Here is a 71,771-nt window from a genome sequence, read left to right as displayed (position 1 = left end):
ATGATAAATAATTTTTTTGTTGTTTGTCTTATAGGATATAGAAATCAGAATAAAAAAGAAAAGGACTTGGGGCTCCTGGGTGGTTCAGTCCTTAAATGTCTGCCTTCAGCTTAGATCATGATCCCAGGGTCCTGGAATCAAGCTCCACATCAGGCTACCTGCTCAGCAGGAAGCCTGTTTCTCCCTCTCCCACTCCCCCTGCTTGTGTTGCCTCTCTCACGGTCTCTCTTCTCTGTCAAATAAATAAATAAATAAACCTAAAGAAAGAAAAGGACAAAGATTGAGACAGAAGATGAGCCATGGGCAATATAGTCCATTCTCAGATGAAAATTTAGAATGACTGTTTTCAAAAACTACTAAGTTGAAAAGATCCCAGCTAATTCTCCTATTACTCAGAAAATTAAACTGCCTAGGCCATAAACAAATCAGGTAAATAAATCAAGTTTTCATCTTTGAGGTAATTTGTACCCTGATGGAGTCCCCTTGAAAATAAGGCAAGGGGGGTGCCTGGGTGGCTCAGTGGGTTAAGCCTTTGCCTTCAGCTCAGGTCATGATCTCAGGGTCCTCGGATCGAGTCCCACATCGGGCTCTCTGTCTGCTTCCTCCTCTCTCTCTCTGCTTGCCTCTCTGCCTACTTGTGATCTCTCTCTGTCAAATAAATAAATAAAATCTTAAAAAAAAAAAAAGATAAGATAAGAAAAGAAGGCAAGGTTTTTATACTTCCTTGAAAAACTGTTATCACTTTAACCCATTGTTAATCAGCTTCAGAAGAACTGGTTCAAAGCTAAACTAACATGGTATGTCATTGAAAAAAATACACTGTGAAATATATCACAAAATAAAAAGATATTTTTTACTCAAAGTACTTAGGACTATTTGGCAGGTCTTCCCCGGAAACCACAAACCAGAATGCCTAGAACATTGTGTTAGAACTAGATGCTTGTATATAGCCTTTTTTCCAGCTATAGCAAATGATTATATTTCATTGTTCTACTGTGCACTTGTTTCTTTTTAAACTAATCGCCAGCAGTTGTTGAAACCAAGGCACCCAGTCCCCAGGGGAGTTAAAAGAGCCCCACTGACAAAAAAGTCTATGGAAAGGTCAGTGGCCCTATATCTAGACACCATGCAGATGATCTGTTCTTCCATTATCCCTTTGGTATGTTAAAGTTAATTCCGTTGTAATATAACTTTGGTTAATTTTACTTTCAAGTTTTGATAATTTATGGTAAATTTCCAATTAGTAATAACTACATTTACAAACTAGTCATTGATTTGAATGACTTATCTTAAGATTCAATTTCAAAGAGTCACTTTTCTTGATATTGCCCCCAAATGTTGGATATGCAACTCTCTTTAGGGTTTGCATTGCATGAAGGCATATTTGGACTCTGCACATCAAAGTAGAGCAGAATTTTTAAATTTTAATAATAAAAAAAAGGATTTCTGAAGAACTTGTCTTGCACATTATTAATAGTATTTCTACTCTTTGTCAGTGAATCTGTTCTCATTTACTATGGAAACTATACTATACACTTGACATTGGGAAACCCGGTAAACATGTGGTTTGTGCTCCTACTATTACCTGCACACCATCAGATCTACAAAACTATGATGTATACATCAGCATTCGATTGTCATACGGAAGTGAGATATACCAGGCCCAGCCCGAGCAAATGCTGAAGGAAGAAAATAACCATTAGAGCAAATAGCTCACACTGCAATTATTTCTACTTCTGAAACATAGTTGTGCTTTTTATTTTTAATAACAGGAGGAGTTTCTTATACATTGCTAATTGAGAACAACTATCTAGGTTTGAAACTAGGTCTTGGCACTTAAAATTTGCATTTACACATTAATTTCTCTAGCTTTTTTCCTCATTTAAAAAGGGAGTAGAGTAGTGCTTCTGAAGAATGAATATTTTTTTTAAAAGAATAAATATTTTTAACATGCGTGGAACAATGTCTCACATATGGTAAGTATTCAACTTATGGGATGTAATCCCACTGCTGACACCAGTCATAGCAGCCGTATTAGAAAGAGTAATAACAACGTACACTCAGGAGCATCTGTGAAAGACAAGAGGGAGGAGAGGAGGATTGTTGCCACTGGGAAGAAGTGGGAGCATTGCATCTCATTGTTTACTTTTGCTGGGAAGAGAAATGATCTACGATATTGATCTAAAGTGATTCAGGCGTGTGACTGATTTGTCTGGTGAGGCAAAGATGCGAAGAGGACAAAAGTGGAGGTTTGTTGACAAGTTTTAGGGAAGAATGAGATGAATGAACTCAAAATGGTCCCAGAGTCTAAAAATAGTGTTGGCCTATGCCAATGCCAACCACGAGGTCCATACTTCCAAGGACGCTCTCCGTAATCAGGCAGATAATACCAGCCATGTGCATGTCAATGTTTCTTTTCTCAGCGCCCTTCCTACTGCCCAAGCAGTTGGTAAGCGAGGTGGCCCAGAGCAGAGGTTATATAGGAGCTCTTCAATATAGACTTAGTTCGGCAGAGCTGACCTGGATACAGACTCTGCCAAGTGTCCCATATCCTAGGACTAGTCTTCTTGGATCCATTTTGTCCCCATGAGGCAAATACAGGACTTCACTGAGATAGACGCTCATTCTAGATTTGTTGTGTTTCACTCTCAGGCCATTGCTAACAAGCTTATCTATAAACTTACTGAATTCTTTAGGTCTCCTATCTCATAACACTATTTTCCCCCATTTCTCTACATTATAGAGAAAAGGTGAGGCAATGCAGAGAGGGCCATGGGACTCAGTTAGTCTCAGCGTGTAGTGCAGACTTCATGATGGCAGCCTCATCTGTTACTAGAAGACTCATTGAAAGTGGTGTCTAGGAGTTTGGCAAGTTATTAGAGTCCTTTTCAGCTGGATGACATATAGGTCCTGAAGGGTGACAAAGTGTAGCCATAATTTCCGCCATTGGTCTTTAACCAAAACACATTGGTTAAAGAAAAGAGAAGCAGAAATGGAGGAGTCCCTCAGGTACAGGATTTGATCACCAGCTCAAACAACCTTCACTTTCCATCCTTGGAAAGCCTTGGATCTCAGGGCTCACTCCGTCCAGTTTATTGGATTTTTGGTTTTTTGTTTTTGGTATTCAAAGGAGGAATGCCTTGGCCAGTGGACACTGAGATGACTCTATTAAATTCTATTGATTTACCAAAAGTGGTCCATTTTTTAGGTAAAGTTAAAGCAACTTTAGTTAGATTCACTAGCAGGCTTAAGAGATGTTTGGTAAAGATTTAGGTCTTCAGATTTAGGCCTTTGGAATCCTTTGTTTCCCAATCTTAAGTTTTGGTTTTCCTTCTTCCCTCTTGCACTTTCTCTTTTTAGGAGAATGGGCAGACAATGGGACAGAGACAGTCTGAGTGTTCTTTAAAAGACTGTCATAAAAAATACACACTGAAAGCCAATCAACTTAGTCTGAGAAATCTTCAAATACAAGTTAAACTACACTAACGTAAGTTACTAAAAAATTGATAAATACACAAATAAAGTTTCAAGAACTCTTAAGAATTAGTTACTTGGTGAAATGGATTTTAGATAACTGAGTTGAGAAAAACTGTCCTGTCTACCCATATTTCCTTCTGTGATATTTCACATATTTGACTATTTAATCTAATCACTGGTTTTTCTTTCCTTCTCGCTTGGTATTTTATTTAGGGTGTCTTGGTGCCATATAACCCTACAAGCTACACAATATGTAGATGGCCTCACAGTAGAATGAGAAGAGTAGTGGATTCTGGATTATGAGCTATTTTCTATAACTAAAAAGATTTTGCATGCTCTTAAAATATGATGAGACATGCAAAATGAGCAAATCATCATCATTATGGAGAAGCAATATGTGCAAAGGAGTAAATTTTGGGTTTTGGTCATTATTTCTCAATTTATAAAAATTAACTGAGTTTCTGTCCAACAACAAACTTTTTAAAAAATTATTAAATATATATATGTGTGTGTGTGTGTGTTTATATGACCATAAATAGCTGCATTGGAGGATTAAGAAATCCAATGCTATCAGACTCTTATTTAAAGGTATTAAAAGATATATTATGTTCATGGACAAGAAATATTAAATAGCATAGAGATGTCAGTTCTTCTAAAGTTGGTATAATTCTTCAAGGTACTTCTAGTCAAAATCCTAATGTTAGTTTTGGAATTTGGAAGCTAATTCTAACATTTATTTGAAGAGTGAAGTGATTTTTAAAAATCCAGGAAACTCTCAACGAGAGGAATAATATGATTTAGCGATAAAAGACTTATCTAATACCACGGAGCACTGCAGATAGTTGAACGCATTGACCAACTGAATTAGATAGGAAGCCAGGGATCACATCTAATTTTTTTTTGAAACTTCAGAAAAGAGAGAGGTGAGATTTCAGGTTAGTGAGGAAAAGATGGGCTGCTCAAAAAAATTGATTGTGGCAACTGGTTATGGGATGGTTGTTGGGAGAAGACCCAAAATGTAAGTAGAAAACCACTAAGGCCTTTGGAAGATAAAATAGGAAAATATTAGAAAGAAAGACTTTTTAAAAAACAAGAAACAAATGTACTAGCCAGGAAGAAGAGTGTTGCATTATACCTCATTAGAGTAGGCCTTTTCTTTTAAGCTATTTTGCTACATCGTGACTTCTAGGTTCTATTATTAGTGAGTATTAGTGAATGTCAGTTGAAAATGAAGAAGGGATTGAAAAGTCTCTTTCCACTGAAGTCTGAACTTGACCTCACCTGAGGTCAGATTTTTAGGTTCAAACCTTCTTTTCTTCTGGTTCCTAATTCAGAATAATGAAAGTGTTAAAATATGTTTCCTATTATGTCTATGGATACAGAAAACAAGTTTGTTTGCTTATTGTGTAAAAACTAAGGTTTTCAGAGCAAAAGCTTTTCAATTTTAAACTTAAAGATGCTAAATTTAATGTGAACGGAATATGAATGAAAAATATCAGTAATTACTTTTGTTTTTTAGAGAAAACTTCTCCCAGCACTTTTCACAGAAAGGGTCTACAATGACAATCCATGAACAATGAGAATTGCTATTACCCAGATTATCCTTTCTCAGTCCTTTCCCAAAGAGCAAACTCGAGTATTTGGAGATTTTGTTGTTAGGAATTAAAACAGATAGTAACCAACGGAATCCTAATTCAGATAAAATCATTGTAGAAAAGTATTTGAGGCAATTGAGTGTTGTGGAGTTGTTGTTGTTTTAACTGCTAGGTATTGGATGATTTTACAAACGATCACTTCTAAGTTACTTTCGGTGCGAGAATCCGGTGTTTTGTTTACCTCTGTATCTGTTGGGACGTTTGTGACAATACTCAACACTGAAAGGACAGCTGGTGTCCCCCTCCGGCCCAGTGAAGCCGGGAGAGCCCGCCAGCGTGGGCAGGATGCTGGTAATCCCCGGAGATTCCGGGGGTGCTTCAACACGGCCTCCGTCCCTGCCCCACCTGCCTCCCCTGCACCCCGCCCTGCCCCAAAAAAGTTTTTTTAAGGAGTCGGCCAGGTTAACGAATCTATTCCTCGTTCAGAGGAATGAAGACGCACAGAAATCACAGCGAGGAAGCCCAGTCTCCCCCTTTCGGCCCACCAGCAGGACGACGTCGCACGCTCTCGCCACCTGCTGGCCGTTTGGGACAATGCAGCTAAAACTTGGCTCTGTTGCAGTTTCTACTAGGCAGTCCCTTATGAGGGTTTTCTAACTGCATCCATAAAGAAGCACTTCTGTTCCCAGCATAGTCCTCGACCGCCCAGCTCCCCCACCAGTAACAGCGAACCACGCTTATTCGTTTCCTGTGTAGCCGTCTGGAACTTCTTCATACAAAGACATAAAAGTGAACTACACCCCTCCCTGCCCCCCCAACCCTCCACCCCCGCAAAGACACACTCTTTAATTTAAATGGGCAATGGCCATGTTCGTCTCACGGTTCTACCCATTGCTTTTCTCATTACCTAGCTTGGAACCCTTTCCTTTATTTTTACTTTTTTAAAGATTTTATTTATTTGACAAAGAGAGCACAGAGTGGGGAGGAGCAGAGGGAGGGTTAAAGTAGGCTCCTCAGGAGCAGGGAGTCCAATTTGGGACTCCACTGGGACCATGACTGGAGCCCAAGGCAGACACCCAGCCCACGAAGCCTGCCAGGTGCCCAGAACGCTTTCCTTAGTAACCGGAGTGGCTGAAACTTTCTGCAGGTGCGCCCGAGCTTGTAACCTGAGGAAGGTAACCCCAGGCCAAAACTGTTCCTACACTGGGAACCCCTGAAAGTGAGCCTGATGCCCCTCCCCGTATTAAGCCTCATTTGCCTTATCTAGTCAGTTGCACACCTGACCTTATCTAGTCAGTTGCACACACGCACCTGCATAATCGAGAATAACTGTAATAGTGTATAACAGTGCAGGGAGCATGGGCGGCTCAGTCAGTTAAGCGTCTGCCTTTGGCTCTGGTCATGACCCCCGAGTGGTGGTATGGAGTCCCGCATTGGTGGGCGGGGTGTCCCGGCTCATCAGGGAGTCTGCTTCTCCCTCTCCCTTGGCCCTGCTTGTACTTGCTCTCTCTGTCAAGTAAATAAATAAAATCTTAAAAAAAAAAAAAAAGTGTTTGATGGTGCAATAAACAATTACTGTTGACAAAGTGCCTGTTTGTCAAGAACTGTTTCAGGCATCTGGGAAGCAACAAGGAGTGAGGCATTGTCCTTGCTGTCACAGTCCAGTAGAAGAGAACAAAGGTGCTCTTAGACTTAACTCCAATAATCCGCGCGGCCACGAATTAAGTTTTGTGTTCAGGGCCTTCCTCAACTCCGTAGCCCCGCCCCCCCACCGGCTCCAGGGAGCTAGTGCTGAGTTCCCATTCCTTCCCACTCTCAATCCTTCAGGCTCTCCTGAACACAACCCAGGAGGAGGCAGAATGACTTCTTCCATAGGAGTAGGACCAGACCCTCCAAACTACTTTTGTAAACTCAAAAATCATCCTTGCCAGTTTCCTCCTACTCCATTTTGATAATAGGGCAGGTCAGTGCTGTTACATGGTGGTTGGGCTTTCCATCTTTATTTTAATTCAAATACCATTTTAAAATATTTTTATTTATATGCTTGATTTTAAAAGTCCACCTGATGTAAAATATTAACAAGTTGAGGATTAACAAACCATAATATATTTGAATTTATGTTTACATTAATTATGTTACAAAGTCAATACTTTGAAGTTTGTAGATTTAAATTCTAAAATTCCTTTATTGATTAAAAATAATATACACATGTTGGGGCATCTGGGTGGCTCAGTGGGTTGAGCCTCTGCCTTCAGCTCAGGTCAGGATCTCATCAGGGTCCTGGGATCTCATCAGGGTCCTGGGATGGAGCCCCCCACCAGGCATCGGGCTCTCTGCTCAGCAGAGAGTCTGCTTCTCCCTCTCTCTCTGCCTGCCTCTCTGCCTACTTGTGATCTCTCTCTGTCAAATAAATAAATAAGATCTTAAAAAAAATACACATTAAAGTTATTTGATTGACTCCTAATGGCATAGAAGTTATGGTGACATTTTATTAGGGTTAATTTGTACTTTAAGAATGCTTACAAGACAACTTCAGGAAATGCTAACACTTTAAAGTTTAATGTCCTTGGTTGCTTTTCAGTTGCTTTTAGTTTTGGGGGGTATTATAAACTCTATGAATATTTTTGTATATGTCTTTTGGTGAACTTACGCATTCATGAACTTCAGGTATATAATTTTAGGAGTAGAATTGACAGTTTGTAAGGTAGTCATATATTTACTTTTCATAAATACCGACAAATATTTTTTCCAAAATAGAGAAAGCAATTCAGCATGAGCAGTATAAAATGATTTTAATTGCTTCCTATCTTTGCCTTTATACTGTCAGGCTTGTTGATTTTTGTCCTTCTGAGAAGATGTGCAGTGATATTTTGTTATTTTAATTTGAATTTTTGGTTCCTTTCTGAGTAATGATGTTATATACCTTTTCATATGCTTCCTGTACCTTGAACGTCATTAAGTGGAGCATGTTATTCATACCTTTGAGTATTTTCTATTGGGTTATTTAACATTTATTTGTTGATTTTTACGAGTTTTTTCCAGATGGGTATTTCCATATAGACATATGGTTGACCCAACACAATTTATTAAAAGACAACCCTTTGCCCAGTACACACGCCCACTTTTTCGTCACAAATCAGGTGACTATATACATATCAGTATATTTTTAGCCCAATACCATAAGAAATAGACATTTTTAAAAATTTCCTTTATAATATGATAAAAATATGAAATGTTTTGAGATAAATTTGCCAAAAGATATTAACCACCTGTGCCTGAAAATACAAAAATATTTTTGGGAGAAGTTAATCAGGACAACTCAATGTGAAGATAAAGTTCATTCAGAAGTCAGAAGACTCATATTGTTAACCTGTCAGTTATCCCCCAATTGATCTGTAAATTTAAAAAACCCAATCAAAAACTCAGAAGCTTTCTTTGTAAAAATTGACAATATGATTCTAAGATTTGCATGGAAATGATAAGGATCTAGGATAGCCAAAACAATTCAAAAAGAACAAAGATGAGCGGCTATCAACTACTGATTTCAAAGAATTATTATAGAAAGTAAGATAGGCAAATAGGTCCATGAACATAACAGAGCATAAGAATAAACTATTGCATATGAACGACCGATTTTTGAAAGAGGCCTAAAGGTAAATTGGTAGAGAAAGGATAGTCTTTCTAATAATTGGAAAAACTGAATATCCACAAGCAAAAAAAAGAAGAGAAAAGACAACTTGGGCCCATAATTTGCAAAAATGACCTCAAAATGTATCATAGACTTAACCATAAAATGAAAACCACAAAACTCCTAGAAGGAAATATAGGGGAAAGTTTTGTGACCTCAGATTAGGCAAAGATTTCTTAGCTATGACACCACAGAAACAATCCAAGAAGGAACAAATTGATAAATTGGGCTTCTTTAACATTAAAAAATTCTGCCCTTCAAAGGACAAGAGAATCAAAAGTCAAGTCACAAACTGGGTCAGATCTTTGCGGAGTCACTTACTTGACAAAGGATTGTATTTATAGTGTGCTTAACATTCAACACTGAGAGAATAAGGGATCCAATTAGATAAATGGGCAAAAGATACGAACAGACACTCCATAAGAAAGTATGTGCTTACCAAATAACTATAGGAAAAGATGTTGAGAATTGCTAGCCATTAGGGAAATTCAAATTAAAACCACAACCAAAGACCACCACACACTTACTAGAAAGGCCAAGTTTAAAAAAAGAATCATGCTAAGTGTTGGAGAGGAAATGAAGGAACCAGAACTCTCCTAGTAACCTTGTGCTGTCGATGGAAAATAATTTGACAGATTCTGAAGAAGTTAATCATATAATCTATAATATGATTCAGCTATTGCACTCCCAGGTTTTTACTCAAAAGAAAATGAAATATATGATCATGGTAGGCGTGGAAAGATCCTCCCTTCTTCCCTTCTGGGTCCCTCGGCTGGTCTAATAATTAAACTGACATAAGACAGAGTAATAGGAAAAGAACAAATTTGGCTTCATAGGTGCGGAGGCCCCATGGAAACATGACTCAGAGACATGAGCTAAGCAGGCAGCTTCTGTCCGTGGGAGACAGAGAAACAATGCATTTGTGAAGAACTGACAAGGCGAGCGGGGCGTGCGGTAGTAAATTAGTGAAGTACCAAGATTTGTTTATAAAGCCTCTTTGGGCCTAAATTCTCACCTCTGCTGAGAAAGAGGTCTTCTAGCCTCCTTGGACAGGGAGGGCACCTTTCACATGGAAGATTTATTTCCTGCTTTCCGGGGAGGGGAAATGAGGGTCAGAGTTCTTCTTATACCAGCCTGTTCTCAAGTAACTTTGTTCGAATAACTGATATGCCAAAGTGGCACATTCTGTGAGGGCATACTGTACTGCCTTTCACCGTACGAAGACTCGTACACCAGTGCTCACAACAGCCCTCTTTGTATTCGCCAAAATGTGGAAATTGTCTAATGTTCATCAGTACGAGATGGCTAAAATATGCGGTCTATTTGTGCACCAGAATTCTACTTAGCCATGAAAACGAATGAGCAGCTGGTAGACAAACATGTTGGTTTCCTACTACAGCACAATACACTACCACTGCTAAAAAAAAAAAAAAAAAATGGTGACTAACGTCACACACACACACACACACGAGGTCCCAAATTGAATTGTTCTGCCTAATCAACCAGACTCACTGAGACAGACACTAACACCACGATTAAACCTGCCAACATTAAGAATTTACACACAGAATAGGCTCAAACATCATAGCCAGGACCCTAGTCTCTCCCATTTCCAAACCCTTCTCCAGCTACAAGTTCCCAGTCTAGAGGAGGGAGCAGGGGTTGACTTGCCATGAGTGTGATGCTGATAATCTTAGCTGTCCGCCACACCCCATTTTTAGGTGACTGACCATCTCTCACACAGAGAAATGTAGTGAGCTATAACTCCACATGTCATCTCGAGAGGCAGTGGATAAATGGATAAATGGATAAATATTTATCTTGCAGCTTCTCTCAACATTCACCAGGCCCTTTAAGTTAGAACAATGATCCCTCCCCACCTGGGCAAAAATAATGGAAGTTGCCTCTCCCTGTTAGGGATGGGGGACTCACGTCCAGCATCCAGGAGACCAGGTTGGTCACCAGCATCCTCGCCTGGATCTCAGCCACCGGCCTCCCCAGGTCCAGATCCTTCAAATACGACTGATGTCAAGACATTGAGGACAAGTGAAGCCATGCTTGGTTCTCCTCTCTAGATGTCTGACAAGGGAAGCAGAAGTTGTTTGCAGATTGTCAAACAGGGATTTTGAAGTAGTCCACGGGAAAAGGACATGTCAGTCAATGCCTTTCTGAGTTTTTCTGTAAATCCAAAGAATTTACCATTGTAGTAAGTGAGAAGGACTGAGAATGTTCTTGTTTCCAAATGATGTTGTAACATATGCATAAAATGTATACATAACACTAGAGAGAATATTTGAATTAATAAATTTAGAGAGGTTGCTGGATACAAAATGATGTACAAACATCAGTTTTATTTCTCTCTATATTACAGTCACAGACTGAATGATGATATTTTAAAGGGCTCATTTCTCCTCAATTTAATCAGTGGCAAAGAGCTTGTTTTCCAAAAAATTAAAAAACAAACAAACAAACAAAAACACTCCCTAACTGAGTAAAGATAAAGAAACCCATCCAAAAAAAAAAAAAAAAAAAAAACCTGTCAAGACTTGAAAAGGCACTTTCCACGTTTCACTTTCCCTATAAGACTGCCCCTGTAAGATGTCAGTCTTAAGTCCCAAGCTGTTACCTGTGCTTTTGACTGGCTCCCGACTGGAGGTTCGCAGGACCTCCTCCTCTTTTAATTTGCTAGAATGGCTCACAGAACACAGGGAAACAACATTACCAGTTTATTAAAGGATGTGATAAAGGATATAAATCAACAGCCAGATGAAGAGATGCATAGGGCAAGGTGTGGAGAAAGAGCAAGGAGTATCCGTGTCATACGGCAACTCTGCATCTCCACACGTTCACCAGCCTAGAAGCTCTTTAAACCCAGTCCTTTTAGGTTTTCATGGAGGTTTCGTTGCACAGATGACTGACTAAGTCACTGGCCATTGGCTGATTCAACTTCCAGCCGCACTCCTCTCCCCAGAGGTGGGGGTTAGGACTGAAATTTTCAACCCTCTAATCACATGGTTGGTCCTCCTGGCAACCAGCCCTGCCCTAGGGTGGGATCCAAACATCCCCTTCACTAATAACAAGACACCCATTTCATTTTTATGGCTCTGAAGCATTTACAGGAACTATGGATGAAGACCTAATATATTTCACCATTATATTGTGGAGATATACAGAGCAACGAGGGTTATACCATCAAGAAAGATTAAGTGTCCTATAACTATTTGGGATTCTTTCCGTCCTTTGAAGACGGCTTAATGCCCATTATGTGGCAGGATGAGAGTTCAGTGCTTAAACCAAAATTGAGGAGTTAAAAAAAAAGCCAACTGGAGTTGCAAGTTAAGTATGATTGATAACATTGAGCAAAGGCAGGCTATATATTCCATTCCAAAAATGTTTTGAAAAAGGGTCGATTTTCTTTTTATTGCATTAAGTAGTATTTATCTCTACATGCAATTATGTATTCTTTATATCCTTTTTGCTCACTATGTCACTGCCTCTTAAGATTTTGAGATCCATGAAATATAGCCCATGTTTCTGCGATTTTCCATTTTAATCCATGTCAACAAATAACACTCAACCTAACTTTAAATGGTTCTATGATGTGACAGAGCCATTTATATTTTTAAGGAGACTCCCCTATTATTAATGTTTTCTCTAAAATTTGCTCAAGGTTGAAGGGGTAGAAGAATTCCATTAGCAAAGGAATGGTATGAGATAATTCCTGTACTTCCAGATCATCTACTTATTGTGTTTATTTTTAAAAAATAAATGCCACCAATGGTAAACACATATTACTCACTGAAGTTGAGTTCTAATGAAGTATAGAAAGAATGCAAGGATTAAAACTCACTTCTTACACTGAGGAGCTCCCTTCAGGCATCCAACTCTGAAGACTGTGAGCTACCTGTAAAGGACTCTGGTGCCAAGCTGCCATTTTATTGGAGCAGGTGAGATCACACCTTTTACCCACATCCTGCCACACCCATCTTGACTACTCTCTCCTTTGATTGGATTTTCCATGACAAAGCTAATCAAAGTAAGGCAGGAATTTCACCAGCCCATGTAAGACACCCAGCTACATACACAAGAAAAGGATACAGAGTAATTTCAAATACTCCTGGGTTCTTGGAGACAACAAAGCAAGGCAACGTTGGATTTTTAAATATAGGCTCTTGGAAGGCCTCTTAGACCTGATCCTTGAGGAGGAGGAGGGACCAGCCTCATGAGAGCCTCAGGGAAAGGGAGAGTTTAGAACAGAGGATAAGGCAGACCAAACAGGTAAAAATCCTAAACATGCAAGCACATTTATCAGCTAGTGACCTTGGGACAGTTTAAGTTCTCTGTGCCCTGGATTTATTAAATTTTAAATGGAGATCATAATTGTATCAGATTTTTTTTTTAAATGGGAATGTGACCCACATTTGATTCGGAAGTGCTTCTCACCATGTCTGGCCCCTCTTAGACCTCCATGCCTTATTTAATGTGTGTGGGTGTGATTGTGTCTGTTTGCTCATACATCTGTTTCTCACGTGTGTGTCTGTGGGGGTTCCTCTGTCCCTGTACCACTCTGGGTCTGTGTGTTTCTGTCTTTCAGTAGTACTGTGTATGGTTCAAGTTGCATCTCAACAGCATGACTTTGTGTCTGTGTTAGGGTCTATGGGGTCACAGTCTGTATCACCTACCAGAAAGGACTTCCTTAGGGCTGTTCTGGGTCACCTCACTGTGCCCAAGATTGCCCAGCCCAGACCCACATCTGGGAGAACCGCTTAGTGATGATGCAGGACATTAAAACCGGAGTAGATGAGATATGCTGTTTTGTGCCTGTCTGTTGCTATATCGCAGCATCATTGTGTGCCTCCATCATTTTATCAGTGGCAACCACCGTATGGGTCCTTGATTAGACGAAAGCCTGATTTGTATCTGGGTAACACTGTGTAGCAGTATCCGTGTTTTGTCCTTTCATGAACGTGGGGCTTTTCAGAATCAGTGTGTTCAGAAGTCATTAACTCTGGCTCTAGATTTGCCATCACATGAACCTCACAAATGCCACGAGGGGTGCGAGCTCCTGGATTTCTGGGGTTTGCTATTCAAGGACTATATACAAGGACTGTTTCTGCTCTCAGAACTTGACAAGACCCCAGACCTAGACCCATGTACATATGTACCCAGACTCAGTACACAAAAATTCTACTCTGGAAGTAACTTTTTCATTTACTATTTCTTTAGAAATCCATTATGTACCAGTATCGATAGCACAGACACTCTATAGAGTGGGACACGATGCAGGCCCTTAAGGAGAAAAGGAGACACATATTATGGGGGATGGATATTAAACAAATGGCTGGGAACATTTAACTATAATTCTCATATGTGCCTAAAGAATTATTACAAGGGTCCCTGAGAACTTATCACGAGGTGTCTTAATCTTTGACACTGGAAAAGGCCTCCCTCGGTGGTCGGCATTAACTACAGAGCTGAGTGTAGCAGAAGGGCAGGAGGACACTGCAGAGAGTCAGCATACAGCTCATTTTATTTTTATTTTTTTTTTTAAGATTTTATTTATTTATTTGACAGAGAGAGATCACAAGCAGGCAGAGAGGCAGGCAGAGAGAGAGGAGGAAGCAGGCTCCCGGCTGAGCAGAGAGCCCGATGCGGGGCTCGATCCCAGGACCCTGGGATCATGACCTGAGCCGAAGGCAGCAGCTTAACACACTGAGCCACCCAGGCGCCCCCATACAGCTCATTTTAATTGGCATATTTTCTGCTTGAAGGAAGAAATCTCTGGAGAAGCTTTCATGTTATCAGAAGATACTGCATTTGAGAACAAATTACCATGACTCTTCAGTGGTCTACTAAGCTAGGAAAGTTTCTACACATTTCATATATATTTGATAGAAGCAGATTAACTGTACCCAGGTGAGTGGGGAATGGGCTTGTTGAAGAAATATCACCCAAAGCAGTGCACTTGGGCAGATGTCTAATCAGCTGGTTCCATGATGAAGCGCCACACGTTACAGAATGTAGAACCACTCAAAGTTAAGAAGTAAATAATCAGTCCCTTTTCTCCATAGTCATTCTACAGAGGGTAAATCTGGAAATGGTCTTTGAAAAAATATAACTCCATCAAGGCAAAAGGAGCAGTCCAGATTGCACAAACATCCTGAGAAATGGGTTAGGTAGGAAATCATAGGACACGGGTGAGAGAGATCGAAGCTTCACTCTGAGGAGTATTGAGTTAAGAGCATGGAGGGTTTCGAGCACTGACATAAGGACTTGGGTATTGATCTAAGAGACACAGTCAAGTTGTGACCATTTAATGTACATTTCTTACTTTACATATATATATATGCATACATAGAATTATATTATTATACACATGTGTGCATTATATTAATATATCTATCACATGTCAAGATTTCTCAACTTTGATACTAATAGCACTTTGTGCTGGAAAATTATTTGATGTTGGAGGCAATCCTGTTCACTGGCAGCATTCCTGGCCTTTACCCACCAGAGGGTTCCTCTCTAGTTGTGACAACCAAAAATGTCTCCAGACGTTGCTGAATGTCCCGATGGGGAAAAGTAACCCGTGAGTGAGAACCGCTGCTATAGATGCCTCATTCATGAGAGGGCAAGCCTGGTGGGGCCGCAGAAGCCTCAGCCCTAATTTGAAAAAGCAGAAGGGCCAGAGGCAGCAACTCCTTAGGTTTGTTTTGGGGGGGTCTTCTGCTGAAGATCCAAGAAGTTTGCAATGAGCTTTGGGGAATGAGAACGTCTCCAAGAAGGATGCTATGTGTTCCTACTGCGGAGCAATGTAAGTCCAGGAATTCAGATAGAAGGTTCATGTCATCTACCTTTATATCGTCAACATTCAGTGAACTCATTCATGCTTCTTAATCGGTTTTATAACTGCAGTAAAGTGCATGTATCACAGGAAACTTTACCTAGTGAGTGGATGATTGAGTCTTTGAGGTGGAGAGACTTCTCTATAATGGTGTCAACAGATTTATTCAAAATAAAGCTCACAGGTGTAAAGCAAAGGTGGTTCCTTCACTGTAAGGAGCAATGATCTTCCCTCCTCAGCACTCATCTCCCTCATAGTGCCAGAAATTAACTCAGGGTTGACTCCTGTCCAGAATGTTCACAAGCTTACTGAGAGGGCCTTTCAGTAGACTATTTTCTCTCTCAAAAACAAATGTCCCATCTCAGTTTCAAATTCCCCACCCAGCTATTTCTTTCCCTAGAATTGTGTGCACTGGTGTGGTGGTGACATGTTGGGCTATGCTCCTCTTGGCACTGCTAGTATGGGAGAGCGCATTGAACACCGAGCTTTCCCTGGGGTCTGACGACCTCAAAACACATGCGTATCCTCATCCCCTGGTGGGGTGGTGGTGGTGGGGGGGTGTCAGCATTTCCTAACATGACATTTCTGACAGCAGGCCTGCTTCTCCTCAAATCCGCATCCACACAATGAAGAAATATCAGCCTTTCTATGACTAGCATATAAAATAAGCTGGATTTAAATGAATTAATAAACAAATTTTCAAAAATAATAGCATATGTCATAGCATATTTATATATACCATATTTAATAGCATAATTTAGATACTTAAATACAAATATCTAACATAATCTATGGCCTATATTTCCATGAAGAAAAATCATATAAGACACTATTGAGATAGAGAAGACAATCGAAGGATATAATATGCATTGTCCAATTCAATAGCTAATGTCTATTATACTCAAATTGATCTACGGATTCAAACAAAATTACACCAGCCTTCCCTTTTCTGGGGCAGAAATTTACAAAATGATTCTAAAATATTTAAGGAAATACAAAAAGACTATTGAGAACAGGCCAATCTTGAATAGGAACAAGGGGTCAAGACTTATCACAAAGTTATAGTACATAGGACAGTGGGGTATTGTAAACTAGGCAGATGAAGAGAGTAGGAACCTGAAAAGCGCCACACACACATGGACATTTGATATAAATGGCAAAGGTGATTTTGTAGAGCAGAGGCGGGGAGCCTAAGGTAAGTCTTTTAGACAGTGGTGTTTGATTATTTGAATACAAAAATGAATATCTTTATCTATAGATCAATGATAGATCAATAAATAGATATTCCAAGTGATTTTTCCTCCCACTAAAAATAAATATTACTTCCAGGTGAATTGTAGATCTACATATAAGAGGTAGAACAATATAGCCTCCGCGCGTTAATAAAGGGCAAGATCTGGGATTTCTAGAGACATTTTTTTCAACCTCATCTAACTTTCACTTTCTCTCCTCCTTCCCCCGCTCCACCCCCTCCTTTCGCGGGCACCAGAAAGGAAGCAAACCAGAAGGGACTTGATTAATCACATAAAAGCGCCCACATAGACAATCAGCACTCGAACAACCATAAAGGGGAGAATCCAGTTCACCATAGTGACGGTCTGAAAGTAGGGAAGGGAGGGAGCCGCGAAGTCAACTTTCCCGGCAAATGGACTTTAATGGGATGTATTTCTTCCCGCTCGTCCTTACTAAAATAGCTAGTCGACGAAGGTGGGATTCGAACCCACGCGTGCAGAGCACAATGGATTAGCAGTCCATCGCCTTAACCACTCGGCCACCTCGTCACGGCACGCCGAGCCTTCCAAGTACCTTATTCCAGAGTTGACACTCGGGAGCTCCCGGCTGTCTTGGAAGGAAGGACGCGCAGGAGGGGGCTCGGGGACGTCCGGGGCACCTGGGCATGGCCTCCTCCCATACGAGCCGACCAAGGAGTGGACTGCAAAACTCGCCCGGGGGGGGAAAGGCGGGATTAGCGCTCCCAGGAGTCAGGACAGCGGTCGAGAGGCGACAGCCGCAGCACCTTGTCCGGGGTCAGACTCCCCCGCGCGGGCGGCCGGGCCCCTGGGGGCGCATGCGCGCAGGCGGTGGGCGTGGCCCGGCTGCGCGGGAACCTGGGGGCGGTCGGCACCTGCGCTCCCAGGGCGCGGCCTGAGCCCCCCGCGCGCAGACGCGCTCCCAGAACCGGTGTCCCAGGGGCTCACCTCAGGGTCCTGGCGACTCGGGACCGGGGATTGGTGGTAACTTAGTCTGGGAGGTTAGACGACGGGTCCGAGCGCGGCCGTGCTGCGTGTCTACTCCGTGTCCTCACCGCCTCGACGCTGCCGGGTGACAGTGCGCAGAGAAGACCCCTTAAACTCGTGGGGCTCTTTTCTCCGCCTAAGAGCACCGGTGGGTTCTGCGGTCCCCCCAGATACCTCTGTGCCTCTTGGGTGATTTTCTTGGGGCAGGTTGCCCAACTTCCATTCGATTTTCCAGAAATGCGGTGCTAAATATGTTAAAAGATTCACTGCCAGCGAGAAAATTATTTGGGGAAAGGGTGGGGGGGGGGAACTATTTCAACTGCTTTTTAAAAGATTTTTTACTTGTTTCACGGAATGAATAAAACGCACATAAATGAACATGGGTAGGGCTGAATTCTGACTAATCAGAATGAATCATAAATGCCTGGGGAAAGAAGGTCATGTTAAAGGTGGGTCTGGCAGAGGAAGTTTCCTAGAAGGGGCCAAGAGAGGGGTGTCCCACGCTGAGGAAGGGGCCTGAGCAAAGGCAGGAGGCTCGCAGGATCTAGACAAACGTGAAGAATCTCTGTGGCTGGCGCTGGAGCATTTGAGTGACTGACTCAGCAGGGAGCCTCCATAAATCTGAGAAGGAAGGTGGCCATGAAGATTTTTTCCCTGAAGCCCAAGCAGATGAATCATGGATGAACAACAGGGAACATGGGCGAAATCCTGCAGGAGCGGATCAAAGAACCATTCTCTCTTCTTACTTGAAAAAAATCCTTCTATTTTAGTGCTTGCCAATTGACCTGCTTAGATCTTCAGGCTCAGCTTCACCCACTGCCCTCTACCTTGTTTTCCACACTCGTCCAATTACTGACTTTTTTGTTTAAGATTTTATCCATTTATTTGGGACAGAGAGAGCACAAGCAGGGAAGAGGGTCAGAGGGAGAGGGAGAAGCAGACTCCCCACTGAGTGGGTCCCCCCAGGCGGACTCCATCCCAGGACTCTGAGATCACGACCAGAGCTGAAGGCAGCTGCTTAAGTGACTGAGCCACAAGGTACCCCCAATTCCTGATTTTTGTGTGAAGAAGGATCTATTTTTTGTCTTTCCAACAAGACCTTTTCCCTCATGGGGAGCTCTTGCCCTTCCTCATTTGAACCTGGATAGATTTTTTTTTATTTTTATTTTTTTATCCATACCTTGGTTCTCAGCTCAAAGCTTTTTTTTTTTTTTTTTAATTAACATTTTTTGGGTAAAAGTTAACCACACATGTTTTATATTTTTAAGTACTTCAAAAATATGTGTACATGAAGAAGTGGTCTTCTTCCTCTTATTCCCCCTTAAGAGAGGCAAAGGTTTTCAGCCATTTGGCTTTTTGTTTGTGTTGTTTTGTTTTCACGAGCAGCCTATCTCCAAATCTCATGCTATGGCAGAGAGGGCTAGTTGTCCATCAGTATTTGTTCCTTTCTTCCAAGAAATGGACATTTTAGGGCTCACAGCTACCCATGAGAAAAATACAATGCACAACTTTCTTTAAGAGTTAAGCGTGGCCACAGTGACCAGTTTCTACACTAGTGCATTCGAGAGTAATGGTTTGTGAAACTTGCAGGTTATGCCCAGAAGAGGAAAGAAATATGATCCACTTCTCTCTTCCTACTCTTGTTGCTTGCTGGACAAGGCAACACCATAGGAATGAAGGTCCATGACATACAAAGCAACACCATAGGAAGGAGGGAGCCGTGAGGTAGAATACTGGAACTAACACCATGGGGCCAAAGCACCCCCCTGGGATTGAATATACCTTCAGAAAATTATGTGAGAGATGAGTAACATCTGCTTCCTTTAAGCTACAGCACGTTGGGGTCTTTATTACAAAGTCAAAATTATATTCTAATACACATGCTTTTATTTCTACTTATTGATTTTTTTAAGTTTAGTATTTTCTATTGATTACCCATTACACAAAAAGGAGTCACCTTTCCTGAACATGAGAATTGTTTTTTCCAAGTTGCCACAAATAACCATGTAAGTTTGGCCAAAAAAAAGGGGGATGGGGAGAAATTAAAGCTTTCTGGAGTTGCTGTACAGTTTTCATCATGATGTCTTCACCAGATCCTGTACATTTTCTTCCCCTGCCACTGGTGGTAGATATCCCATATCTTAAGTCTTTTTCTATCTTAATTTGCCTCCTCCTTTGGTGGGACAAAAGCTACTCTGCATTGTAGAGTAGCTTCGTGGAGAAGAGTTCATTGGAAATAAGGGTTTTAAGTATTTTGGCATTGGAGAATATCTTTTCTGTTTCTCTAACATTTGATTAAATGTTGTTGGGTATGGAATGCTGGGTTGGGGAGTATTTCCTAATTCATTTGAGAATTAAGAAGTCATTCTAATTACTGATACTTCATTTGTAATTAGCTTTCTAATTAGCTCTCTGTCCCCAGTGTTCCTAAATGTCTGAAAGGTAAGCCATCATATGTTTCTATTTTTATTCATTGTTCTGAGAGCTCTATTATTTCATTAAATTTGGAAAATCATATATTTCAGTTTGGAAAATTAGCTTTACTTTTTTGTTGTTGATTTTCTCATATATGCATTCTCTATTTTCAGTCTTTTTTTCCTGAAATTTCTTTTGGCTCGATTTTAAGCCTCCAAGATGTTTCCTCTTCTTTTTTCTTTCTTTCTTCCCTGCCCCACTTTTTTCCCCTTACTATTTGCACTCTTATTTTTTTAATAGACTTATTTTTTAAAGCCAGTTCTAGATTTACAGAAAAATGTTTAGGAAAGTACAGAGTTCCCACATACCCACTCCCTCCTTCTACAGCTTCTCGTATTATTTACATCTTACATTATTGTATTACATTTGTTACAACTGATGAACCAATGAAACTAAAATCCGTAATTTGCATTAAGCCTCACAGATTTTTGTGATTTTGATGTTTGTGTTGCAGATTCTATGGGTTTTGACAAAGATGTAATGGCATGTGCCCATCATTACTGTATGATACAGAATAATTTCACTGGCCTGTGTGTCATCTCTTTATTCCTATAGCCCTCCCTACCCTTTTCAGAGTAGTTTTATTTTTTCACTTAACATTATGATTTTAAGGTTCTTTCATGTCTTTTTGTGGCTTGATAGCTTATTTCTTTTTCTCACTAAATAATATTCCATTGCATGGATGTACCAGTTTGCTTATCCATTCATTTTTTTTAAAGATTTTATTTATTTATTTTAGAGAGATTTTAGAGAAATAGAGAGGTAGAGAGAGATAGACAGGGGGAGGGGTGTAGGTAGATGGAGAGAGATTCTCATCCAGACTCTACACTGTGCTCAGAGCCTGACTCAGGACTCAATCCCAGGACTCTGAAATTATGCCCTGAGCCCAAACCAAGAGTTGGACACTTAACCGTTGAACCACCTAGTGGTCCACCCCATCTAGTCATTTATTGAAGGACATTTTGGCTGGTTCCAAGTTTTCACAATTATGAATAAAGCTGCTATAAGCATTTGTGTGCAGGTTTTTGTGTAGTCGTAAGTTTCAACTCACTTGGGTATGTACTAGGCAGCATGACTGCTGGAGTTTTCCTTTATATTTTTACTCCATATTCTGGAAGATGTCCTTCACATTAATTCCAGTTATTCCATTAAGTTTTTCACTTTTAGTCTTACAATTTTAGTGTGAAGAGGCTTTTTTGTAATTAAGTTGTTTTGTACAGCATTCTTTCTCTCTGTAATAAGTTTCCTGACAAGTTTTCTTCTCTCTGCATAATATTTTCCTCTATTTTTTTAGTTCACTTTAATCTCTTTCGTGTTAGACACTTACTGTAGATGTCTAGTGATCTTTGGTTGCTGCCCTAAAAATAACTGGAAACTGAGATTATGAGTCCAATTTATTGAATGTGCGCTTGCCTGTGCCATTTACTATAAGACAGTATCTTTAGCTTCTCCTTCTTGGGATAATAAAATGTCTTGAAGAAGGATTATTCAATCTCTGGCTTAGATGGCATAAAACTGACTTCCTGCCTCCTAAGAAAATTCTTGAAGGACAAAGTTTGAGGGAAGTTCCTTTTGAATTTCAAACTTAATGAGTGACACCATGTACTTTAAGTTAGAAAATTGTGTTTCCAAATAAATTATAAATTCATAATTCATGTAGAAAAAGAGACAATATATTATTACAACTTCTGAATAAGGACCTACATCTTCAATGCTAATTAAGTCTCCAAAATTGACCAAAACAAGGAAAGGTAGAAAAGGTCACACACTTTCAGAATACTAAAATGAGGTGGGCCAGTTGAGCTTTGAAAGAAATTGCAGTGCTGTGTGTGTGTGTGTGTGTGTGTCCACTCTGTGTTGGTCACAAAACAGCAGTTATTCTAAGGAAGTATCTTAATTTAGCTGGCATGAACAGAGTAACTGGATTAATACCTTCCTCTCCATCTTTTTTTTTTTTCCTTTTAAATTTGTATTCGTGCCTTTACCTGAGCATTCTCAACAATTCCTAAGTGAGGGCTTTTTCTGGGGGGAGGGGACAGTACTGGTCATTCTCGGGCACGGGGCAGGGGGTCCCCTCTGGTTTTCATCTCGGATGTTCAAACCCTGGCCGGCAATCCCTGGTTCTCCCGGCGTTTATGGACGTCTGTCCTTCCTTCCTAGGACGCATGAAAATGGTAACTATTTAGTTTCTTGTGATACTAAATTCCGCAGAAACGAAAGCTTTATTATTCCTCGCCCACTCCCACGTCCCTAGCACGGGGCACAGGCTGCCACGCGGCAGCCGCTGAACACTCATTCGCCGACGGAGCCAACGAACGAGCGCCCACCGGTGCGGCGCAGGGAGAGAGAGAGGGAGGGGAAGACAGAGAGAGAGAGGCAGAGAGGCGGGCTCTCCCAGCCGCGGACCGCCGCGCGAGCGAGCACCGTGGCGGGGGCCGCAGCGGCCGCTAGCCCGAGAACGTTCCGCGCGGCGCGAGTTACACGCGGAAACCCCACTTCCGGCCCGGCCCCGCCCGCGGAGGGAAGATCCGGCCTGGCGCCGACCCTCGCGCCTACCCCGCGTCAGGTGTGCGCCTGCGCGTGCGCGCTCGCCGGCCACACCCCCGACCTTCCTCCCTGAGAAGGGATGCGCTAGGACCCCGGCGCGGAGGCTCTGTTGCAGGTGTCTCGCCGCCTGGCAGAGGCCGGCGTGCGTGCGGTGCTCTTCCGATGGCGGTGCCTTTGTGCATACGGTGAAAGCCCACTGTTTTTGGCAAGAATATTTGGGAAAATACTTTTTCACATTTCTTCCTTGATTTTGTACATCCAGTTGGTTGAAAAGGAAGCGGGCTCGTCCGGGATTTGAACCCGGGACCTCTCGCACCCGAAGCGAGAATCATACCCCTAGACCAACGAGCCGCCTACGTGCAAAGGCCTTCCATATTTTGGTATAAGAAGAAATAGAATAAAACTCTCCGTTTAACTTTGCTTAAAATAATTTGTTTCCTGAAAAGGTGTAATTCCCCACCAATCGCTTGCATAAATGAGACAGCTGGAACAGTTGTTTGTGTGCACGGTTTGTTGATTGCTTAAAACACCGTGATATCACTTGGTTCTAAGAAAGACCGGTCACCTGAAGGAAATTTGGACATTTTCTTTTTCCTTCGTTCTATTTTGCTAAACTACTCTACGTAACTTATCTTGTTTTCATTTAGCTTTTAATTAAATTCAGTTAGAAAAATTCATGTTTTGGAGTTTTCCTCTTCTCACTATTATCCTTTTTAAAAGCTGGATATTACTATTTCTGAGGGGATTGGGAAATCATTTGCTCTAACAAGAAGTCTTTGCAGCTACCAGAATCTCTGCCAATTTTAAGAACACTCCGAATCTCTTTAAATTCTGCTGATTTGAGGGTGCCTGGGTGGCTCAGTGGGTTACGCCGCTGCCTTCGGCTCAGAGTCCTGGGATCGAGTCCCACATCGGGCTCCCTGCTCAGCAGAGAGCCTGCTTCCCTCTCTCTCTCTCTGCCTGCCTCTCCATCTACTTGTGATTTCTCTCTGTCAAATAAATAAATAAAACCTTAAAAAAAAAAAATTCTGCTGATTCGATTACATAACATCAACTTTTTCAGGGACACAAGAAGTTTGTATTAGGTGAGTTTATTAGCTTACCAAAACTTATGGTTAAAGTCAAAGTTTTTAGCAGGGGTCATTAACTGATATCTGTAAGCACCATTTTAAATCCATGTAAATATGTATGCACCGAACTAATACACATTTCAGATTTGCTGTGCTAAATTCATTGCCTTCAAAATTTAAGGCAGTTTGCCCCATTACATTCATTCTTTCAATTATTCTATAGTTATTTATAGAATGCCAGTTTGTTTTTATTTTTTTACCCCAAATGAAATTCTTTTACAAAGATGAATAAAAATAATGATTTTCTTGAATATGTGAGAAGAGAAATCAGTCCTTTGTGAAAAAGAAAGTGCACTTAAACTAGCACTCACTTTACATTCTGGGTAAATGGGTTTGGGTTAAAATTTACAATTTGGGTTAAATGATTATGAAGTTACTAGGCACTCCTCTTTCGATACCCTACTCACTTAATGTTACAATAGTGTGATTCCAAAACAATCCAACTGCTTGCTTTGTACCTTGACAGTTTAAAACTCTTGACTGATTTCTCTAAAACATTTATCTTTGGGTAGTAATAATTCCTCACTGCCCTCAAACTCAAACCTTGATTTAGACTCAATATATCACTTTCAAGAAAACATGTTCTCCTCTTAAAGAAATAACATCTTATATTCATTTACAGCTGGGTCCCCTGATATAGGACTATAATAAGACTTTAAATCAAAGTTCACATACTTCATTGTGGAAAAGAATTGTTCAACCTGAACCCCCAAATTTCCCAAAGAATCAATTCCTTGATACTCACCAGAGTACTTCCTTTCATCTTGAAATCAACTGAATAGATTAGTTCACTAATTTTTGAACTCAGTGCGATGGTCTAGGGGTCACACCCTCCACATTCTAGACTTCAAACTTCTTTCTTCATTTCCGTAGTGTAATATACTTTCCCCTTTCTCAATCCAATTTCCCTGAGGATAATAAATTACATCAGTGAGAATTCAGACTCCAAACAAAGGTCATTATTTAAACATTACTAAAAGTAGCATCATTTTACACAGTAGATGACCCACATGTAATTTTCTATTCCAGCCATTTTACTGAGACATCTACTGCCCTTGTCTAGGCCATGTAGGTCATATGTAGTAAGATGCTTAGTTATGTTGACAAACATGATTATATATTCATACTTAAACTCAAATTCATTGGTAAACAGAAGGCACACCATAAAGCTATAGTTACAGAAGACAAGTTAGGACAGTGATACCCTAACAAATAAGAACAAGACTTATTCACCAAGTTTCTATTTAATAATTACTTGGTGTCAGATTTTTTTTAAAATTTTACTTATTTATTTGACAGACAGAGATCACAAGTAGGCAGAGAAGCAGACTCCCGGCCAAGCAGAGAGCCCGATGCCAGGGCTCGATCCCAATACCCTGGGATCATGGCCCGAACCAAAGGCAGAGGCTTTAACCCACTGAACCACCCAGGCACCCCCTACTCAGTGTCAGATTTATGTTAGGCCTTTGGTTACAAAAGGCAAATTAGAGTTTCAGTCCTTATAGAGATTAACTGGCTCTCTGGGTAGTTACAACTTTCACTTTTCTAGATGTTCTCAGCTGAGAGTTTTTTCATGTTCTCTCATATCTCTCACCAAAAAGCTTCCTTATATGGCTTTAACTCTTCCTTTCAGACTACTTATGGTGGTAAGGTTTGGATTTAGCTGCCATGGACTTTCCTCAGGGATAGCTCTCATATGTTGTAATGGTAGGCTGATACAATCTTTACACCTGTCACTTAATACCATTATCCTTGGAACTATTACTGAATCACTAGGTTTATTACCATTTCACAGGTGGGAAAAAGAAGCAATTGTGGCACCAAGTATATAAGAGTTAGAGAGAACTTTTCTCTCTTCACACTTTCAGAATCAAAAAGAGGAGCCACAATCTTCTTGCCTATTTAATCAATGTAACTATATTTAAATGACAACTAATATACATTTGGAGGCCTTCTGAGGACTCTTAACTTAGGCTCAGGTTACTAAATTTTTCATCCTTCCCATATGTTACGTGAGAACTACTGCCACCTGAGTTCTATCTGTAGACTAATCTGTGACTTACTTAACACTATAAAGTTCAAAACTCTAGTTTTGATCCGTATTTTTACCTAAAGTATATATTTGGACTCTATTGCAAATTTCATAATCTACTCTGTGGTCTGACAAATGATTTGAGTGACATTCATATTAATTTCCTATAATTGACTTTCACAGAGGTAATTGCCTGACATTTTCTTTGACAAGTTCCACAGAATTTGCTTTCTCATAAGTGAGACGGAGTGGACACTGTGCTCAGGTCTCCTGATCCCCAACCACAAACTCCAGCATTTCTTGGCTGCCTCCATCAAGGGAAAAAGCTAAGACTCTATGCCCTTGAGTAGCCTGTGTTGCAGGAATGCAGAAGGAGGATGCTGACTGAAAGAGGGTTCTTGATTGTGAAGACTGGTAAAGACGAGACCAAACCAGTCTGCCCCAAGACCGAGGACAGCACTGACTTTTCACCCAAATTCTCCCTCCTTATAATACTAAAAAAATCACCCTGAAAGGTGGAGATGTAACATGCTAATTAGACATGTGACACATGAAGAAGCTCAAAGACCTTTAAGCACATGGGAGCCAAGCCGTCCCCTCCTCTATATTCCCACAAGCCCTCTTTAAAGCTCTCCCTGACCCCCAGAGCCAGCCTGCTAACTCCTCTGGGCTGCCTCCCTATACTGCTTAGAACTCTCTTACCTTTTTGAATCTAGAAGTTTGTATTTCATCAAATCAGAGACATTTTCAGTTATCATTACTTCAAAACTTACATAAGATTTCACAGGCCAAATCGATGCCAACTTCCCTTTCCTACTCTTTTCCTGGTAACAAAACTACGAATGAGAGGCGAGCCATAGCTGATGGGGCTCCCAGCCATGTCAGGGAGCGCTACACATCAGTATTCCCAGCCTCTGCTTCCTACCTCCCACTCCTGTCCATGGGGGACAATTTCACCATGTGTTTCTCAACTTGAAATTACTTTCTGCAGAAGAAATTACTTTCTGCAGAATTTACTTTCAATTTCAATTTCTCAATTCATCTAACTTTTCCGAGAGAAGCACAGAATAGCACTTATTCAAGAACCCAAAAGCCAGGCTGTCCATGATGGCAATGTTGTGTGTCAACTTGACGGCTGGATGGATGACCAGATAGCTGGTAAAACTGAATTTGTCCATGAGGGTATTTCTTTAAGAGATTAGCATGTGCTCGGTAGACGGAGTAGGGATGCGCTCTTGCCCATGCATTAGGGGCCCTAATGGAACAAAAAGGCAAAAGGCAAAGAAAAGCTGCTTTCTTTCTCTCTTTGTGAGCTACCAAGTCCATCTTCTCTGGCCCTCTGACCTGGGAGCTCCTGCTTCTCGGGCCCTCAGACTTGGCTACTTAAATAAGGAGCCCTTGGTTCTCTGGCCTTGGGACTCACAGTGAGCTACCCCACCGGCTTCCTGGTGTCCAGCTGCACGCAGCAGAATGTGGGACGTCCCTGCCTCCATACGAAGTGAGCCAACTCCTATCGCTTCAGAGAGACACAGATGTATAGATACAGATGCTTCCTATGGATCCTGTTTCTCTGGAGGACCCCGACTAACCCACGATCCGAACCAAGTTTTGTCACCAATCACACGTCTCCGTGTTCATCTGGATACTTGTTATTTTTACTGCTCAATAATCTCTTCTTCATAATTAACTTTTAAATGCTATTCTCATTTTCATTTCCGAGCTCTCCCATCCCTCCTTTTGGGTTAATTACCAGTGACCAGTTCAGGGAGTGCTTATTTTGCCCTGTTCTCTATGACAGAAAAAGATGTCATCAGAAAGTTATGGGACTAAGATAAGTAACATAGTCTGGCTTTAAGCACGCACAGTTAGATCAGGAAGTTAAGCTTCTATACATATTACAATATAATATAATAACCTAAATAAGTTATTTAAAACTGTGTTGACACAAAACCAAAGGGAAGTTTAGTAGAGAAGTAAAAACTCAAATGTCTGCAAGGGCAAACAGATATGGTACAGGCATTCTTAAAAATGAGATGGAAAATGTTATATCAATTCAAATTTTTGCATTATAAAACATGTAGAATCAGTAAAAGAGCATCCTGTATTTTTCCAAAACAGTTTGAGGATATATCTTAGGGCCAGAATGATGAATTCCACCCAAATACATATTTGGGTTCCAATTTAAGAAAAATATAGGCCAAATTTGCTATTCAAATTACTGTAGAAACTGAATTATTGTGTAGCTCTCTGATGGGACACTAGTATGAGGCTGGAATACTGGCAATGTCAGGGCACTAACAAATGTGTCTCGAAACAAGCCACACGTTATTTTCAAAATTAAATTTTTATTCATCTTTTTTTATTTTTAGAAATTTTTTTAAAGATTTTATTTATTTATTTGAGAGAGAATGAGTGAGAGAGAGGAGAAGGTCAGAAGCAGACTCCCCAGGGAGCTTGGAGCCCGATGCGGGACTCGATCCCGGAAGTCGGGGATCATGACTTGAGCGGAAGGCAGTCGCTCAACCAACTGAGCCACCCAGGCGCCTATTCATCTTTAAAAAGCTATATTCAAAGATTTTAATGACTCAGAAAATACAGAAAGATGCAAAAGGAAATTGTACTTACTTGTTTCATTTACCCTGTTTCTCTGAAACCAAGTAATACTGCTTTAACTTTCTTTGCACTCATGCAGAAAAGGATATAAGATCAAGTTAAAATACTCCATTCCATTTTTGAGTGCCATTGCTTTTGAATTCCTGTCTTTTGTTAATTACAAACACACCTTGTACATCATTCCATTTAATATATGTTGAACTCACCCATTCTTTCAGAAGCTCAATAAAATTCCTTTGTATGGCTGGATCCTCTAGGATATTTCCACATAGCCAGCAAAAGAGCCTACTTGCTGGAAATTTAGTTCATGATTTTTAAAAGCTGCTGCAATGCATAATAATCCTTATACTGCAATTCCCATATGAGCAATCCCCCTAGAAGTGAAACTTACAAGTCAAAGAGAAAATACATTAACATTTTGAAGGAATTTGCCAAATTCTTCTCCTTCCCGGAGGAAGTTTGGTAGAGAAAGAGGCATCTTACAAGCAGGAACTCTGGAATTGGCTTACCCTTCCCGAGGGGAGCAGGATGGACAGAAGAAGGTTAAGTCGCAGAGGTCATTATGATCTCCTACCTGTGTCAGCTCAGGGCTACTGGTCACCAGCTTTGTTGTATAACATCATACTTTAATTTTTGAAGCTACGCTTCATTTTTTTAAACTCACTGGCATAAAATATCTTATTTGAAACTTGCTATCTGAGGGATCAAGGAAATAGGGATCAAGTCTTAATGAAAGTGCCAGCATTTAGCCAGATGTGCATCTCTGTGAATCAGCACAAACGGGCTAACAGTTGCATAACCGAGGGTTAAAATTTCTAGAATGAATAATATTAGGGACTTACTATTAAAGAAAGAGTTTAAATATAAAGAAAGAATACAATCTGTCCAATAAAAGAAAAGAAAACAAAGCATCAGCAGGAGAACACTGTGAGCAGCTCTTATCTCAGGGGGTTTGTGGTAGAGAACCTTGGATTTCTGCAGGTAGCGGGCATGCTGGTGGTGCCTATGAAGAACGCATACCATGTAGACACTGGCCCAGCCCATCAGACTCAGAAAGAGGATGTCACGCAGGATCATGAGAATGAGAAAAACCCACTTCATCGTCTGGTTTGCTGGTAGGAAATAACAGTAGCTGCCCCTTTGACCAACCTGTGATCTGTTTAGGCTGTTGATGTTTTTCATGTAATAGAGTAAGTTCATGCTGACCAAGGAATTGAGTATCCACAAGAAGGGGAAAAAGGGAAGGATATACCATGTGGATGCTGGCTTGAAGGTGGCACATGCAGAGGCTCTGGGGCTGATGGTGATGGCCTGGACCACAGTCAGGAAGCTGGTGGTGCTGATGGAGAGACCCCGGGCCACCCGCTCCAGGTACACAAAAAATTTACAGCCTACACCATCCCGGAAGTTTCTCAAACCAAAAGTGCCTATTGTTTTGAGCATTCCCTTGGAAAAAAGGTTTATGATATTTGTAAAAGCCAAGTGGATGAGAATTAGATGTGTAGATTTCTTTTTAGTGTCCCAAAAGAATATGTACATGTAATTCACAGCAACAAAGACATTCCCCACAATGCCAGGTCCAATTACAAAGAGGAATATTGTTCTTTTAATAATCATTGGAAACATTTCTTACTTCATGGGCAGAAACTCTTGGATCTATCAAACACCTCTTGAAGAAAGCAACAGTGATGATGATATGTGTCTGCAAAGAATAATGCACATCAGAGGGCTTCCCTGGTGTGTCAGGGACACTGAGCCATTAGTCGGGATATGTGCAATGGAGAAGGTGTTGTCCAAAGATCTCTATTTCTGTCCTTCTGGGCACTGACTGTGGGTGATTCTATGAGCCTGAAATACAGTTTTGTGTATGAGCAAACAACAATCTAAATTTGCAACTAAGAATTTTTTCTGTGCTCCATCCCAGCAAGACAACCCGCTTGTTCAAATCCTTATGTATTTCACAAACATTTAATCTCAGCATGTGCGGAAATGAACCAAAACGTCCCCCAACCTGATGTCACTCCGTGTTTTCTACTGTCTCGTGTGATGTTACCATCAGGCAACTCCACAAAAGTCTGGGTTTTCTTAACCTCCCCACGCCCTATACCCCACAACCCCTTAATAACCCCTCTTGCTTCCACTGAACACTGAGCCTGTCTCATCTGTCACCACGCCCCTTCTTTTGTTCAGCATGCAACGCGTACCTCAGTTTGATTAGTATCACAATTTCCTCGCTTGTCTCCTGATTCCAGTTGTTTTTCTGTGGGTTTTCTTTGAGTTGGGGGACGCAGAGGAAAGGCAGAGAGGAAAGGCAGGTTGGGGAAAGGCAGAGGGAGCGAGAGAGAATCATAAGTAGGCTCCACACTCAGCATGGAACCCGATGCGGGGCTGAATCTCAGGACCCTGAGCTCACGATCTGAGCCAAAATCGAGAGTCGTGCACTCACCCACTGAGCTACCTGAGCACCCCTACCAATTCCAATCTTTATATCTCTGATACATACATCTTAATATTTCCAGAGCTGTCTTTCAAAACCCCAAACGTTCTCTGTATGTTCATTGTTAAAATTTCCAGTGAGTTTTCCTAGTTTTCAAGATCAACTGAAGCTGCATAGATCCCAACTTTTAAATGCTCCTCAGCCAGAGACTTCCAGAAACCGGCCTGTGGGCTGCCCAAACTCAGATCTATGACTTGCAGCAGCCTGGGCACCCTGGGGGACCTTGGATTGCTGCCAGCGAGGGTGTTTATAGGAGGTCTGAGTCCCACTGAGGAATCGGAGGGGACACTAGGCAAAGCCTGGATTAGTTCAGGATGTTTGACATCTCCCAAAAGGTTAGCAAAGCTAATCATGAGGACCTGGGGGCTGCCGGGAGACAAGGGCAGTTCCTGAATGAGGGATCCCCAAATTTGGGGACATACAGTGAAGGGAGTTAGTGCATCCTTGGGAAGAAAAGAGTGTCCACTGAAACACAGGTTCACTATGCCATTTCCTAGCTGCTGACGAACCTGTGGAGAAATGATTCAGGCGAGTGGGTCCATGTGACCGATATCAATTCTCTGAACCTGATTGACACTACAAGTGATTTGATCCTTATCAGTCCACGCCGACTGTCATGCTTCCGGGCCTGAGTAAGAATTCCTCTTTCACTACTAAGCTTTGAACCTCACTTCACAGGTAGACATTTCTAGAGAACCACTGAGTATTTCCCCACAACCAAAGAAACCAGGATTTCTAACCTCCAATTTGCATAGGTTCCATAAACTTGCAAATCTTCCCAGAACCTTCTCCACGCACCGTGTCCTCACCCATTTAAGGCCTGGACTTAGATACGTCCTTGCCCGCAGGTGTCTGTCACCATGAACCGTGAGAGCTCAGGCTCCTGTTCCGGTTTGGTACCGGGTGGCCTCAGGGCTTGAGGAACATAGGTTATGGCCATCAGCCTCCTCTTCCTCCCCCAACAAATGGAAAGACTAATGCCTTTCTTTCTGACTGAATAGTAGGAAGAGTGTCAGAGTGGGGAGGGATGACACTCTCCCAGATTACTTTTTGCAAATGGTCAAGTAAACTATTTTAAAAGACAGGCTTTACACTCAGGCAGTTGGGTGACGCCCATTCTGGATCGAACACCTACCAGCTAGTCCCTCTCAGCCTGTTTTCTCCTCAAAGAAATGAGAAGCGTATTCCTGCTAGGGAAGACAATGGTATAGGGAAAGTGGGCAGCCTCTGGGTACTCACAAGCTGGCGATGCAAAAGTAGGGATTTGCCAACAGCCCCTGTCACTTCAATCCTCATGGCTACTAACAGGGTCCCATCCTGCTGGCGTGTGGTGGGGGCAGTTGGCTTACATGGATGGTGTTAATACTAAGATCCGGAGGCTTAAGGACAGATGCAGGAGAAACCTTCCAATTACACACGTGCACGTGGGGGATTTGGAACACGCTGGGGAAGACAAAGCTGGCTCGTTTGCAAAACACAGGAATGCACCAAATGAGGGCTACAGATTTTATCACTGTGAGTGATGCTGACACAGGCATAATGCAGGGGCCACGGAGGCTGAAGAGGCAGAGCTGCTCCTGGGAACCGGAAACACTCTGACCCTTCTCGATTTCCGGATAAAGAATGTGGGTCCTTTCTCTGAGAGGCCACCCCACAGCTCTCGCATGGGACCACATCCTGAACTCAGGACACAGTGCTCCCCCATGTCTGGAGGCACATTTGGGGCACTGGTCCCCATCATCTCTCTGCCCCGGGCACATACCTTTGCAAGCTCAGGAGGCCAGAGGCTCAGGCTCACAGAACCTCACACGAACTGCTTTCCTTAGTCAAAGAGAGAAGCAAGTTCCTACATCTGAGGGAAAGTTCCTCTGGCACAGGGAGTGAGACTAGGATAGGTCAGGTGTGCTCACCTGCTCCCTTCCATGCAGCTCAGCCCTTTGTCGCTCCTTCTGGCAGGTGAACCCCACACCTCAAGCCATATTTGTACCCTCTGGATGTGATGAGCTCTTGGCTAACAGGCACTGAAAGCAAGACTTCACTTTGCAAAGCTGTCAGCCCGTCAGGGAGGAGAAAACCCTCGGCAGGATCTCAGTCCCTGAAGTACAGCTTTCCCTGTCCCTCCACAATTACAGCAAGTGTTTGGCTCAGAAGTGTTGTCAGTCTTGATGAGGTTTAATTATATTCCTAGGAAGGATGTGCGGTGGGGAAATGAGCGATTAGCGAGGCTTCCGGATCCAGCCTTTCCTGGTTTTCTGATCCTTCTCACCTTCCCTAAGTCCCAAGGCTGTGAATCCGAATGGGGACCTGCTCCCAGACACGTGGAAGTCACTTTCTTTTCTTTCTTGAGGTTGTCGTTATGTGCGGGGATATAGCAAAGGGGATGGTAGAGATTCTGTTTTCTGAGCACATGACAAGCGTGGATCGGGAGAAGACAAGAAGCACCACGGTCCTCCTGTGCACGCGGGGTTTGGTGGGGAAATGGCTTTCCTCCTACCCTCTGCGTTCCAAGCTGGGAACTCTGTGATTCAAGACAGACGGACAAGGGAAAATCAGGCAAGCATTTATTATCCCTCATTCCTCATGTACACATAGAATTTTCCCAGAGAAACTGAGCCAGTCTCTGACGTGGCTTGGAACTTGGGCTAAATGCCATTATACTGGAACAAGGGTACTGGGGGTGCTGGTCTTTTAGGAGAAGGTAGATGATTTTTAAGAAAGACAAATGGACCTTAGGTGCATAATTGGGAGGTATGATAGTTTGTGACCAAGTTTGCTTGGGTATGGTGTCCATTTCCTCTCTCCTCTCCTGTGACGAGAGCCAGTCTTCCCTGGCTGATGAAACTCCCAGGGAGATAATTTATGACAATTGAGTTCCTTTAGAAGAATCTGTCTTTAAGTCAATTGGGGAGGGAGGTTTGAGGACACCTCTCCTTGCTTTCCTATTTTCCAAGTGCCCACAGCTCAACAGACTTAATATACCAAAGTGGCATATTTTGTGGTAGCATATTCTGCTGACTTCAGGGCGTAGAGATCTTTCCTGCAAGCAGTTGGTTTTTCTGTTTTTGTGTTTTTAAAAGATTTTATCTTTGATTTGAGAGAGAGGGAGCACAAGCCTGCGTAGGGGCAGAGAGAGAGGCAGAAGGAGAAGCAGGCTCCCGCTGAGCAGGGAGCCCAGGCAGGGATCATGACCCCAGCAGAAGGCAGAAGCCTAGCTTTTTCTCCCCCTGTTCTTGCAATCTCTTTAGTAGTTTGGCTATGATGCACATCACATTAAGGTTGAATATTTTTAGATAATAAGTGTTTTCCTTCCCTTTTACTTTTATAGTTAAGTCTCGTAGGTTGGCAGGAGATTTTGTTTCTAATTCTTTTTCTCCAGTGCTCATAAATAGAAAGTAAATGGTTGAATGGAGCATGAACCCAGAGACTCTGACACAAGAGCATATGCTCCTCACTCCCAGCCAAGGCTCCCTTCCCCTGTTTGATATGTGTTCTTCTGGTCAGTCTCTCTTTCAGTGTGTTCCCCCTCAGCACCACTCCCGTGTCCCCTAGGCTCTGCCCATACCTTTCTGCATCTAGATGTGTGTCCCTCCACCTCTCCTTCCACTGGGAGTCATGCCATTCGTCGCAGGTCTGGCGTTTCACATAGATTCCACGGGTTCCCGGTGAAGTGGAGGGAAAGTATTTCCTCTAGCCTTCAAATTCTTCCAGGTCATGACCTCAGGGTCCTGGAATGGAGCCCCTTTCTCAGTGGGGAGTCTGCTTCTCCCTCTCCCTCTGCCTCTTCCCCTTCGGATAAGCTTACTAGTCTATACACACACTCTGGAATATTAATCCAAATTGCACCGCAACTTAAGAATGATTTGAGGAAGATATGAGCACTCCTATGTTTATTGTAGCCATATTTACACAAGCCAGAGTATGGAAGCAACCTAAGTGAAGGACGGATAAAGAAGGAGAATGGTGTGTGTGAATATTCCTGATCCATAAAAAAGAATGAAATCTTGACATTTGTGACAACATGGATGGTCTTCTAGAGACATGTATCAGACAGAGAAAGACAAATACCATGTGAGTTCACGTATAAGTAGTACCTAAAAGACAAAACAAATGAACAAACACACAAAAACCAGAAACAGGTCCAGAAATACAGAGAAGAAACTACTGGATGCCAGAGGGGAGCTGGAAAGTTAGGCAAAACGGGTCAAGGGGAGTGGGAGATACAGGCTTCCAGGTATAAAATGAGTAAGTCATGGAAATAAAAGGCAAAGCATAGGAAATGCAGTTGATGGTGTTATAGCAGTGTTTTACAGAGACAGATGGTAGCTACACTCCTGGTGAGCCCAGGATTTGATACGGAGTTGTCAAATTACTATGTTTACACCTGAAACTAATGTAACAGTTTGTGCCAACTACACTTCATTTTTCAAATTTCATTTTATTTACATTCAGTTAATGAAGGTATAGTATATTATTCCTTTCAGAGGTAGAGTTCAGTGATTCACCCATTGATGTATACTTCAATTTTTAAAAAGTAGAATTTGGAGAGAATTGACATTTTAAACATAATGAGTTTTTCTTTCCATGAACATGGGATTCTTATACATTTATTTAGCTTTAATGTATACCAATGTTTTATAGTTTTCAATGGAGAAAGCATAAGTGACTTCTTTATTTTTTTCTTATAGATTTGATTTTTAAGTTTTTAGTAAAATTTTCCATTATTTACTGTGAATATGTAGAAGGCAATTAGTTTTAAATTGACTTTCCCTCTACTGAACTTGCTAGTTTTATCTCTTTTTCACTTTCAAGTTTTCTGCACACACAATGTTATTAATGATGACTAAAAAATTATTTTATTTCATTCCATTTTCTTTCCTTTCTTTCCTTTTTTGCTTTCTCATAATGGCTAGAATCTCCAGAAAAATGCTGAGTAGAAATGATGATGATAAACATCTGTCTCATTTGTAACCTCAGAGAAAAGCCTTTAAAAATTTCTGCATTGGGAGCTGTGCGGGGAGGTGGACGAAGTTTCTGGGATGCAACGGGCGGCGGGCGCTGTTGTGGGAGGAGTGCTGGCGGCAGCGGCCGTGCCCACCGATGGGCGCCGTGGGCTTCCCCGGGGCCGGAGTCGCCGCTTCCTCGCTAGCGGCCAAGATGATGTCCGCCGCCGCCGTCGCCAACCGGGGTGGTGTGGCCGCCGGCAGCCTGGTGGCGACGCTGCAGTCGTGGGGCAGCTGGACTCTCCACGTCATCCAACATCCTCCTGGGCTCTGTTGGGTCAGCTTTGGGAGCCTGGCTTGCAGGTTCAAAAAAGGGACCTCCTTCCTCTCCCCCAGCAGAAGAAGAGAAAGAGGCTGAAGAGAAAGAGCCAAAAGAAAATGAATCCCAAGTTGAACTTCCTAAACCCCCCATCGGGTCAGAGAAGCAGGAGAAGTAAAGATCTTATGCAGACACCACACACACACACACACACACACACACAATTTCTGCATTGAATATGATGTTAACAGTGAATTTCCTGTAGTTAATCTCTATCATATGAAGAAACTTATCTTCTATTGTAATTTTCCTGGGAAGTTTTATTTATATATTTTTAAAATGTTTTATTTATTTATTTGACACAGAGAGAGGGATCACAAGGCAGAGAGGCAGGCAGAGAGTGGGGGGGCAGGCTCCCCACTGATGCAGGGCTGGATCCCAGGACCCTGAGATCATGACCTGAGCCCCTGAGATCATGACCTTAGCCAAAAGCAGAGGCTTAACCTACTGAGCCACCCAGGTGCCCCTTTGTTTATATTTTTAATGACTAGGTGTTGTTTTTGTCGAGTGCGTTTAGGGCTCTATTAAAATGAATGTATGTTCTTTCTCCTTTCGTTGTCTCTATGAGATTCATTATATTCCTTGATTTATTGAATAGTAAGCCCTTCTGGCATCTCTGGAATAAATGTTATCCTTTTTATATATTGTTGTGCTTCATTTGCTAATATTTTCTTGATAATTGTTGCATCTACATTCATGAGCAATGTTAGCCTGTGATTTTCTTATCTTGCAATGTTCTTTTTCCGATTTTGGTATCAAAGTTATGCTGGTCTCTTAAAGTGAGTTTGGAGGTGTTCCATGGATCTGCTCATGGCCAAATTTAGCTCCAGAACTCCCTTGTTCAACTCTCCTTAGTCTGGAAGCTGGTCTAGGATGCTTTCACCCAACTTGTACTATCTGTCCTTCACTCAGGATCACACAGCTGGCTCTTCACCTTTCCTGGCTCCATCCCTATTTTCTTGAAAGCATTTGCCCTCACCACATCTCTGCACATTTCATTGCACCTTGCTGTTTGCTTCTTGGAAGACCCAGATTGGCCTACTAGTTCTTCAGTACACTTCTAATTTATACTGGACAGAATTTGTGCTGGGCAAAAAAAAATAATGCTATGTGATGTACCTTTAGCTACAGATGGAATCAATATAAAGAACAATTTTCCCAATTCCTCAGTGAGCACTGCAGCCGTGAGTCAAGTGGGCATCCCTGCTGATCGTCAGAAAGGAGCTGAGACCAGCGTAACAAAATGTCAGAGATAATTTAATATTTAACATGGTGGGGACGCCTGGGTGGCTCAGTCAGTTAAGCGTCTGCCTTCAGCTGAGGTCACGAACCCAGAGTCCTGGGATGGAGTCGTACATCAGGTTCCCTGCTCAGCAGGGAGCCTGCTTCTCCCTCTGCCTCTGCCTGCTGCTCTCACTGCTTGTGCCCTCTCTCTCTCTCTCTCTCTGACAAATAGATACAATCTTTTTAAAAAATATTTAGTATGGTGTAATTATTTGTCAAGAAGGAGCCTATGCAGAAGGAGAAAATGAAATGTGCCCAGTAAAAGAGGAAAAAAAACAGGTCATGAGCATGAGAGCAGTCTGAGATGCTCTGATCTTGGGGCTGGAGTTTCTCTGAAACCTGGAGCTCTGAAGGGAGAGCACACTCTGGGGATATTTATATAGACAAAGAGCCATGGACCCATCAGGCTCTGAAAGACGGCATCGTGCAGATATCGCCAAATGGATAACCATAAGGTCTACAGGGTTCCACTCCACCCCTCCCAGGTCTCATGAGCAAAGTATATCCATGTCCCACCAATAAAAAGAGGTTCCCCCTAACTCCAGGTCCAAGAAGTGAAAGCAAGATTATTCCCTGGGTGATCTTACTCCAAATCATGTTCCAATATCATACACGGAGCTAGGAAAAACTTTTGAGAGACACAAATAAGTAAAGATGACATAATTTAGGTCCATGGTTTTTCTGTGTCTACTCCGGGGAAAAGAACACTTTCAGTTCTGAAGTTTGTAAATATACATTGTTCCTTCACTTATAAGTCTTTGATCTCATTCTTTTCTCTTTCTTCTTTTCTCCTGTTTCAGTTGCTATGGCCATGGTGAGAACTACAGTGTAAACATTCGGCCCAGACATCTCTCATATATTCTGCACTAGGACATCCACCAGCCGATCAAAGAGGTCCTTCTACCCTATACGTGTACCCCTCATGTATACATTTCACGTGACAACATTCTTCCCAAACAACAGCTGGGCAAAAGGCAACATCACTCCATCAGTTTCTAAGCTATCATGCTGAACTGTCATTTTAGAGGCTCCTCCCTCACTGCTCAGACCCAGTAAATGATTTCACTGCAGAGGGCTGTGCTGGCGTTCCCTCTCGGTCCACTCTACCAGCCTGTTCACTCCTCGCCTTCAGAGACCATGAACACTGGGCTGACAGAGTTGTAGTTTCTCCAAAGAACTGTACTGGGCTAAAGGAGGGTAGTTTCAGGAGGCAGGCTATGCGGCTTACCCCTCTCCCTCCAAGGGCAATAGGAAAGCCCAGACCCCTTGCCTCGAGGGGGTGCTGACTCTGGTAACATTTGTGCTCCTGACTTTCTACCCAGGTGGGGTCAAATGGGAGCAGAGTTTTTCCTCATGCTTATGCTGTTTCCACGCTCCCCCAGCAAACCATCAGAGCAAGAGCTCCGGTTACATAGGATCCAACCAAAGACACACATCTCACTGACGCACCCTCTTCCCTGTTGTCAAATTTAGTGGCTTTCTTCATCAGAAGTACCCTGCCCTGAAGGCCAAGTTCCTCAATAACTCAGGTTGTGATTTATAAAACCACTTTATAAATGGTATCACTCTTTCTGTTTATCTTCTTTCTATATTATAGTCAAGATGAGCTTTTGACACACAAATTTCATCCTTTTGCTTCACTACTTACAAACCCTAAATGGCTTCCCATGTCAACCCTCTGCCTAAGCATGTTTGTCCCTCCCAATTTGGCCTCTTCTCCTTCTTACCAAATTTGTTTCTGAATGACCTTCACTCCCCGGCCCAGAGATGTGCGGGAACTCCAGATGCTAACTAAGATGGTCTTGTCCTCTGCCACCCCCCTTCCCACAGCAGGCTGCCTGGTGACTTTCCCTGAACTCCCTGGGCCCTGTTGCCACATCTACTTACCTGTTTCCTTCCTTCCCTCCATGGTGGAGCCCTGGAGAGGAGGTGCTCCTCTGCACCCAGGACCTCCGTTTCCCAGCACAGTGCGGCTAGGAAATGCCCGCCGAACTGTTTATGGAAACGTTATGGAATGACACCTATGGTTATGGTCATAAAAGTGCCTGTTACCGAGGGAAGAGTTTGTGAGCCAATTTGGAGAGAAATTTGAGTTGATTTGTGATCACTTACAAATGTCAAACTGAATGAGTTGGAGAAGTCAACCCACCTAGAATGATTTGAGTGTTTCTTCAGATGTGTCAAAGCTACACACTTATATGTGATCTGTAGGATATTGGAAAGAGAGAGTTTATATATATTTTAATAACTTTTCAAAGCCTCTTGCTTCCATCATTTAAGGGAGAACAGAATGCAGGCTGCACGAATCAACGCATATTCCAGAGGCTTGTGCCGGATCCTTGAAGGGGGAAAATAGCAGTATTTAATACCTACTTTCCTATAATCCAATATTCATAGGCAGCAAAGATTAATAGTTTGATCTATGGGCTGTGGGATTAATTTTCCTGCGTTTGATGTCTACTTCCATTAATTGCTAGCTTTCAGACCTTAGGAAAGTGATTTACTTACTTGTTACTTTCTCAACAATAAAACAATGGCAGTAAAATTAAATTATTTAAAATTTGTGAAGCATTATATAAAGGTTTGATGTTTGAAAGAGTAAAATCTCAGGGCGCCTGGGTGGCTCAGTGGGTTAAAACCTCTGCCTTCGGCTCAGATCATGATCTCAGGGTCCTGGGATGGAGCCCCACTCTGCTCAGCAGGGAGCCTGCTTCCCTCTCACTCTCTGCCTGCCTCTCTGCCTACTTGTGATCTCTCTCTCTGTCAAATAAATAAATAAAATCTTTTTAAGAAATACATTAAAAAAAAAAGAAAGAGTAAAATCTCTCTCAGACTGAAAGAGTGAAAATCAGCTCGTGCTGAAAATGAAAAAAAAAAAAAAATCCACGTTTATCAGGCTGAGAGAATATACACAGATAAAACAGGCTGTAAAGGGAACAGGTAGCACCCTTTCCTCCAAGGTCATGGAGCAGCTAAAAACACTGTAAATGCCCCCCCTTGAAATGACTACTACTTTCATACCATGATGCCCCAAACCAGTTTTGATATATCTGTTGCTGGGAATACCCAATTGCTAAACCAATATAGACTCATGCTTGCACTCAGTTCTTACTTAATTTAATGCCGGCTTCCCCTAATTACTAATCCCATCTCAGAAACATTAACCAAAAAAAAAAAAAAAAAAAAAAAAAGATGGGATCAGGAGGGAGACAAACCATAAGAGACTCTTAATCTCACAAAACAAACTGAGGGTTGCTGGTGGGGGGAGGGGGTAAGGAGAGGGTGGTTGGGTGATGGACATTGGGGAGGGTATGGGCTATGGTGAGCGCTATGAAGTGTGTAAGCCTGGCGATTCACAGAGCTGTACCCCTGGGGCTAACAATACATTATATGTTAATTTTTTTAAAAAGAAATTTAAAAAAAAAACAACAACATTAACCAGTCCTGCTTCCCTGAGCCCCTACTCAGAATCCTTTAGCAGAAACCCGAATACTAGAAAAGATGCTTCATATCTTTCACTTACAGGAGACACCATTATCTGGTTCCTCTGGAATGTTCTCCCTCTACTTCTTGACTGACAAATTAGACTTCTTTAGCCCATAACTTTGTTTCTAGAGATCTGATGGTTCCTGGATAAAGCTGCTCCAGCATTAATGTGTTGTATTGGGAGGATGTACGGATACCCTTGGATTTGTGTTCAACGTCTCCTTGATCAGTATTTTTCCCATATTTGTGTTTCTCGTTTCTTCTTCTTTGTCTTTTTTTATTAGATTTTTGGTTTTGCTGATTCCCCCTCTTTATTTTACTTTTCTTCTCCTCCATTCAGCCATGTGGTATACATGTTTTCAGTTCTTTGTGGGCTCATTATGGATAATTTCATTGTGCATGGTTGACTTTAGAGAGCCTAAAGTCAAGCTGCTTCATAACCTTCTCCAAGAACTATAGCGCTTTAACAAACTTTACATCTAATTGCTTCTGCCTCTTAAACTATTCTGAGACAGTATTTTAATTCCTACCTTTTTAATCAACAAAGGAGATATCATTTGTCATCATCACTACCCTCTTATACTGGCAATGTTTGCTTATGTTTATCTATTTACCAGTATTTTTTCTCCTACAGTATAACTCTCCTAGATATATATATAGATCTATCTATCTGTCTATCTATATATATATATATATATATATATAAATTTTTGGTAATTCTCAAAGAGTGAACTTGAACATTCCTTAGTAAAGTTTGTCAGTGGTGACATTGCTCTGATTTACTTCATCTCCTATGATATTTATTTTATCTTCATTCTTGAAAGATAAATTTACTTTGTTTAACCCTCTGGATTGACAGCAATTTTTTCCCTCAACAGTTTCAAAATACAACTTGTCACTTCAGACTTTTATATTTTACTTCTAAGAAATCATTATCAGTCTGCACATCCTTTCCTCAGAAATCTTTTTTCTGGTTGCTTTAAAATATTTTACTCTTTTGTATTATGAATTGCACTACAAAGCATCTGATGAGATCACCTTTTTTAAAAAAATGTTTCATTTATTTGACGGAGAAAAATCACAACTAGGCAGAGAGGCAGGCAGAGAGAGAGGAGGAGGCAGGCTCCCCACAGAGCAGATGCGAGCTCCATGCTACGATCCCAGGACACTGGGATCATGACCTGAGCCAAAGGCAGAGGCTTTATCCCACTGAGCCACCCAGGTGCCCCTGATGAGATCACCTTCTATTTAATCTGCTAAGACTGTGTTGTGCTTTCTGTGTCTGTGGGGATCCTATATTCCCTCACTTCTGGAAAATTGTTCTCTCCCATCCCCTTCCTTATGACAATGGTGTTTAGCCGAAGTTCCAAGCCACGTCAGAGACTGGCTCCGTTTTCTCTGGGAAAATTCTATGTGTACATGAGGAATGAGGGATAATAAATGCTTGCCTGATTTTCCCTTGTCCGTCTGTCTTGAATCACAGAGTTCCCAGCTTGGAACGCAGAGGGTAGGAGGAAAGCCATTTCCCCACCAAACCCCGCGTGCACAGGAGGACCGTGGTGCTTCTTGTCTTCTCCCGATCCACGCTTGTCATGTGCTCAGAAAACAGAATCTCTACCATCCCCTTTGCTATATCCCCGCACATAACGACAACCTCAAGAAAGAAAAGAAAGTGACTTCCACGTGTCTGGGAGCAGGTCCCCATTCGGATTCACAGCCTTGGGACTTAGGGAAGGTGAGAAGGATCAGAAAACCAGGAAAGGCTGGATCCGGAAGCCTCGCTAATCGCTCATTTCCCCACCGCACATCCTTCCTAGGAATATAATTAAACCTCATCAAGACTGACAACACTTCTGAGCCAAACACTTGCTGTAATTGTGGAGGGACAGGGAAAGCTGTACTTCAGGGACTGAGATCCTGCCGAGGGTTTTCTCCTCCCTGACGGGCTGACAGCTTTGCAAAGTGAAGTCTTGCTTTCAGTGCCTGTTAGCCAAGAGCTCATCACATCCAGAGGGTACAAATATGGCTTGAGGTGTGGGGTTCACCTGCCAGAAGGAGCGACAAAGGGCTGAGCTGCATGGAAGGGAGCAGGTGAGCACACCTGACCTATCCTAGTCTCACTCCCTGTGCCAGAGGAACTTTCCCTCAGATGTAGGAACTTGCTTCTCTCTTTGACTAAGGAAAGCAGTTCGTGTGAGGTTCTGTGAGCCTGAGCCTCTGGCCTCCTGAGCTTGCAAAGGTATGTGCCCGGGGCAGAGAGATGATGGGGACCAGTGCCCCAAATGTGCCTCCAGACATGGGGGAGCACTGTGTCCTGAGTTCAGGATGTGGTCCCATGCGAGAGCTGTGGGGTGGCCTCTCAGAGAAAGGACCCACATTCTTTATCCGGAAATCGAGAAGGGTCAGAGTGTTTCCGGTTCCCAGGAGCAGCTCTGCCTCTTCAGCCTCCGTGGCCCCTGCATTATGCCTGTGTCAGCATCACTCACAGTGATAAAATCTGTAGCCCTCATTTGGTGCATTCCTGTGTTTTGCAAACGAGCCAGCTTTGTCTTCCCCAGCGTGTTCCAAATCCCCCACGTGCACGTGTGTAATTGGAAGGTTTCTCCTGCATCTGTCCTTAAGCCTCCGGATCTTAGTATTAACACCATCCACGTAAGCCAACTGCCCCCACCACACGCCAGCAGGATGGGACCCTGTTAGTAGCCATGAGGATTGAAGTGACAGGGGCTGTTGGCAAATCCCTACTTTTGCATCGCCAGCTTGTGAGTACCCAGAGGCTGCCCACTTTCCCTATACCATCGTCTTCCCTAGCAGGAATATGCTTCTCATTTCTTTGAGGAGAAAACAGGCTGAGAGGGATGCACAGAGTTGGACTAGCTGGTAGGTGTTCGATCCAGAATGGGCGTCACCCAACTGCCTGAGTGTAAAGCCTGTCTTTTAAAATAGTTTACTTGACCATTTGCAAAAAGTAATCTGGGAGAGTGTCATCCCTCCCCACTCTGACAGAAAGAAAGAGCTGTGGTTTATTAGGTGATACAAAAAGTGGTCCCAATTCGGATTCAAGCTTTGAAATCTGGGGAAGATGGAAAGAAAGCTCAAAAAAGGGGAAATATTTTATACAGAGGAGTATTGAATATAGGCCATTAAATGTTTACAACTTTGGGAGGGTATGGGACAGAGTGGAAAAGCTTCTCAAGTGTATAGAATCCATGTAAATCCTGGAAGTTAAATCAAACATCCTGGTTTCTTTCATTTGAGGAAAATTGCCAACAGTTTTATATAAATTCTAGGTGAAAAGTGAGATTGTTTAGGTTAATGATGAAAGAGTAACAAGTTTCTCTCCAGGCCTAACCAGTTGTCCATGGGCTTGGACTAGTAACAGTGGAGTCAGTTCTGTGGTTAACCAGGTTGGGAAAACAGAGATGGGTAAAGCTGACTGCTAAATTACTTGAAATTTCTCCGGGGTTATTCAGGGGTGGTGAAAGGCCATTACAACCCTTGGTTTTAGTGATTTTTTTTTTTAAGATTTTATTTATTTATTTGACAGAGAGAGATCACAAGTAGGCAGAGAGGCAGACAGAGAGAGAGGAGGAAGCAGGCTCCCTGCTGAGCAGAGAGCCCGATGCGAGACTTGATCCCAGGACCCTGAGATCATGGCCTGAGCTGAAGGCAGCAACTTAACCCACTGAGCCACCCAGGCGCCCTCCAGTGATCTCTCTTTTCTTACAGAAGATGCCCTTCCCCGTTTTGCTTCCCTTCACCATTATTAAGGATCCCTAATTCAGAAACTGCCCTCATTTCCTGACAGCTCCCAGTTCCTTGTTAATTGTCTTTTCTTAACCCCCTAGTCCCCAGGGAAGTAGTAACACCTCCTGAACCTATCCAGGCTTCCCATAGAGTCTCCTCCGATTCCTCAGTGAGACTCAGACCTCCTATAATGACCCTTGCAGGCAGCAATCCAAAGTCCCTCCAGACCCTTGCCCAGGCCACGCCACATCAGATCTGAGTTTGTGCAGCCCACACATTGTTTCTGGAGGTCTTAAGCTTTAAAAGATGGGAGTCCTATCTCAAAAGGCTATGCTGTTTGATTTGATGTTGAGAACTAGGAAAACCCACTGAAAACTTGTAAGCAAAGAAATCACAGAATCATTTTGGAGTTTATAAGACAAGTTTGGAAATACTAAAGTGTATGCATCAGAGATTGGAATTGGAATAATTCCAATTCCAATAATTAAACTGTGGTATGTGTTGGATGCTGAACAAAAGAAGGGGCATGGTGACAGACGAGACAGGCTCAGTTTGGAGCTCTGAACGACGTGAAAGCAAGAGAGGTTATTAAGTCTCTGTTGTGGGGTGTGGGGAGGTGGGGATGTTATGAAGACCCAGACTCTTGTGGAGTTGGCTGATGGTAATATCACATGAGAAAGTAGAAAACACGGGGTGACATCAGCTTGGGGGACTTTTAGTTCAATTCCGCACATGCTGAGATTGAACCTATCTGGGATACATAAACTATTGAGCACATAGGTTGTCTTTGCTGGCATGGAGGGAGCCAGAAACCAAAGTCTAGATTGCAAATTTAGATTTTTGTATTCTTGTTCCTGATATTGCATTTGTAACTACATAGAATAACCTACAAAGAGTGCTCCCAGGGAAAGGAATAGAGTTCTTGGCACAAAACTCTGCTCCATTACATGTACCTTGACTGTCCTATATACAGTAGAAAAGCTCTTTGATATGAATTATTCTTTGCAGATATATATCATCATTGCTGTTGCTTTCTTCAAAGGGTGCTTGCCGGATTCAGACATTTCTGCCTATGTGATAAGAAATGGTTGTGAACGATATCAAAGGACCAGGATTTCTCTTTCTCAGTGGACCGGGCATTGTGGGGAACATCTTTGTTGCTGTGAATTACATGTGCATTTTCTTTTGGGACACTAAAAAGAAATCTACACATCTAATTCTCATCCACTTGGCTTTTACAAATATCATAAACCTTTTTTCCAAGGTAATGCTAAAAACAATAGACATTTTTGGCTGGAGAAACTTACTGGATGGCACAGCCTGTAAAATCTTTGTGTACGTGGAGCGGGTGGCCCGGGGTCTTTCAATCTGCACCAGCAGCTTCCTGACTGTGGTCCAGGCCATCACCATCAGCCCCAGAGCCTCTGCACGTGCCACCTTCAAGCCAGCATCTACATGGTGTATCCTTCCCTTTTTCCTCCTCTTCTGGGTACTCAATTCCTCGGTCAGCGTGAACTTACTCTATTACATCAAAAACGTCAGAAGGCTAAACAGATCACAAATTGGTGAAAATGATGGCTACTGTTATTTCCTACCAGCAAGCCAGATGATGAAGTGGATTTTTCTCATTCTCATGGTCCTGAGAGATTTCCCGTTTCTGGGTCTGATGGGCTGGGCCAGTGTCCACATGGTACACGTTCTCTATAGGCACCACCAGCATGCCCGCTACCTGCAGAAATCCAAGGTTCTCTACCACAAACCCCCTGAGATAAGAGCTGCTCACAGTGTTCTCCTGCTGATGCTTTCTTTTCTTTTCTTTTCTTTGATAGATTGTATTATTTTATTATGCTTGAATTCCTTCTTAGAGAATAATTCTTCCCTGTTACATATTCAAGAATTTCTAACTCTTGGCTATGCAATTGTCAGCCCGTTCGTGCTGATTCACAGAGATAGACACGGGGTTGAATGTTTGGCACACTTACCGAAACTAGAAAAATGTCTGTTTTGTCATTGCTCCTTTCAGTAAGGAGGTTTGAAATAGCTATTTTGCTGTGCTGTGTTTAAAAATAAAATGGGTACAGGTAACGTGAACATGTAACAAATATGTTAAAGATGGAATGAAACTTGTTCTCATACAAGAAACTGAGGAACTTGGGCCCCGAGCTGACACAGGAGACCATGACCAGGGACTCAGCCTTCATGTTTTCCATTCCGACCCCCTCAAGAAGTAGCTTAAATTCTCATGTTGGTAAGATGGTTCCTTCACTGCCAAGACTCCAGAAGTAGGAAGCGAGAAAACAATTTGGCCAAGTTTACCAAAATTACGAGCTCATTTACCCTTTGACACAGTAATGCTACTTCTAGGACCTGATCCCATAAATATAATGGTTTATGTGAGAATTCCTGTAGAAACATACTACACATTGCAGAGTTGTTTTTTAAGAAACACCTTAAATATCCAGCCAAAGAGTTTATTTTTCTAGTTATTTGAAAGCATTCCTACATCCATAAATATCCATCCTTCCAAAGGGATTTTATGAAATTTATGAAAGAATGAGCAAGTTCAAAAGTACAGATAGGGTGTGACATCCATGGGAGATTTTATTCAATGAAAGAAAAGCAGTTCCAGAGTAATAGTATCAAATGGAATAAAATATAGTTAATTTGATGTTATATACATGAATAATCTCTGGAAAAATAAAAGATAAACTGTAAGAATGGTTTCCTGGTTTGAGAAAAAGCAGGTAAATGGAGGCCTAATCGGCAGAAGTTCATTTTATATCATTCTGTATGTTCTGATTTACTAACCATGTGAATGTATCTTTTTGTTTTCAGTTTTTTTAAGATTTTTATTTATTTATTTGAGAGAAAGATAGCGAGAGAGAGAGGGCACAGGGGGGAGAGAGAGAAGCAGGCTCCCCCCTGAGCAGGGAGCCTAATGTGGAGTTCAATCCCAGGACCCTCCAACAGTGACCTGAGCCTTAGGCAGATGCTTACCCAACTAAGCCACTCAGATGCCCCAGTAAATGTATCTTTTTAAATGAATAAATAAACTAAGTTTGAAACCAGTTTATGGGTTTTTTTAAGACATCATTTGTGAGTGCTCTGGTACCCCCACGATGCAATCAGTGTCTTTATTATCAAAGAACACCAAATAATCTGGCTTTACATTAATTTAAATGAAGAGTTAGTTCTTAACTTCTGATATTAGAATTAATTATAGGCATGTGTGTACAGTGTATGGCTCTGGCAATAGTGTGTCTGATGAAGCCATCTTGAAAAATAGCTGATACATTCTTATTTATTACCAATGTTTATAGTACAAAGTCTTATAATTGATATAAATAGACTTTCCCTCCATTTCTAACAATCTCTTTTCAGTTTTGTTTATGCACGAATGTGGGTATTATTCTGTTCTAAACACTGGTAATTACCTACTTCTTTTTGACTTCATTATACCATGTCCACACAGCTTTAATAACCTACTTCCATTAGTATATTATACTGGAAATTTTTTTAAAGCTTATTTTCCTCATAGTATTGTGGGTGCCCAAGGGCTCCAGAACAGAGAATTTCATAAGTTTGGAGTCTTCCCAGATCTGTGTAGAGCAGAAGAAGCTGAGAATCTTGACCAGCTCTCTAAGGACAAGCCTGTGGGTCCTTAAGGAGGACATCAGAGGTCACAGAGGGAAATGAGCTCGGGCTCATCTCGAGGAGGTGTCAGGGTTGCACGTGTTGCTCTCACCCATTCGCCATTTCTCTTCATTATAAATAACCCAAAATGCTAAATACAGTCACAGGCAGGGCTATGAGGTTTTCAGTGGTTATTGTACTAGGGGATGTGGAAGAGGTGCTATGAAGTTTGTTTCCTGAAGATAGAATCCTTTCCCAAGGAGAGGAATTGGAAAAAGCTGGCAGACAGGAAAGAGGGCTGGGCCAGCCCCTAGAGGACAGTCCTGGAGCTCTGAGATGAGTCTGAGAATATTTTTATGTTACTATTTCCAATTTTCAGTGTGTTTTTAAATTGCTGTAACAAAATGCCTTTACCTTTTTTTAAAAGAAGATTTTAGAAAAATATTTTTAGTAAATTATCTTAAATATCGTTTTTAAACAGAAGGCAATGTAATAGCACAACCTACTTGACATTTGAGGAGGGAAAAAATTTCCAATCATGTTCCTGAACGGATAAATCTCAAACATCTATCAATCTAAAACCTATATTTGATTGTTATATAAATATAAAAAACGAAATTTGTTATCCTGGAGAATCTGACTTACTCAAGTATCAGGGGTAACATTGTAAACAACAAATATGGAAACTGGCCAATCTGGCGATTGCTAAAAAGATTTGACCAATTAATTCTCTTAATTCTGAATAGGTTAAAAACAAAAGCCCTTCAAGGAGTATGCTACATATCAAAAGAATAGATGCGATTGGGTAAAATTGAGGAATAATCTGCAAAGTCTGCTGTAAAAAATTAAATGTCACAAATGCAGGAATACACCCTTAAGGAAGGAAGGAAGGGGTGAACAGCAGAGGTCTTATAGTCAGTAAAGATGAAGGTAACTTTCTCCAGCTGACACTCAGGACACTGAACATATTTTCTCTCTCTCTCTCTCTCTTTTTTTCTCCTCCTTTAAAAAAAAAATTATTGATATAAGTAATCTGGACACCAAAGTGGGTCTGGAACCCCTGACTCCCAAATCAAGAGCCGCATGCTCTATCCACTGAGCCGGCCAGACGTGCCCTGAACAGATACCTGGGGGGAGCGTATCCCCAAATGGAAATGCCAGGAGGAGACTTTTGAAAATATTCATGCATCTGTCACAGCAAAAGCATACAAGCGACGAAGGTGGGACTTGAACCCACGCGTGCAAAGCACAATGGATTAGCAGTCCATCGCCTTAACCACTCGGCCACTTCGTCTCCACGCTCTGCCTTCTCGTGTCCTTTATTCCAGAGTTGACACTCGGGAACTCCTGTCTGTCTTAGAAGGAAGGACGCGCAGGAGGGGGCTCGGGGACGTCCGGGGAACCTGGGCATGGCCTCCTCCCATACGAATGGACCAAGAAGTGGACTGGAAAACTCGCCATGGGGAAAAGGCGGGATTGGCGCTCCCAGGAGTCAGGACAGCGGTCGAGAGGCGACAGCAGCAGCATCTTGGGGTTCAGGCTCCTCGGCACGGGCGGCCGGGCCTCTAGGGGCGCATGCGCGCAGGCGGTGGGCGTGGCCCGGCTGCGCGGGAACCTGGGGGCGGTCGGCACCTGCGCTCCCAGGGCGCGGCCTGAGCCCCCCGCGCGCAGACGCGCTCCCAGAACCGGTGTCCCAGGGGCTCACCTCAGGGCCCTGGCGACTCGGGACGGGGATTGGTGGTAACTTAGTCTGGGAGGTTAGACGACGGGTCCGAGCGCGGCCGTGCTGCGTGTCTACTCCGTGTCCTCACCGCCTCGACGCTGCCGGGTGACAGTGCGCAGAGAAGACCCCTTAAACTCGTGGGGCTCTTTTCCCGCTGCTCCGCCTCAGAGAAATGGTGAGTTCAGTGTCATAATAGTTTCAGGTGTAAAAATCCGTGACTCGGCACTTCATACAACCCCCACGTCTCATCCCAAGTGCCTTCCTAAACCCCCGTCCCCTATTGCCCCATCCCCCCACCCACCTCCCCTCTGGTGACCGTCAGTCAGTGTGTTCTCCAGACTTCAGAGTCTGTTCTTGGTACCCCCCCCCCGCCCCCCCTCCCCCGCCCTGTTCCTGTGTTTTGTTTCTTAAATTCCACAGGTGAGTGAAATCATACAGTATTTGTCTTTGACGGACTGATATCGCCCGGCGTTAGACTCTCTAGCTCCACCCGAGTGGTGGCAAATGGCAAGATTACATTGTGTGTGTGTGTGTGTGTGGCCGAGTAGTTTTCCATTGTGTGTGTGCACACGGCCTTTCTTCCTTATCCGTTCATCAGAGGATGGGACTTGGGTGTTCCCATAGTTCGGTAACTGCAAATAATGCTGCTCTAGACATCAGGGTGCGCGCACCCCGTCGAAGTGATGCTTTCGTCTCCTTCGGGTAAACATCCAGTAGTGCAACTGCTGGGTTGCTCAAGACTAACCTTCGGAAAAGAGAACTGCCCTGTGAAGTTTAGTCTGGAGCAAGTTTTCTCGAAGTGGCAAGGGAGAGGCTATCCCGGGCTGAGGAAGGGGCTGAGCAAAGGCAGGGAGGCTCCCGGTCCCAAGAGGAGTGCTGAGGAGTCCCTGAGAGTTCATGCTCCTGAGTCACAGCCCCTCAGGTTCAGTATTTGCCTTCTGGACTAGTCATTGTTATTTTTTTAAGTTGGTTTTTTTTTTTTTTTTTTTAATTTAGAGATTTTTACAAACAGTAAAGTTTGAAAGGTCAATTTATAGCACCAAGTTTATTCTTGTGTATGGTGTGAAGAATAGATCTAATTTTAGTTTTCTCCAGACAGGTATATAATTGAATCAAAAGGCTTTATGAAAACCTTTTTCTCCAGGATTTGAAATACCACTTCGATCTTGGACTAGACTCATATAGGTAGTTGTTACTGTGAAATTTCCATTCAGCCCACTGTCTGGCTGCCTACTCATGTGCCAGTAACGTACTGTTGATTAGAGAGGTTTCGTTGTATGTTTTAGCGAGGGGGCCAGTTTTCCTTAAAGGTTTTGTCTTCGGTATTTTCCTAATTAACTTAATGGTAAACTTTTCGAGCTCCATGAGGAAGCTCACTGGATATTTTTAACGGGATCCACTAAATTTGCAAATGGCTTAGGAACTCTTTCCTCCAGTTTCCCTGCTACCATAATGGTGCCATGAATGTCCTGGCTGATGCTCTCAAGAGCATTAACTGAGCCGAGAAGAGGCAAACACCATGTTCTTATTAGGCCAAGCCCCAGCTGTTTCCAGCTGTGATGATGAAGCGTGGTTACATGGCTGAATTTGAAACCACTGTTGACCACAGTGCTGAGAAAATTGTTGTGAACCTCACGGGCAGGTTAAACAAGTGTGGAATCATCAACTCTCAATTTGATGTAAAACTGAAAGATCTAGAAAAATGGCAGAATAAACTTCTCCTGTCCCACCAGTTTAGTTCCATTGTCCTGACAACCTCAAGTTGGTATTGTGGACCAGGAAGAAGCAAGATGAAAACCAACAGGAGGGAAACTCCTGGGATTCTTTTTCTAGGGATGTAATGCATACATACAAATAAAATGGACAAATACATTAAAATAAATAACTTGGGGAGAACTCAGTTCTTGATGATGATGTGACATCCTAATCAAGAAGGAGGGTTGTCTTTCCATTTGTTGAAGGCTACTCTATGTCTTTCAGAAGTGTTTTAAGTTTTTGCTAAGAATTTGTTTGTTGTTTTTGTAAGTGAGGTTTCCTAATGCATTGTTCCCCTAATTAGTAATTATTTGGGTATAGAAATGTTACTTTTTAAAAATTTTCTTTAAAAGACTTATTGATTGATTTGAGAGAGAGAGAGCAAGCAAGCAGGGAGAGGGACAGAGGGAGAGAATCTCTCACGCAAAACGGGCACTGAGCTCAGAGCCTGACGTGGGGCTCAATCCCACCACCCATGAGACCGTGACCTGAGCTGAAACCAAGAATCGGATGCTCAACCAACTGAGGCATCCAGGCGCCCCAGAAAGGCTGTTATTTTTACATGTTAATTTTATATTATCTTGCTGAATTGTATTCTGGTTTATTTGAATTAGCTTTATCATTGATTCGCTAGGGCAGCATTGCCTAATGGAAATTTCCTTGGCAGAAATATCCTGCGTCCACACTGTCCAGTGTGGTAGTCACCAGCTATCTGTGGCTGTGAAACACTTGAAATGTGTGACTGAGGGAACTGAATTTTATTTTATTTGATGAGTTAATTTAAGTGTAAGTAGCCAAGTGTGGCTAGTGGCTTCTGTCTTGGTGTATGTCTAGAGCTTTCCCTGTATACTATATGTCACCTGTAAATATATTTGTCTATCTTCTTTTCCAGTTCTTGCACCTATAATTGCTGACTTTAGTCTATCAGGAAAATGTTTCACATGTAGTGAAAATAACAGGCATCATTGCATTGTTTCTGCCATTAGTGCAAATGCTTTCAGGGTTTCCACATTAAGATCTTGGCCTTAGGATTAAATTATGTATTCTTAAATCATGCTAAGGAATAATTAATTCTTCTATATTTTTTCAAGGGTTTTTCTTAAAAATGGGTGAATTGTGTCTGAGGCGTTTTCAGCATCAGTAGAGGTAATCATGTAATCATGTGGGGCTTTTTTCCTCCTTAGAACTCTTAATTTGGTGTGATATTAATAGCTCTCCTAATACTGAATCATTGTTCTATTTCTAGTGTAGACCCTGCTTCTTCATGGTAGGTTAATATTGGGTAATGTTTTATTTTCTCAATATTGACCAACATTTTATTTCAGATTTTGCATTGGTTTTTAGAACATGTTGATCTGAAATTTTCTTTTTGTGCATATACTAACTTTTTCATGTTTGGGTGTTAATATTATACCTGTTCATTAAGAGAGCGTGGAAGTTTTTTCTCATTTCCTACCAACTGAAACAATTTACATAGTATTGGGACTGTTTGTAACCCAACAGTTTTGTGGAATGCCCTGAGGTGTTTTGTTTTGTTTCGTTTCGTTTTGTTGGTTATGACATTTTCTTGATTACTTTTCATCATCCGTAGAAGTTTGGGATTGCATCTTTAAAATGCATGTTTTTGAAGATTTCCCAGACTTCCTGTGGGTCAAACAGTGTTTGGAAGGAAATATATTTTACAGAAACTTCTCGTTTTGCCATGAGAGGCACCCCCAGAATATTTGGTTGATCACATTGCTCCTCTCTGCCTTCTCCTTACACTGTAATCTGAAACTAGAAGATGTAGGTTGAAGTGATGACTGTCCTTTGGCCTTTGTTGCTTGTCTAGTTAATAGGTTAGCCATAGGTCAGAGTCTGGCTCTGGTGGAGAAAACTGACTTTTTTCAGAGTATATGCTTCCTGGTGAGGATTGTCCAGTTTTGAAAGTACTGTCACTGGCTAATTACTAGGGAAATTAGGAAAGTGAGAACACCTGAGTTATGAACTATTCCAATTTAAAATGTATTCAATTGATTGTCCAGTGTTTACAGTTGGATCTCTAGCTTATAAAGATATCCAAGCCAAACAATTTATAGTCTCTAAGGCACTTAGCTATCAGTAATAATTAAATACTTACAATCCATTTCCTTTCTAGACAAGCAAGGTTATGTTTCTCTTCTTCTTCTGTGTACCTACAAATTACAGCAGATCTTAGTCTCAGTAAAACTGTTGCATGAGATTTCCTCCTCAGTTGCTGCCAAACATTGCGCCTCCCTGTGGCTCTCCAGGCTCCTTCGGGTCACCACTCTCCCCAGCCAGCATGCCCTTATCTGTAGGCCAGGGGGGCGATGCAGCACCTTACATAGATACGGAGAGAGGGACGGTGACCTAGAAACATACACTGTTTCTCCAGCACTGTGTTTGTGTAGTGAGTCTAACAGATGGTGTCTGCTTGTCAGAGTCCAACTAGGAGGCAGAAACTACCCCAGTTCCTTGCACAGGGTGAATTTAATATCGAGAATCACTCCATCATGACAAGGTTATTAGCATGGCATGGCAACTCTGAGTATAAAAGACAACGTGAAGGTTTAGCAAAGGCAGCAACCCTAGGAAGCAGCTGGTAACCCTAGGCCTAGGGAGCAAAGAAAGAGGCTGGAATGACTGATGATGACCCTGGGATCATGACCTGAGCTGAAGGCAGAGGCTTTAACCCACTGAGCCACCCAGGTGCCCCAACTAGCCATTTTATTTTTGAGGTTGACATCACTTCGTGTCAGAGAAGTGGGATGCAGAGAAGTGCCCCAACAACTTCGAGGCTGGTGAGCAAACAGGGGCCAGGACCCACTGGGTCCATCAAGCTCACCACTTTCTCCCAACCCTGGAGTTTGAGGGTAACTCTCCTCCTGGATTCAAGTAATTCTCGCTTTGCATTGTTTAGGCTCCGCAGGCTTTATCTGGGATCTGTTCAAAAGGCTTGTCCTTTTTGTTTTTATAAAGGCATCACTTTTCCTGATGAGTACTCTTTGGTTTCTGTTCTTGAAGCTTCCTGAAATCACCCATCCTGTTCAAAAAACACATTGAGTTGCAGTGTTTTAGAAGAGCTATTGGAAAACAGAGCCCTCATAATTAAAATACTGTACGGACTCCAGAGGCAAGATAGGTTCCATCCACTTACCTGGTCCCTGGGCCAAGCTCTTGTGCCTTGCTGGGAAAATGGGTGAACTTTTGAATAACCTTGGAATTATAGTTGCCATTATAAGGAACATTCTAACTGGATAAGATCCTTTAAGAAGTGCGCTTATAAGCAAAGATTTCAAAATTCCAAAACTAGTTTCATTGAAAGCTTCATTGCAAAAAGAGCTGATTCAAAATTAAAGACATAAGAAGTACCTAATACAAAAGACTGGCATAACTCTCACTGCCCCCTTCCACTCTCCTTTACCTAAGTACTCATTCTGCCAATCCTCCGCCTCAGTTGCCTTCACAGGACCATGAACAAAAGTCTTCCAAATTAATCACCTACAGACACCCCTATATCTACTTTCAAAGGAGGGTCCCAATCCGGGCCCCTCCCAGAATTGACAAAACTGAGAGATTTTCTGGTAAACATTATTGCCTTAAACAATCAAGGGGAATCTCTAGTAGATATCAGAGCCTGCAGAGGGGATCCTGGAAAAACTCGCAAAAGCCAGTAAAGGGTTAAATTTCTTACCAGAAACCACTTTTCTGAATCTGTCTGTAGTACTCCATTGAGAGAGGGAAAAAATTTCACATTGTCCCTTCCTTTCCAAATCCAGATGCATTGGTTATTGATTCTTTGTCTCCCAGAGATGGCTACTGCTTCCTAGATCTTATTTTATGTCCTAAAAACTTGGCTTGACTTTCTGCTGTAGACACGCAGGTTCTTTTCTTTGAGCAGTATTTGGGAGTTGCTCTGGATCTCAGCAAGTTAATATCCTGTGCACTCTGTTTGGGGTCCTGTCTTACCCTCAAAGGGCATAATTCCATACTGCCAGAAATATGTATTATTTGTTCTAGCTGAAAAATGATAAGACATTTAAAATAATTTTGTTGGGGCACCTGGGTGGCTCAGTTGGTTAAAACCTCTGCCTTCAGGGAGCAAGCCCCACATCAGGCTCTCTGCTCAGTCTGCTTCCCTCTCCCTCTCTCTGCCTGCCTCTCTGCCTACTTGTGATCTTTGTCTATCACATAAATAAGTAAAATCTTTTTTAAAAAATAATTTTGTTTTAAGTAGATCTGTGGTCAAAAGTTAGCCAGGTTGAAAACTGATATTCAGAGACTGATAGGAATTTTTCAAAGTCTTACTCCCTACATTGAATTAGAACTAGGTACCCAGAAAGAAAGTAGCAAACAGAGGATAATGAAGTTGGAGAGATGGATCTATGATGTCATTTAAGTTACAACCCAATTCTTTGAGAAAGTAGGAGCTACTCTCTTTACCTTACAACCTGTAAAATGAGAAATGAGGCTCTAGAGGCAGGTCACATTCTACCCATTCACTTCCACCAATCTCAAAAGCTCCCCGATTTATCTCAAAAGGCTTGTAACCTCTTCAAGAACTCTTATCTACATCGTCCCCAACTCCATAAGCCTGGAGAGAAAAGTGGGGGTGGGGGGGTGGGGAGATGGAAGGGTGGAGGAAGACCTTTTAGAAGCTTGCCCTCCCCCATCTAGCCCACAGTTTCCATGAGGCTACTTGTCAAGGACAAATACAAATTGTCAGTGTCTTCTCCACAAATACCAGTTGAAAAAGTTTTTGCCATCTGAGCAACTAACCTCAGTTTATCCCACGTGCCACAAAACTTTGGATCTGGCTACTCTCCTATGAACTAGTGAATTCCGCATTGTTATACCCTTCTCATAGCTTAAACTTGAAAATAATAAGGTCTCTGTTTGCGTCTCTCTGTATGTTCATATATCTGTGTGGTACGTATAAGGTATTTTCTACGTCTGGATGGCACTGCCAAGATTAATTTGTAAAAGAGGATTAAGGAAATTAAGCACTTACATAAATTAAATTATCAGAAATATAATAGAAACGTAACCCAAATGTTTTTAGGTTCACATGATCTAAGATTAATCTTTAACTAATAAAAGCTATCTGAAGTTTGTTAATTTAATTAAAACAGGTATGTTTTTAGAGTTGTTGGCATTGAATATAATACCTCTATCTGGGTTTACTAAAAATCAAATAAGCTTATGTTATCTCAAATTACAGAATTTATTAGCAAGGAAGATAACTTAAAAATGATGTTGAGCTGTTTAGTGTCCATGTAAGGTTCATAAGTCATCAAAACATTATTATTAAGAGCAAGTGAATTAAATAGATGTAAGGTAAATGTATACATAAATTTTTCAGCAATATTTATGTCTATGAAATTAGTTTCCCCACATCTTTTTGGTAACTTAAAACATTAGAGTTACACTACATTAAATTAGATGATGTATAGTTGTTCAACATGTACACTTCCAAATAAGATAAAATGCTGAAACATTATTTACTGTACTTAGGTTTGTTTATTTTTGGCTTCTTATTACAGAGAAACTAAAATATATTTGGATATGTTGGTGTTACCTTGGAGAATTTTTTAAAAAGGCATATGTTTCTAGAAATTATAAAATGTATTCATAAATTTCTCAATCTAAAGAATGCTGGTATAACAGTTCACAATTGCTTACTATTTGGTTTTCACTAGAAACTAAGATTTCTAAAAGTTAAGAATTCTAATTAATATATATAATTATGCAAGGGAAGTTAAGATGTTGGTTTTTGGTTTCTTGTGTGGTTTTGTTTGTTTGTTTTGGTTTTTGGTAAGAATAAGTAGGAGAAATGGTGGTATATTTTTGGTTAGGGTAATGAATGGAATTTTGTCCTCAGGTTAAGCTGGTTGTTTTTGAATGGGAAAAGAGAACAAGAGACAAACTAAAATGGGCATAGAATGTTGTAGAATTTTTGTGAAAAAGGAATCTTGGGAAAGGAATTTTAAGTGTGATCAAGAGGGATAAGATTGAATGAATTTGTTATAAGGGTTTGTTGGTTGATTTGTTTGTTTTTTTGTTTTTAAGAAAAAAACTTTAATAGCAACAGTGCTCTTATGTACTACTAGATCTTTAATTTCTTTCATCTGTAAGAAAGACAAAGTTAATTGAACTGTTGTTCTGCACTTGGTAAGAAATTAAAAAATATTTTGGGATTCTTAAAATATTTTTTAAAGTTATTTGCCTTGAAAAGAAGGATTCTATGTTTTGCCAAAATACTTCCCCCATATTTTTCAAGTCTTTGATTATTTAGGAAAATAGAACCTTCTCAATATTAAAAAAGCTGATTTTTGCAAACAACCATGTGACCTCCTATTTGCCTTTAAAATCTTTTATTATCACTTTGGTTAAGTAGGTAACAAAGTGTTGCTTCACAGTGACCTTTGATCATATTTGACCAAGTGCTTTAAAACTTTTTTGGTATTTTTCTCAAACTTCCCCAAATCAAATTCTAAATAGAGTCTTTTGACCTGGAAGAACTTTGTGATTCTTTCCAGACGGTTCTGGGAATACTTCAAAGCATGCATTAAACTCATCAGGTCTATTTAATATGTTAAATTACATGGGCATTGTCAAATGAGTAGTACTGAGCTTTCTTTATGTTGTATTTGCATAGATATGTAAGTGTTCTAGAAATCATGTAAAATTCTCTTACCTTCTGAAATTGTTGTCATCAAAATGGAGGTTTACACCAAAATGACTAAAGCTAAGTATTGGAGGAAACACCCCAGCTGGCTTTCATGCAAAGTCAGCAGTAATGTTCTATAAAAGTTGTGGCACATATGCATGAAGTCCATTCTGGTTCTGCAAAAAATGCCCCCTCATTGTCTGACTTTTTCCATCCTGATGTCTTTGTAACATGACAACAGTAGGCTCCTGAATCAGAGAAATTAACATGAGTAAACATGGTTATAGAACATGCCTAAGAATGAAAGTGGACCATTTCCTTACACTATATACAAAAATAGATTCAAAATTGATGAAAGACCTAGATCTGACAGAAATCCATCAAGATCCTAGAGGAGAACACAGGCTACAGCAACTTCTTGCTAGACATGTCTCAAAGGCAAGGGAACAAAGGCAAAAATGAACTATTGAGACTTCATCAAGATTTAAAAAAAAAAAAAAAAAAAAAAAGCTTTTGCACAGCAAAGGAAACAGTCAACAAAACCAAAAGACAACTAACAGATTGGGAAAAGATATTTGCAAATGATATATCAGATAAAGGGCTAGTATCCAAAATCTATGAAGAGCTTACCTAACTCAACACCCAAAGAACAAATCGTCCAATCAAGAAATGAGCAGAAGACATGAACAGACATTCCTCCAAATAACAAATACAAATGGCCAACAGACACATGAAAAAATGTTCCATATCACTTGGCATCAAGGAAATGCAAATCAAAACCACGATGAAATACCACCTCATTCCTGTCATAATGCCTAAAATTAACAAGTCAGGAAACGACAGATGTTGGCAAGGATGTGGAAAAAGGGAAAGCTTCCTTCACTGTTGGTGGGAATGCAAGCTGGTGCAGCCACTCTGGAAAACAGTATGGAGATTCCTCAAGAATTTGAAAGTAGTGCTATCTTATGACCCAGCAATTGCAATACTAGGTATTTACCCCAAAGATACAAGAGTAGTGATCCAAAGGGACACCTGCACCCCAATATTTATAGCAGCAATGTCCACAATAGCCAAACTATGGAAAGAGCCCAGATGTCCATTGACAGATGAATGGATAAAGAAGATATGGTATATATATATATACCATATATATACTATATATATATAGTAGAATACTACTCAGCCATCAAAAAAATGAAATCTTGCCATTTGCAACAACATGGATGGAATTAGGGGGTATTCGGCTAAGTGAAATAAGTCCATCAGAGAAAGACAATTATCATATGATCTCACTGATATGTAGAATTGAAGAAACAAAACAGAGGATCATAGGGAAAGAGAGGGAAAAAATAAAAGAAGATGAAATCAGAGAGGGAGAAAAACCATAAGAGACTCTTAATCACAGGAAACACTGAGGGTTGCTGAATGGGAGGTGGGAATGGGGGAATGGGGTAACTGGGTGACAGACATTAGGGAGGGCATGTGACGTACTGAGCATTGGGTATTATATAAGACTGATGAATCACTAAACTTTACCTCTGAATCCAATAATACATTATATGTTAATTAATTGAATTTAAATTTTTAAAAATGGGGGAAAATCCAGAGGTAAAAAAACTACATGTTTACATATTTACATGAAACACCTAGAAAATGCAAATCCATTGAGAAAAAAAGTAGATTAGTGATTGCCTGGGGTTAGAAGTGGGACTGACTATAAATGGGCACAAGGGAGAGATGGAAATCTCTCTTTTGGAGAAATGGAAATGGTCTAAAACTGGTTTGTGGTGATGATTATACAACACTCTAAATTTACTAAAAATATTTTAATTACAGACACAATGTGTAAATTTTATAGTATGTAAATTATATCTTAATAATACTGTTAGCAGAATAAGGGGTGGTAGGAGTAGTCCTCTCTGGAAAGATGACAGTTGAGCTGTGTCTCAAATTATGAAGAAATCATTTGTTAACACCACTATGTGGAAGGACAAGACTTTAAAACCACCAACTTGGGGTGCCTGGCTTGCTCAGTCAGCAGAACATGTGATTGTAAGTCTGAGCCCCACTTTGGGTGTAGAGATTACTTAAAAAATCTTACAGTACAAGCAACAGCAAGAGTAAAGGCCCTGAGGCAGGTATGAGCATGAGATGTAAGAGAAACAGAAGGCCTATGTGCTGATAACAAACTGAGTGAGGAGAAGAATGGTGGCAAATAATCTCAGTAAAGGAAGTCAAAATGACAGGATTTAGTCAAAAACTGAATATAAAAGAACAGACATGTGGATGGTCTTAATTATGTTTTCAGCATCAATCATGGGACAGTGGTAATTTTTATCAAAGATGAATGCATGGAGAAGAGGTTTCAGGGGGAAAATAATAAGAAAGATTAAGAACACATTAATTTTGAAATACCTATGTGATGGCCAATTTGATATGTCAAGTTAGGTAGGCCATGGTACCCAGATATCTGAACAAACACTAGTCTAGATATTGCTGTGAAAGTGTGGTTTAGATTAGATTAACATTTAAGTTGTTGTGCCCAAATTCTGAGACCCCCCAAAGACGACCACCAGAGTCCAGAGGCAAAGCCAAACAGCAAGGGTCGTTTATTACGAGTTCGAACCGGGACCTTCCTACACTCCTTGCCTGTGATGCTAAGAGGTCCCGAGCTCAGGATCACAGCACTTTTTATTTTTGAGGAGGCAGGAACTTAGCATACATCATTGTATCTTGTAACAAATCGCCACATACTGCGGGAAAATAAAAAAGGAACTCTATAATATGACTGGTGCGCTACAGAGCGGGAAAAGGCTGGGAACAGATTATTGGTTAGGTCAAAGTGCTATCATTCTTCAAACTGCTTGGTTGGCACCGCTAGGGTATGTGTCACCTCATGATTGGCTGGGGTCTTCCTGTCAAGCCGCGGGGTACCAGATGGTTATTATCTCTTGCACCCAGAGCTGGGTGGGGGGTCCGGGAGCAGTCATTTTGTCACGTACAATTCTGGGTGGGGGTTTCTCTGGCACCAGATGACTGTTATCTCTCGGCCCAGAGCCGGGAGCGGCCCCTATGCCAGGTTCAAATCTGGGCGGGGGGTTGTATGGTTACAGAATGCCTATAGAAAGTCTGCTGGTATTTTTCCATCTCCTCATGGGTTAGCAAGCGAAGGTACAGAAACAGAAATAGCAGTAATGGTTATAATTTAGGCATCTCAAAATCAATAGACTTGGAGTAAAGCAGATTACCCACCATAATGTGTGTGGGCCTTGTCCAATCAGTTGAAGAAGGCATTAAGTGAAAAAGATAGGTCTTCTGAGGAAGGGGAACCTCTGCCTCCAGACTTCTTTCAAATTCAAACTGCAAAATCTTTCCTAGGTCTCCAGACTCCTCGTGTGGTATCTATATCTATCTCTGATACAGGTATTGATATATTGATATAGTGCCATATATATATATTGGTTCTGTATCTGTTTGGAGCCCTGACTAGTACAATGTGGAGTGTGCAAGTGGAGAAATCCAGAAGTGAACCAGAGTCAAGAATCTGGAGCACAGGAAGGTGGTTCTTCTTAATATGATACAGGATATCATCTTAGGCCATATGATTATACAATATAGATTTATGGTTCTTAAATTTTATTCAATGATAACATATAAAGAAAAAAAATTTTTTTTAAGATTCTATTTATTTATTTGGCAGAGAGAGATACAGCAAGAGAGGAGACACAAGGAGGGGGAGCGGAGGAGGGAGAAGTGGGCTTCCCGCAGAGCAGGGAGCCTGATGTGGGACTCAATCCCAGGCCCCGGGGACTGTGACCTGAGCCGAAGGCAGATGCTTAACAACCAAGCCACCCAGGTGTCCTACACAGAAAAATTTACACAAATTTTCAGCAGATGACAGATCTTTGAAAGTCATTAATATAGACCCACTTTAGCTTAATATTAAGAAGTAGACCAAGGACAGACTCTTGGAGGGAAATGTCATAGAGAAGGGGAAAACAATGGGATAGGAGAGTTAGAGAAGGCAATAGAGAAGTTCACCAACAAGAGATTAGTCAAAGCCCAAAACTTGTTGAGTTCAAGTTAGAAAAAAAATCTAGGGTTGGTGGGATTTCTGCGAGGAGGTCACCTGAATGTCCTTAATGAACAGTTTTAGGAAAATGGTGGGTGGATGCCAGTTTGCAGTGGGTTAAGGACCAGAAGGAATGGAGAGGCATTCATTCAGATTTCTCTTTCTGGAAATAAACTTTAAAGAGAAGAGAGAAGGGGTCTTATATTGAACCTGGCAGTATGGATCTTAGTTTTTTCTCTTCAAACACGGTAACTCTACTGTCTACTCTTCAGAGAAGCCTTCCCTGCTACCCCATATTTTGTGTGTCTTTTTAAAGATGGCAGGCTGATGTATATATACATATCTTTAGGTTAAGTTGTCAGTAGGGAGTTGGAATTTGGAGGTGTGGATGAAGACTTTAGTCTCTAAAAGAGAGACAGAGAGATTTTTTTCCCTAGAAAGATGAGGTGGCAAATGGTGGAATCCGGAAAGTGATGCAGATGAATTATAGATGTATATTGAGATGGGATTGGGGGAGAAGGTGATGTGAATCAGAAGAGCTAGTTTCTCTGAAATAGAAGGGAAGTTCACTTGCTGAGAGTGAAGGCACTGTCATGGAGTTGGGCACTAATGGGAGTTGAAGGAACATGCAAAAACTGTTCTGGGTGGATGGGGGGCATCAGGCCTAATATTGCCATAGGCTCTTGGGTTATATTGCCATAGGCTCTCTGAACCAGTTCTATGTGGTCCATAACCATGCAAAGCATATGGAATTAGTCTTACTTCCCTTTTTCCTCTAGGTAAGGTAAGAGTATATGATAAAAATTAAAAAATGGGAAAATATGGACATAGTGATGATGCTTACATATTCTGTCTTTTTCTAATGATTTTGTGACTATGCATCAAGAATTGAATTATGAACTCCCCTTAAGATGTCTCTGATACTTCAACAAAGACAGAATGAAGGAGCTAGTCATTGCTGCCTAATAAACTATCCTCAAAGCTCAGTGGCACACAGCAATAATTACTGATTTCATAGAGGCTGGTTGGGGAAGTCATCTGACCTAGGCCGTTTCCACTGGGAGACTCTACTTCTATCTGCAGGCAACAGGAACAGCCAGAGAGCTTTTCTCTTTATGTCTCTTGTCCTCCTGTTCACACCACTGAGCGAGCTGGGTCTTGTTCTTATGTCAAAGACAAAGGTACAAGATAGCAAGTGGAAATAGGCAAGACCTCTTAAGGTCCAGGCTGGGAATAAGGACGCTATTGGTTCTGCCCCATGTTGAGTGGCCAAACCCAAAGTCAAGGGACCATGTTTTTCAGTTATTTATAAAATCGAGGTGGGGGGGACGGGGAGACCCACCTCAAATGTAGTAGGTTAAACACTGCATCCAAATATAGTGACTTAAAACAGTGATTATTTATTATGATTTTATAGCTTGGGCAGGGATTGACAGAGATGGCTTCTCTCTGCTCCATGGGGTATCCGTTAGGCTTGGAATATCTGTGATGGCCTTCAGGTTTGATATTTCAGCTGGAATGTCTGGAACAGCTCGGAGCTGGTCAGGAATCTCTGTGTAGGCTTTCCCTGTGATTAGCCGGAACCTCTTCAGAGCATCACAGTCTTAGACTTCTTACATGGAATCTAGCTTCTCCCTAAAGGCAAAATGGAAAGCTGACATATTTTCTTAATGCCTGGGCTCACAAGCCCCAGAATGTTGCTTTCACTGCATTCCATTGCTCTAAAGAGTTGGGGCAATCCAGTCCAGCTTCAAGGGGAAAAGAAACAGAGTCCAATGATAGGTGAAGCAGTTCCAAGGTCAAATTGCAGAAGAGAATGAGAACTATTTCAGAACAATAATCAACTATGGATGGAGATATACACTTCACACACAATCTGGGTATGGATACAAAGAGGGACCAATAATTTAATCAACTGCACAGCCTAATATAAATGTGTATATTAAGATTTAAGATGATACTAGGGTCAGGCCATTGTGTGGGTTTATCACAATCTGGAGGATGGTGAGTTGGCATCATAAAGAGAAATGCATAGTGCAGAAGTCACCTGTAAAAAGACTTCTATTTTCTTTATCCTTGATTAACATCAGAGACTCTGCTAATAAACATAATGAAATATTAGAAGTTGGCTTTCTTGGGGGCACCTGGTGGCTCAGTTGGTTGGGCGTCTGCCTTTTGCTCAGGTCATGATCCCAGAGTCCTGGGATCAATCCCCACATCCATCTCCCTGCTTAGCGGGTAGACTGCTTCTCCCTCTAACCCCTGCTCTTGCTCTCTCTCTCTTTCTCAAATAAATAAAGTATTTTTAAAAAATAAAAATAATTTTTAAAAACTGGTTTTCTTTAGTGAAGTTTATCCTTGTTAATCAATTATGATATTGGAAATATGGTCATAAGGATAAATTAGTTGTGCCCAAGAATTGTGAATTCAATATTCAAGAGATTCTTTCCAAAGATAGTAAGAACTAAATGAGCTCTGTAGTCTTTAACACAAGAGTCGGTGTCCTGCACTGGAGTCTTCAGTGGTCCTGTGTCCTGCTGCTGGTTTTCCTGCCTCAGGGTTCATGAAGAGTGGGTTTTTTGGCATGTGGGGTGGGGGGTGGAACCCAGCCCATACATACAGTGAACAGACTAGTGGTTGACAGACGAGTGAGAGAGGAGGTTGCAAAATGGGTTAAGGCAGTCAAAAGTCAAAAATCACTATTTCCTACATACCTCAGGCACAATTGTGGTTATGCTCACTCCTGTGACTTTCTACAGACTTCTGGTTGCTGGGGCTCTTTATCACTCATCCTGTTCCAGCCCCAGACAATTGCATCATCTGAGGACACCAGGTTCTGTTTCTCAGTTGGCAAATGCTGCTGTATCATCCCTCGTTGTTGGTTCATCAGGGAAGACTTAAGGGTGGTGGGGGACAATACTAGAGGTGATGCCACCGTCTGAAATCAGAAATTTCATTGTTCTCCCAAGCTGGAACTTTAATCAGGCTGGGATCTTGTACAGTTTCTCACTTTTGAGCTCCCTCTCTTGGAGTTCAGTGCTTACCACTGCAAGCACTTTCTAAGTATGTGGCAGGGGCTCCCCGAGGAACCATCACCATTAGAGCAAAGTGGGGAGGCGGGGTGTCAGGAGCTGTGCATGGGGGAACGCTTGCAGGACCCGGTGGGGATAAAGAGAGAAAGTAACTCACTGCAGCGCAGCAGATTCAGTCTGTAAAGGCTTGACACTGTTCGATTTCACAAGCGCCACGGAGAACGGACAGGATTTTGAACAAATTCAGACACATCAAAGATGGTGCGACATGGTCCGGAAGGACCTGGGGCGGCAGAGGAAAGGGTCTGTGGAAGCAGAGGAAAGGGTCTCCCTCGAGGATGTAGCCTCTGGCTGGAAAACGATGCTCCAGGTGAGGCTCGAACTCACAACCTCGGCATCCCTCGCACACATACTGCTGTATAAGTACCGCGCGCTAACCGATTGCGCCACTGGAGCACCTGCTTCTCACTTCCGGTCACCGGCTACACGGCCTACGCAGACACGGCCGGCGTCTCTGCGGGGAGCTCCCCTGGAGCGCCGCGGCCGCCTCTCGCTCACCCGGGCAGGGCGGGTCCTCACGGCCCGGGGGGCACCGGGGCCGGTCTGCGCGCCAGGACGCCGGCGGCCACTTCGCAGAGGGGCGGACGCTCGGGCGACCCCGACGGGCGGACACCTCCCCGCCCCGCTCCCCGCCTCGCTCCCGCTCTCCCCCAACCAACCGGTTGGAAGCCGAAGGATGTTAGAGGCTGTTTGCTGCCGCGAAGGGGTCTGAGCCACCGCCGGTGGGAGAGGAGCCCGCAGCTCCCCGCCCGCGGGCATCCCTCCCTGGGACGGCCACGGGCCCGAGACTGGGGCTCTCGAGTTCCCGGTGTCTCTCTGCTACGTTAAACGAGGGTTTAAAAAAAAAAACAACAACAAAACCTCATACTTCGCAGAGTTTTGAGATGGGAGGATGGGGAAGGAGGTCTCCACAGGGGCGCGCGCGCGCGTGCGTGCGTGCGTGCGTGCGTGTGTGTGTGTGTGTGTGTGTGTTTACCCAGAGGGTGGGCGATGTGGGAGAGATTATGTAGAATTCGCTGGCATTTCTATCCCAGTTTCTTTTCTTTCTTCTCTTAAAAAAAAAAAAAATTGTTCATGGATAGGTGCTTAGGATCTGTCAAACAAAAACTGTGGTGTAAGATTGAAAAATGTGGAGAGTGGTGGGAAAGGTGCTGTGTATATTATGTTCCAAGGAGGAAAATGCCACTGAGTCTTCTTGAAGTTTTTATATAATATTTGCTCTTAAAGGTAGATTGTCTTCCAACTCCAATAAAAGATTTCCACCGAACTAAAGGGCACTGAGCAATGTCCCACGACCCTCAACAACACAGATAAAGGGGATTTGGGCACCAGAGGAAAAGTGTACTGAGTTTTTTATAGATACCTAGACCCTGAGAAATCCTAAGCTTTTCTTTTCCTTTTTTTCCCCCTTCTTTTTTTCTAAGCTTTTTTATTTATGTGGGAAATGGCTGGGGGAGGCTCAGCTTTGGTCCATCTTTCCTTCCTCAACAAACATGCAGGGACCACCATGGGCCAAGCAGTGTGCTAGTCAGTAACAATGGGGTCAGAGGCATCACACGTCCTGACATCATCCTGATGAAGGAGGTGAAGGGTGTAGTACGACCCTCTCTCTCGAGTGCCCTTCCTTCACTCTTGAACTGGAAAATACAATCCTCCTGCCTACTCAGGATGAGAAGTGAGAACCAAGGGCATGAGCCATGACTCTTGAGGCACATGCGTGCCAAGGAAAACAGACATTGCCGGGCAGAGACGTATGGGAAATGATACGTTTTTAATTCTTTTCTTGAAGATTTATTTATTTGAGAAAGAGAAAGCGCACGAAAGGGAGGGGCAGAGGGAGAGAGACACTCAGGCAGACTCCATGCTGAGTGGCAGCCGGACTCGGGGCTCAACCTCACAACCCTGAGATCATGACCTGAGCCAAAATTAGGAGTCAGACACTTAACTGAGCTGCCCAGGTGGCCTTTATTTTTTTAAGTCATCTCTACACCCAGTATGAGGCTCGAACTCATGACCCCAAGATCAAGAGCCACATGCTGCATGGACTGAGTCAGCTAGGTACTCCTGGGAAATGATATGTTTTAAAACACACACACACACACAAACAAAACAAAAAACAAAGGCAGCAGGGTAGAATTTCACCTTTTTGTTGGAAGGCAGCATTCATACGCTTATGATGTCACTGAATGTTCCTACCAGTGGGGACACAAGAAAGGACCACAAGGTTGTACTCTGGAAGAGGAGGTTAAGATGTACTCTGTGTAAAAAGGTGTTGTAGAAAACAGAGTGCAGTCAAAAGATGAACGCTGAAACAGATTACAAGAAGAAATAAGAGAAAAGGTAAACTGGGATCATTACCATAGGAGAAGGGAGGGAAGGGGGTGTGATTTCTGGGAAGTGACCATATCAGGGAATGCTGAGCCTCACAAACAACTTTACTTCTCTTACCATCACCAAGGAATGTATTTGGCGTATGCCATTTCTTCCCTGCTTCCTGTTAACAGTTATTCACTGAGCTCCTCCTGCATGTGAAGCAGGGGACTAAGTGTGATACTAGGGAGGCTACGTCAGGGCTACTGTCCTCCAGAGACTCCTAGGTCAGGTGGTGAGACAGGGCACCAAGACACCCAGGAAAAGTGTAGGAACACTGCAAGGCTGCGGGTGGTCGTGTGGGGTTCCACTGAGTGGGGGCGGGGGGACATAAGACCCTACTGGCGAGGGTCACAGGGTCAGCATGGGGCTGGAGAGGCTTGGGTTAGGAGAAGAGGAGGTAGGGGGAATTATGCCCACTGAGTATGAGAAAAGGCAAGGAGGTTAGACTTTCATAAAGGTCTTTAAGAATGGGGAGAAATCCCAAAGGAACTGAGAAAATCAAATGCATTTGCCTTCCCCTCACTTTGTTTTTCCAATCAGTACCCTTTTGTGTGGCTGCACCCTAGTGTGAGGGACTTGCTGCCTCTCCACCTGGGTGAGGAGAGAGGCCAGGCAGCTCCCAGCTCCAATCCGTGCTCTCTTCTTCACCTGCAGTGGTGAGGTCACAGGTGGGAGTCCTTCATCAAAATCAAGTCGGTTCTGGCCTCAAGAGGGAGGCCCCACACCAACCCTGCTCCTCCCAGGAATAGTCAGCCTCTCTTTCTGCCCCATCGCTCCCTGCAGGAGCAGAGGCTCATTTCAGCATGGGGGGAGGGAGGTTTGGGTCAGGACTCTAGGGACACCACCCCAGCTAGAATCACTATTCTAGAATCACCTTCTAGATCATTTGGCCGCTTCCTCTCCCTCCATCCCTCTGCTTCCACCAGCTCCCATTGGTTCCCACTCTGTCCTGTTTCTTTAGTGTTCTGGGGATTCAGACCCAGGAAAGAAGGGGAGCTTAGAGGGAGATGTTGGCCTTTCTCCCTTCTCCCTCGCTAATTCAGACTTCACATTTGGTCGAATTTTCCTGATCAGCTCCCTTCGTCCCTCCTTCCTGAGTTTTATAGTCCTGGCCTTCCCTCAGTCCCTTCCTGGTACCTGGAAACAGGACTTTGTCGTCATAGTCACCTTCATCCTAGAAAAGGGATGGGAGGAAGAGGAGCCCCTTCACCCCTGGCTCTGGGGTTCCTCTGGGCAGAGCCCCTTGGAAACTGGTCAGGGACTACTAAGGAAAAAGATAATCCAGTGCAAATGAAAGGAGAGAAACAGAGTTGGGGAGCTAACATGACAACATAAGGTCTTGGGACTTTGCCCTAAGGCCACAGACTAAGCTGACCAGACACACTGTGGCCCTTTTTCCTGACAGGTGTGTCCCTGTGTTCCTGGCATGGCTGTTGCACATTCCTTATATTTTGGAAGAAACTAGCTCACACAAGGAAGCGAAAATCACCTTTCTCTACCTCTCTTTCATCCTCTCACTCAGCGCCACGCTGGTTTTCTTACCTGGTGAGTGTTTTAGGGGCTTTGGGAGTTCTTGGGGCAGGTCCTGAATCCAGAACCATATCTGTGGGTTTTCACACTTTCCCTTGAGTAAGGTTGGTTCTGGGCACGGATTCGATGCTATGACATCTCGCTTGCTCGTTGCACCGGCTCTTGCTCTATAATGTTAAAATTTTGCCTACATAGAGGACCTAGAATCCATTTCTCCCAAACATTCTGTAAGAACCATGTCCTGGAGGTGAGAGAGAATTTGTAAGATAGATTATAGCAGGGCGCAGGGTGGGTGGGGGAAAGAAATGGGAGAGACAGAGGAGTCTCCTCTCTGGCTTCCTACACCACACACCACACTCCCATTGGTCAAGCCTGTTTTTAAAAACTTAGAATTGTTAAATTTCTTAACATTTATCAAGTACCATAGTCATTTCTCTTCAATAGGATCATTCTCCCATCAGGAATTCTCAGATTCGTCAGCTCCCATCACTATTGGCTTCGGTGAGCTTTACAGCAACAAATCCAAGGGGGAACCCAAGCAAATACCAGTGGCCAGTGGCCCAGTTACAATGGTAGAGGAATCTGGGTAAAGATGGCTGGCCTGACCTCAGTGGTGGTGAGAAGGCTAACTTTAATTGAAACATCGTGTCCAACTTGTTAATTCAAGACTTCACAGTGCAACACACACTCGTATTTAATCACTGTGTAAGACTGAAAAGAGTTGGCCTGTTGCTAATCCTTGTATGGGTTAGGATTCTAGAAGTTTAGGTTTTCATAAGAGAGAAGACACACTTTGGGTGTGGGGAGGGATGAGTATGCTTTGGCTCTTGGGGACTTGACAGGAAAACCTTCTCATCTTGAAGATTCCCTAGGTCCACCCCTCAACCCCCCACTGACATTCCTGGTCTCCTGGAAGTAGTTCCCTAAAAGTAACCACAGCTCATTCTCCACCTGTGAATACAGAGCTTTGATAAAAACGCTCAGCCCTCTGGAAATTTCACGAATGGAATCTTTTCAAGTTGTTCTGTTGCAGGGAACAAAACCTTATTCAAACTACCTTAAAAATGGCAAAAGGCTGAATTTATTGGAAAGATGCAGGGATACCTCATAGACTCAAAGAAAGTTCTGGTAGAATCAGGGCTACACAAGAGACTTTGGGAATTAGAACCTGGAGCTCATATCCTTCAGGATACTTTTTTTTTTTTTTTCCAGTATTCAGTGAGGGTTACTGGAATTTCCTGACCCACAGATACAAGCGTTGCCCTCAATACACTTGCTCATCACTTTCGATGAATCACCAAGGTCTATCCTTTCCACCTCAGCCAGACCTCTGTTCCCCTTTCTGAGCCCTCCTCACACTCAGTGGCCAGACCAGTCCTTGTCATACCTGTCCAGACTACCCGGTCTCCAAATGTGGCTTCTCCCCCATGGCAGTCTGTCCTAGTGGTGCCTGGTTTAATCTTCCCAAGACACAGAACTGAGAACATTCTCCTTAAAAACTCACTTTGTGGGTCTCTGGGTGGCTCAGTTGCTTAAGCACCTGCTTTTGGCTCAGGTCCTGATTCCAGGGTCCTGGGATTGAGCCCCACATTGGGCTTCTTGCTCAGTGGGGAGCCTATCTGTCCATCCGCCTGCAGCTCCCCCTGCTTGTTCTCTCTCTCTGACAAATAATTAAAAATATATATATTATATATATTATATGTTAAATATATATTTAATTAATAATAATTATAAAATATTTATATTATTATATTATACATTATGTTATTATATATTATATATTTATATATTATATATAAATTATATATTGTATAATTAATAATTATAAAAATAGTATATTAAATATATAATAAATACATATTTATATATATATTATATATATATATATGCTTCTTGCCCTCAGGATAAATTCCTTATCTTGATAAAGTTATTTACAAGTTGGCACCAACCTA

At 42.2% G+C, this 71,771-nt stretch overlaps 2 protein-coding genes, 1 long non-coding RNA gene, 4 other non-coding genes and 1 pseudogene across 7 annotated transcripts; 2 read left to right on the top strand and 6 right to left on the bottom strand.

The window, feature by feature from the left end:
• Positions 1–17,303: 17,303 nt before the first annotated feature.
• Positions 17,304–17,385, bottom strand: TRNAS-GCU (transfer RNA serine (anticodon GCU)). The gene has a single exon. It is a non-coding gene; the product is annotated as a tRNA-Ser (tRNA).
• A 5,757-nt stretch (positions 17,386–23,142) lies between these two features.
• On the bottom strand, positions 23,143–23,214 carry TRNAP-CGG (transfer RNA proline (anticodon CGG)). Its single transcript has one exon. It is a non-coding gene; the product is annotated as a tRNA-Pro (tRNA).
• Positions 23,215–29,364: 6,150 nt separating this feature from the next.
• On the bottom strand, positions 29,365–30,255 carry LOC132018543 (putative vomeronasal receptor-like protein 4). Its single transcript, XM_059401504.1, has one exon. It carries the CDS (start codon positions 30,253–30,255, stop codon positions 29,365–29,367), a length of 891 nt encoding a protein of 296 aa, XP_059257487.1.
• Positions 30,256–36,171: 5,916 nt separating this feature from the next.
• Positions 36,172–36,572, top strand: LOC132017158 (interferon alpha-inducible protein 27-like protein 2; annotated as a pseudogene).
• Positions 36,573–46,055: 9,483 nt separating this feature from the next.
• On the top strand, positions 46,056–46,997 carry LOC132018542 (putative vomeronasal receptor-like protein 4). The gene has a single exon (XM_059401503.1). The coding sequence runs from the start codon at positions 46,056–46,058 to the stop codon at positions 46,995–46,997; it is 942 nt and encodes a 313-aa protein (XP_059257486.1).
• A 2,819-nt stretch (positions 46,998–49,816) lies between these two features.
• On the bottom strand, positions 49,817–49,898 carry TRNAS-GCU (transfer RNA serine (anticodon GCU)). The gene has a single exon. It is a non-coding gene; the product is annotated as a tRNA-Ser (tRNA).
• Positions 49,899–64,242: 14,344 nt separating this feature from the next.
• LOC132017157 (uncharacterized) lies at positions 64,243–66,377 on the bottom strand. Its single transcript, XR_009404185.1, has 3 exons — positions 66,014–66,377; positions 65,539–65,762; positions 64,243–64,459 (listed from the first exon to the last, which is right to left on the bottom strand). It is a non-coding gene; the product is annotated as an uncharacterized LOC132017157 (long non-coding RNA).
• Positions 66,219–66,312, bottom strand: TRNAI-UAU (transfer RNA isoleucine (anticodon UAU)). The gene is made up of 2 exons: positions 66,275–66,312; positions 66,219–66,254 (listed from the first exon to the last, which is right to left on the bottom strand). It is a non-coding gene; the product is annotated as a tRNA-Ile (tRNA).
• Positions 66,378–71,771: the final 5,394 nt, after the last annotated feature.

The sequence above is a fragment of the Mustela nigripes genome, chromosome 5 (assembly GCF_022355385.1).
Source record: "Mustela nigripes isolate SB6536 chromosome 5, MUSNIG.SB6536, whole genome shotgun sequence".
In the NCBI taxonomy this organism is placed as follows: Eukaryota; Metazoa; Chordata; class Mammalia; order Carnivora; family Mustelidae; genus Mustela; species Mustela nigripes.
This window is presented reverse-complemented; position numbering and strand designations above follow the sequence as displayed.

What these genes read in the sequence shown, in the direction of transcription:
- LOC132018543 (XM_059401504.1), bottom strand. Translation starts at nt 30,255, where the DNA reads ATGATTATTAAAAGAACAATATTCCTCTTTGTAATTGGACCTGGCATT.
- LOC132018542 (XM_059401503.1), top strand. Translation starts at nt 46,056, where the DNA reads ATGGTTGTGAACGATATCAAAGGACCAGGATTTCTCTTTCTCAGTGGA.